Genomic DNA, 72,089 nt, shown 5'->3' with positions numbered 1-72,089 from the left:
GAGATGCCAAAACTGTTCGGAAGCAAAAAGCTACTAGTCCCGCTCATCTAATTAGAATCTGAGCTTCACTCAAAAACTCTGAGATATTATTGCTTCTTGACTTATTAGTCTTCTATTTTATTTTTCTAGTTGCTTGAGGACAAGCAACAGTTCAAGTTTGGTGTTGTGATGAGCGGATATTTTATACGCTTTTTGGGGTTAATTTCATATAGATTTTAGTATGTTTTAGTTGGTTTTTAGTTTATTTTCATTAGTTTCTAGGCAAAATCCACATTTCTGGACTCTACTATGAGTTTGTGTATTTTTCTATAATTTCAGGTATTTTCTGGCTGAAATTGAGGGAGCTGAGCAAAAATCTTATTCAGGCTGAAAAAGGACTGCTGATGCTGTTGGATTCTGACCTCCCTGCACTCAAAATAGATTTTCTGGAGCAACAGAACTCCAAATGGCGTGATTCCAATTGCGTTAAAAATTAGACATCCAGGGATTTCCAGCAATATATAATAGTCCATACTTTGCTCAAGGATAGACGACGTAAACTGGCATTCAACGCCAGCTCTCTACCCAATTCTGGCGTCCAGCGCCAGAAACAAGTTGCAAGTTGGAGTTCAACGCCATAAAAGGATCCAAAGTTGGCGTTGAATGCCCAAAACAGCCCCAGGCATGTGAGAAGCTTTAGTCTCAGCCCCAGCACACACCAAGTGGGCCCCAGAAGTGGATTTCTGCACTATCTGTTATAGTTTACTCATTTTCTGTAAACCTAGGTTACTAGTTTAGTATTTAAATAACTTTTAGAGATTTATTTTGCATCTCATGACATTTTTTAGATCAAAACTTTATACTCTTTGACGGCATGAGTCTCTAAACTCCATTGTTGGGGGTGAGGAGCTCTGCTATGTCTCGATGAATTAATGCAAGTATTTCTGTTTTCCATTCAAACATGCGTGTTCCTATCTAAGATATCCATTCGCGCCTAACTATGGAGAAGGTGATGATCAGTGGCACTCATCACCTTCCTCAATCCATGAACGTGTGTCTGACAAACACTTCTGTTCTACATCAGATCGAATGAATATCTCTTAGATTCCCTAATCAGAATTTCTGTGGTATAAGCTAGATTGATGGCGGCATTCATGAGAATCCGGAAAGTCTAAACCTTGTCTGTGGTATTCCGAGTAGGATTCTGGGATTGGATGGCTGTGACGAACTTCAAACTCGCGAGTGCTGGGCGTAGTGACGGACGCAAAAGGATAGTAAATCCTATTCCGGTACGACTGAGAACCTGCAGATGATTAGCCGTGCGGTGACAGCGCACCTGGACCCTTTTCACTGGAGGGATAGATGGTAGCCATTGACAACGGTGATCCACCTACACACAGCTTGCCATAGGAGGACGTGCGTGCATGAATCAGAGGACAGAGGAAAGCAGAGATTCTGAAGACAAAGCATCTCCAAAACTCCAACATATTATCCATTACTACATAACAAGTAACCTTTAATCCATGCTCTCTTATTTATTCGCAACTCAACTAATAAATATAATTGACTTCCTGACTAAGAATTGCAAGATAACCATAGATTGCTTCAAACCAACAATCTCCGTGGGATTCGACCCTTACTCACGTAAGGTATTACTTGGACGACCCAGTGCACTTGCTGGTTAGTGGTACGAGTGTGAAAAGTGTGATTCACAATTCGTGCACCAGTGCATTCGTTAACCCAAAGGACATTACTGCAAACTCGTAGTGTCCATAGCGGGTCCTAAACGCAGTCTTAGGGATATCCTCTTTCTTCACCCTTATCTGATGGTAACCGGATCTCAAGTTGATCTTGGAAAACACTCCAGCTTCTTGCAATTGATCCATCAAATCATCTATCCTTGGCAGCGGGTACTTGTTCTTCACTGTTACTTTATTTAATTGTCAGTAATCCACACACAAACGCATTCCTCAATCTTTCTTCTTCACCAATAAAACTGGCGCTCCCTACGGTGATACACTCGGTCGAATGAACCTCTTATTCAGAAGCTCTTCCAACTGAGTCTTTAGCTCTGCCAGCTCTATCGGGGCCATTCTATATGGTGCAATCGATACTGGACCGGCTCCCGGCACCAATTCAATCGCAAACTCAATTTTCCTTTGAAGTGGGAACTCGGGGATATCTTCCGGGAATACTTCTGGAAAATCTTTAACCACCGGTATCTGATCTAAGTTCTGGGCATCACCCAATGCGTTAGCAGCCAACAGAATATAACCCTGACACTTCTTCCCACTACAGTGCACTATTACAGAGTTCAAGTACCCCGTAGCTACCACGGCTCCATTCTCTCCTTCTGGCATAAACCGAATTGTCCGTTCAAAATAATCCAACAAAACCCGATTTTTTAACAATCAATCAAACCCCAAAATCATTTCAAGCCCCACCATTGGTAAACAGATCAAATCATGCACAAAATCTCTACTCTCAAGCTTGAAACCTACTTGTCTACAACCTGACCTAGTCATAACTGTCTGATGCAGAGTATGTACATGCAGATCAAAAGGAAACTCTGACACTTTCAAACCTAATTCCTCAAATTTATCAAACGAAATAAATGAATGCGAAGCTCCAGTATCATATAATGAAACTAAGGACTTATCACCAATTAGACATATACCTCTCATCAATGGATCCGCCTTGGAAGCATCCTTGGCATTCACAGCAAAGACTCGACCTTGATGCTGACTCTGGCCTGCATTCTGATTCCTCCCACGAGGGTAATCCCTCGTAATGTGGCCAGGCAACCCACACTTGAAGCAACCACCTAAACCAATCTTGCTGAGTCATAAGGGTGAAAATGTCCACAACTATTAAAAGCTAAATCCGGAGAATCCTTACTCTGATTTCCTCTTCCCTTAGCATATTGAAACTGATTCTGATTGTTCTTCTGAAGCCCCCTTGGCCATGAGGCGCATATCCTCCTCTTTTGAAGCTTTGTCCTCTCAGATGAAAATACTTGCCACGTCCACGACTAGAACTCCCTCCATGAATGTCCTTAGATGCCTCCACGGTCTTGGCATACTCCTCCACTACCCTAGCCTTATTCACCAAGTCAGAGAAGACACGGATCTCCATAGGAGCCACAGTAGTCATAATGCTCTCCTTCAAACCCCTTTGGTACTTAATGCACCTCCAGCTCTCGAAAGTCTCCTGGTCACTCTGACACACCCGAGAAAACCTACAAAGCTCTTCGAACTTGTTAGTGTACTCTACCACAGATATGGAACCTTGCTTTAGCTGCATTAACTCCATCTCCTTTGCTTCCCTTGCAGACTCAGGGAAGTATTTCTTATAGAAGCCGTTTGGAACACCTCCCATGGAATGTCGGCGTTCTGAAGCTGTAGCAAACGACACTCAGCTTGCCACCAAGGCTGGGCCTCTCCCACTAGCTGATAAGCTGCAAACTCTACATATTGATTAAGAGGAACATGCTGTGCCTGTAAAGCAAGCTCCATAGCCTAGAACCAGTGGTCCGCTTCAATAGGATTTGTGGACCCTCGAAAAGTTGGCGGATGAACCTTGAGGAACGTTGCCAAGGTCATCGAAACTCCTCCCGTGTTATCGACGTTACACTCAGCATTATCATTGGCATTCCCTTCGCCATTCCCATTACCATTTCCGTTCCCGGCTGGTTGGCCCAATCTCTGCACAGCTTGTAGAGTCGCAGCAGCATTAGCTTCCATGGTATTAGCAAGATTCGCCATTGCCACCATGAATTCGGCATGATTGTCAGCTGGTTGCTCATTCCTACTTTCTCGGGTACGTGTTCGACCTCGCCCGCGAGTGGCCATGTAGGGTTCCTGTCTACACCAAACAATCGATATCAAGGTGATCAGTCTCAATATCAAAAGACTAGTGCTTCAATTATCCCAAACAGGCACTCACAAACAAGCATGCTATGCAATATCAAACAGATAACCTAATAACATCAAATAAAAGACACACAGAGTATGTATTGAAGCACAATCGGTCCATCCCTCTAGCTCACGAGGACGAACCGCTCTGATACCACTAAATGTAACACCCTAATTAGCCTAAGCCTTAACTCGCGTCGTAAAGCAAAGGTTAATCAGAGGTTACGACAGTTCTAAGCTCATACGTATAATATATAGAAGAATAATATAATATCTAGAAGCCCGATGAAAGATATAGCTCAAATTTTGGATTTGAAAAGCGTAAAACGTACTAACGAAGCTACTAGCTTGAGGCACAAGAAACAGATAAGATATATCAAAAGATAAGTATATAATATCATAGGAAACTAGCCACGACTCACGGAGTTTAAGTCGGCTAGCCATATACAAGTATACAGAACCATATAGAAACCTGACTGTTTAAAAATAGCTTATACAAGTTTTTCTCTCATAATACAAGCCTCTAGGCTAAACAAAATACAAAAGAGAGATGTATAAATGGATAAACCAAAAAGACTCCAAAATAATCCAGGATCCTCCGCTTTTGTCACCATCCCAAGCAACTCACCAAGGTGGGTTGCGACCTGCATCTGAAAAATACAACAAGGATATGGTATGAGAACCGGAGGTTCTCAGTATGGTAACAGTGCCCAGTGATGTAGGATATAAGACCCCGGAACGCCAAAGGCAATCCTAAGCTTTATATCAATCACCAGATTCAAACTTAAAGCATCCTAAAACAAATAAGCATAATATACCAACATTAACTTAAATAAACCAGGTAATCTATCTTAGGGGATTTCTATTCTAACCAAACACCGCTGTCCTACAGCCCTCACCAACCGATCCTCCAAGCGATCTCATCGCCCCCGCCTTCCGAACCACCTTAATCCCAGTAGAAAACACAGGTAATATATAATGCAAGTAAAACACAAGTAGAAGCATATAAGGCAAATAATTCAGATAGCAAGTAAACATGTTATTCCATTAGGCAAGCCATTACAAGTAAACAAAGCATACAAATAGATAGAAAATGCATATGATGAATGCCTGCCCTACTGGCTGTGATATCACATTGTCAGTTCAACTGCCAACCCAACACATCTCCATGGAGACGTCGCCCTTCATATTTCTCATATGGGAACCCCCAAGATATAGTGCCCGGATCACTGTCCAGGTACCGGTGCCTGCTCGCCCTATAAATCCGAAGGGATGCGAGCGTGATACTCTTGCCTCAGACCTCACATCTCAATGAAAGCAGGATTAACCACCGTCCTTACGCCGCCGCCGCTACCTCGAAAGACGGGATTAACCACCATCCCTGCCGGGTGCAGCACGTCTCATATTCTCAGTGAAAACATTATTTCAGTGGTTTTTAGAAAACATTTTCAGTATACAGAGATCCATCGTCTCAATCCGAGTCCTCGACTCATCTCAACCACTGTCCATTCATAACTCAGTTTCCAATGTCAAAAGTTCATCATTACTTATCTCATATATCACTTATCCTCCACCCAACGTCAAATCATTCTTAGCACGCCAGAAACCTAGGCCTCCGTTTTCTAATTTATCATAAAACCATGTTCTAGAACCCTTAAGTTATGTCCCATGTTCTAAGACTCAAAATTTAGCCCAAAACTCTTAAAATGGTGTTTTAAAAGCTTACAACCTTGTTGGAAAGGTAGAATAGTTGAAAAACAAGAAAAATTTAAGAAACAGGACGTGTGCAGCCGCACAGGTGTGTGCATACGCACGCCCAGGAGATTTTAAGATGGGTGTGTACGCATATAGGTGTGCGTATGCACAGTTGCAGTTCTTACATAGTACCCTTTTGGGGCGTTGGATGCCACCCTTGGGCTCCCTTTTGGGCGTTTCAATGCCAGCTACTCCCCTTTGGGCGTTGAACGCCAGGAATGGGGCTGGTGGCTGGTGTTGAATGCCCATTTTGGGCCTTTATTTCCAAAGCAAAGTATAGAATATTATATGTTTCTGGAAAGCTCGGGATGTTAGCTTTTCATAGCCATTGAGAGCGTGCCATTTGAACTTCTGTAGCTTCAGAAAAGCTCCTTCGAGTGCATGGAGGACAGATCCTGACAGCATCTGCAGTCCTTTCTCTGTCTTTGAATATGACTTTTGCTCAAGCTCCTCAATTTCAGCCAGAAAATACCTGAAATCACCATAAAACACACAAACTCAAAGTAGAATCCAAAATTATGAATTTTGCACTAAAACTTATGAAAACATAATGAAAACTATATGAAAATGATGCCAAAAGGCATATAAAATATCCGCTCATCACAAACCATCGATTTAACAAAGTACATTTGTGATGCTAGATAGGCATTCACACATGCATGCAATAAACTTTAAAAATGAAGGCCTTATTCATAAAATATACTAATAATTTTGGTAATACTCAAACTGGAGACTACACATACATAGACATGAAACACAACATTTATGTATGTTAATATATATATATATATATATATATATATATATATATATATATATATATATATATATCATGTAGATATCTCTAGAATGTTTTATCAGATCCATCTGCCAATCTGTCACTTACAACTATACAAATTCTAGTTATAAGTTCTCCACTTAGGAATAGAATCATATCCTAAAACTGCAAAGCTAGACCAAAATGGAACAAAGAAGTTACAAATTTACAATTCTAAATACAGAACAGAATCTCCAATGCCCAAAATTAAAACTAGAACAACACTTGCACCAATTGCAATCAATCATACAATTCAATTTCCTCAAATCAAAACTAATTACCACAATAGCACTTAAATCTAACCCAGAATCAACCGACCATTTAAAAATAAAAAGTTAAAAAGAGAATAGAAAAATTGAAAGACTCTACCTGGCTGCAATAGTTTCTTTAATTCACATAAGCTCCATTCTCAAGCAACAAAGCTACAATCTAATGGAAACCCAAATCCAACAACAAAAGCAGAAACTTTTTGAGGCATGAAAAGCAGAGAAATACAAAAATTGTATTGAGAATGAGATTAAACATTTGGATTTATGAAATGAACCTCGTTATTGCCCTTGGAAGCTACAAAATGAAGAGGGGAATTGAGGCCACCAAAGGTTGAGTATTTAGCAAGACAAAAATAGCTTCATCTCTGTTTGATTTTAGAATACATTTCATGCTTATTTGAATATATCATTATATCTATCAACTTTCCCTACCAAAGCCAAAAATGCAGTTCAGAATTAGGCATATTTAGACAAAATACCACACATCAAAATCCAGTTAAGAACAAAGGGAATTACAAACTCACATCTAAAACTAGAACTGAAACAAAAAAAAAAACAAAAGAAATGTAAATAAAAAAATACCTAGTACTATAGCTGAACTCAGTTTGAAGGTTTTTAGCAAGAGCCACCACTTCATACAAGTTTTCATTAGCTTCCTATGACAAACTCAACAGGTGTGATGCGGATTTTTACAATCCACAAAACACTGGCAAGTGTACCGGGTCGTATCAAGTAATAAACTCAGGTGAGTGAATGTCGATTCCACGAAGATTAACGGATTAAGCAAGTAATAGTTAATTGATTATTCTAGTCAGACAATCAAAATTTGGGTTTTGAAAACTTTAAAACATAAACAGCAATGAAATAAAGGCAAGGCAATGAGTAACGTAAAGATAATATGATTGAAAGAGTTAAGGCTTTGGAGATTTTAAAACTTTCGGATTAATATTTTTCACTTTTCACCTTAATCATGCGAAGATACTTTTATGGCAAATCATTAGTAATTAACCTAATTAACCCAATTTCTTGGTGATTTAATTTCTCTTTAACCTAATTAATCACTAATCCGTTAGTTAATTATTTAGGAAAAGAGTTGAAGAACGCCCACTGATTATAAAACCACACAATTCATAAGAATCTCCCTTAGTTGATTTTATGTCACTTATCAATCCAGTTTCAAAATTTAAGAATTATGAGAATCAGTTTTTAAGCTTAATTCAATTAATCAACTTTTTCAAGAAGTTAAAAGAATTCAAATCAGAGAAGAATTGTTTCCCAACATATTTAAACCCTTTAAGATGAAGAACAAAAATTTTTTCTTAAGAAGTAATCAATTGCATAAATTAAAGGTAGAAAAGCTAATGTATTAAACCATGAAATTAACAGAGCTTTTAACCTTAACCGAAGAGAAATAGAAACTCATGTTCTTCAGAGAATCCTTAAGAAATTAAAATTGTAAATTTTAGAAGAAGAGAGAATGAGAGAGCCGAGAGAGGCGAGAGAGCGACCCCCTTCTCTGTGAGTGATCTCATTTATTTATACTAAAATTCCTACTAATTCAAATTCGAATTCAAATTCTAAAACTAATCTTATCTTAACTAGAGTGGTTAAGGTAACTTCCTAATTTAAATTTAAAAAACCAAAATAATATATTTTTCTAATTAAAAATAAATTCAAATATAAATAAAATACACGAGACTGCATTGCTGAGGACATGGGGACCACCTTGGGTGCAGGAACTAGTGCCAAACTTGAAGTTGTGGTATTTGGCGCCAAAGTTGCTTCGCAGACTGGTGGTAAACGCCAATGTCACAGCGTTTAGCAAACTTATTATATATCGTTGGAAAGCTCTAGAAGTTGACTTTCTAATGCCACTGGAACCGCATTATTTGGACCTCTATAGCTCAAGTTATGCTTGTTGGAGTGTGACGAGGTCAGGGTTGACAGCATCCACGGATTCTCTTTGTACTTGTCTTCAATTCTTGGTTTCTTCTTGTACTTTTGCTTCTATTTTCCCAAAATTTTTCTACAAGAATCATGAAACCAAGAAAATCAAAGTACTAATAGAATAGTCTTGAAAATCATATAATTACCAAGTAAAAGTCATAAATTTTCTATGAAAAATGCCTAAAAAAATGCTTAAGATGGTCATGCATCAAGGTGCAATAATCAGAAGCAGAGCATCAATTAAAAAAACACAATGAAATGCATTAATTAGTTAATTTAAGAAATATTTGATACATGAAACTAATCAAGGTCATGAACAATTTTCATTTTGGAGTGGATCTTTAACAACGAAAGTAACTCAGAATCAAGCTAAAATTAATCAAGTTGAACTCATCTGAAGATTCAAGAATAAAGACGCTTACCTCAGGTCATTGTTCTACATAGAACAAATATTTTTCTATATAGATTTCTAGGCAGATGACCTGAAATGTAACCAAATAATCTTTAACATGTTATAGTAACCATCTCTAATTAATAGAAGAGTTTTCTAATGAAATTAAATAGCAAACCTTGTTAATTTCATGGGTGGGATATGATGAAGATCCTTATCATTAATTTCCTCAAAGTTTTGTGAAAACAAAACAAAAAATAGAAACAAAACAATACGCTACATTTTCTGCAACAACAAAATGATCATGAATTAAAATAAATAAATAAATTAATTAAAACACCTGAGGCAATGCCTACAATAAAAAACCTCATCACAATATGGTTCTCTAATAAAACATCTCAACACAAATACAGAGATTCAATTTCTTAAGTTTTGCTACTAGACGAAAACGAACAGAACCAAAAGCAAAGAAGAACAACGAAAATAGTACAAAGTCAATGATAATATACATGTCAGCTTCACCGGTATACTATTGTTGTTGTTGTTGCCAGAGAAGTTACCAGTGGAGGCGGCAGTGAGAAAAGAACGAGGTGATGACAAGCAACGGCAGATTTGGACGGCGATACGATGATCTGTGACAAAGGAGTGAGCAGAGGAGCCAACGAGACCAGAGGAGGCAACAGTGACAAAAGAACGACGCGACAATGAGCAACGGCAGATCTGGAAGCGGATCTGGATGGCGATGCGACGATCAGAGGAGGCGGCGCAACCAGAGGAGGCGATGGTGAAAAAAGAATGGCATTATCTGAGAAGACGACGATGGTAACTCCGTAACTAGGGAAGATGAGAATGGTATGGGTGGGTTAGGTTTAGTGAGGGTAACTTGGTAGCTATCTTACTTTATTTAAATTAGCAACTGATTTAGTGATCGATTAATTTATTTAGATTAGTAACCAATTTAGTGACTAATTTAGTGATTTTTATCCTAATTTTCTATCAGTTGCAAATCGCCCGCTAAATAAAAAATAGCAACCGATTTTGTGACCAAAAGTTTCAAAGACATTACTTTTTGTTTTGGTTGCTAATTCAGTCGCTAAATTGAAAATAATGACCGATTTTAGTGACTAATTTTATTTTGGTTGTAGAAAAAAGTATTGATCGCTAATTTGGTTGCTATTAGTGATAGATTTTGTTGGCACTAAAATCGGTCTCTATCTTAACAATTAGCAACTGATTTAGTGACCAAGGCATTAGCGACCGAATTAGCAACCAAACAATTTTTCATCCTATGTCACTATTAGTTGCAAAATCGGTCGCTAAAATAAAAAATAGTGACCGATTTTCTGACCAACACTCTCAAAGACGTTACTTTTTGTTTTGGTTGCTAATTCGGTTGCTAAATTAAAATATAGTGACCGATTTTAGTGACCAACTTTATTCTGGTTGTATTAAAACTTATCGGTCGCTAATTCGGCTGCTATTAGTGACCGATTTTGTTGGTCACTAAAATCGGTCGCTGAATGTAATTTAGCGACCGATTTAGTGACCAACATTTTTTTGGTCCTAGAAATTCTACATCAGTCGCTAAATCGGTCACTATTAGCAACCATTTTTTTCAGTCGCTATTCTGGTAATTTCTTGTAGTGGGTCATCTCCTCCAGCAGCAAGGTCGTCTCCCCCAGCAGCTTGGTCGTCTCTTCCATCGGTGGTGATCATCTCCTTCAGTGGCTCCGTCAGACCATGACTCCTTCATCTTCATCATCTCCATCGTCTTCAGCTCATCAGGTAATTTAATTTTAATTTTTAAATAATAAGTTACTAGGATTTAAATATTATTTGTACACAAATGCTTATAGATTAAAATATCAGAATCATTGTGTTATTGTGTAATAAACTCTATAAAATGTGTGGAAAATCACCTAGAAAAAATTATCTAAATTAAAAGATAGAGTTTATATTGGTCGAGTGGCTCTGAGGATTTGAAACCATTGCATCAATGTTATTAATCAACTCAATGAATCTTTGTAGTTATATGGTTAATTTGTTTGAAAATTAGAATGATTTATTTAATTGTAAACTGTTATGGTAGTAATGAGGGTTTATATGATTTATTTAATTGCAATCATATGGTACTACTGCACTGATGGTTTGTAAACTGATATGGTTTATTTAATTGTAAGATTGTTCATTTGTTTAAAAATTAGAATAGTTGATAAGTAAATTCTTATTAACAATACAAGTGGATCTGAAGTTGAGAGCATTTACTAGTACTTGTATTGATATATAATAATTTACATTGTTTCTTTCAAATTATTCTAACATGTTTTATTAATTTTTTTCACTTGCTATTTCTTAATAGGAATGAATGATTACTGATATAGTGTCAATTGGAAGAGATATGTCAATTAAAACTTGTTGTTTTAGTATGTTGATGAATTGTTGATTTACTGTGTTGTTTCACTAAGTGTTGTGTTATGAATTTTAGTGTGTTGTTTTATGAATTTTATAATATCTTATTTTTTAATTTTTTATGTTATACTTCAACTTAAATAATTAAACTTAGATCTTGTGTTATTATTATTGTTTTGTTATTCAAGAGAATTTTTATTGATAATATTTTAAGAGTAAATATGTTTAAATAAGTGAAATAGATAAATTTTTTGAATATTTTTTTTTATAAAAATAGCCAAACAGAACTTTAAAACAGTATTTTAAATTATGCGGATATACAATATTTGATTCACAAATATGCGGATCAGATCAAATTATATCTGACCTCAAAAAATACGAATATCGTATTCGATCTGATTCAATAAGTATAATACATATCGAATTGGCTAGAATTTTAAGTTATATCTAATTCCATCCGTGTAAAGCACTGGATTTTGACGTTGCATGTAGCAATAGGAAGAAATTTTTTTCTGCTATGCCTATGAATATTACGGATATTTAACTTTGCGATTGTTGGAGGAAAAATTGACTACATCATTTTATATAGATAGAATTGATCAAGTTGTTAATAACTAAAATATTATGCAACATTCTTTAAAACTATAAGATGATGAAATAAAGCAATTATAAATTATTTTTTATAGTTCTAAATTAATATGCTTTTTATTTGTTAATCTAATTTCAAATATTTAAAACTTCATTAATAGACCTGTGGGTTTATTAGATGGCTAAACATATAGTTATGTAAGATACTTTTGTTATTTACCCAGCCTATCGCTTAAATTTTATTTATTTATTCAATCAATGTGTATTTAAACCAATTATAATATTTAAAAGAGTTTTATAACGGTTACTCAACTTATCTAAATGGCGCTCACTAAAAACACAAAATAAAAAATTTTACTATAATTAATTATAATATTCGTGTAAATTAAATTCTAATTTTAAATGTATCATCTTTTAATTTTTTCCAACAAATTTTTTTTATTTATATTCTTATTATCATCAAATACCGAGATTACTAGTAGCAAAATCATAAATTTTTTAATTACCATACAAATCAAGTAGCAATATTGCACATTATTTGTGCCTTGAAAATATCGAGCGACGAGGAAATTAACTCAGGAAACAAATATAAAAATGTATATGGTACTGTGGCATGCCAGCAGGTCTCATAATTATCTCCACCGAAATTCCAGAAGTTTTTAACTTCTTCCATATATTATTTTCCGTGAAACACTTGGCTTCTTTCTCTATAAAATCTTCTTGTCTTTATTTTTATTTTTCAACATATCGGAGAGAGAAAACAAGAAAATGGAAATAGCATGGTCCACTAATATTGTTATCGCTGCAGCGACAGTAGTTGTGTTGCTTTCATGGGGATGGAGGGTCCTCAATTGGTTATGGCTGAGGCCAAAGAAGCTTGAGAGGTTGCTAATAGATCAAGGCCTTCGAGGCACACCGTACAAGGTTCTAGTTGGAGACTCGAAAGATTTTATGAAGATGCAAAGTGAAGCCAGAACCAAACCCATGAACACCTCTGATGATGATATTGTTCCTCGTACGCAGCCTTATGTCCTACAATGCTTCAACAAATACGGTACGATATGTCTAATTATTAGTTATGGAATTCGTAATATCTAAATTCAGTTTTATTTTATATTAAGTCATGTATATTTTTTACGAGTTTAATTTTTGATATACACTAACATATATTATAAAATATTTTATGTATTTATCAAATTTTATATTTTTTTTTTAAAAATGTGGATCTTTAAATTTTATTTTAAAAAATAAAATGTGATTTTTTTATTATTTATTTTATAGGTAAAACTAAAAATAGTATGAGAAAAAAATTATTTAAAAATAAAAAATTACATTTTATTTTTTTAAATAGAAATTTAAAATTTAAAAATTTAAATTCTTTTTTTAGATATAAATTTAAAAAATTATTTTTTAATAATGTAACGTTACGTACGTATGAAATTAGTACATATCAAAATTAATTTATCTCTTAATTTATAGCGACAACTTTAACATTATATGAATATGTCTTAGATAGTCATAGAAAGGGAGATTTACTGATAACAAGGTTATATAATATTAGAGTTAAAAGGAGTAGTGTCCAACCCGAATTTGATGGGCTCATGATGAGCTCAACTGTTAACCAATTGAACTTTAGTTTATTAACTTATGACCGGGTTTAACTCATTTTCAAGTTTCAACCTTATTCAAACGATATATACACTCCACGTCCAAAAAAAAAAAAAAAAAAAAAAAAACGATATATACACTCATATATTAGTGAATTTCACTAACTACTTTAATTTCGAGTGTCCTAAATTGCTTAAGTATGACAATCATATTTATATAAAAGATTTCTCCTTTAACAATTAAGATTTTTTTATAAACCTAATATTAAAGATAAAATTAGTTATATTATCTATTTCTATTCGTTTAAATTTTTAAAAAGAATGATATTATGATATAATATCAAAATTCTTTATTCAGAAAAATATTAAAAATATAATTATTTATATTATCTTCTCTTAACAGTATTTTAAATTTTAAAAAAAATAATATCATAATATCTATTAATATTTATATTATAAAATTATTATCTAAAAGATAAAAATAATAAATGACAACATATTTAACACATCCACTTATACAAGAATCTCTTTTGCAATTAAAACATACATTTCTTAAGCATTTTTTCTCTAGTTTTATATGCTATTATACTAATTTTTTTTTCTGGAATGACAAGAATGAAATAAAAATTTTGATACTACTATATTATAAAATTACTTACTCAAAAGACTTAAGTAAATAAAAAACGTAAAAGTATCATACACGAAATGAGTTGAAGCAAGGACATTTTTCCTTGTTACGTGCCCATCCATTCTTCTTTTTTTGGCAAATATATATATATATATATATATATATATATATATATATATATTCAAGTCTTGTAATATGTGCATTTATCACATGTTGTATATTCAAATAAAAGAAGACATGTATTTTATTTTATTTTTAACCAAAAATAATATATGCATTATTTTTTATGTATATTTTTATACTTTTTTTTTTATAATATTAAAGATAAATTTTTATTTTTATTAATCACTTTTAATACAAAATATAAAAGTTATAAAAAATATACACAAAAATAGCAAACATCACATTTTTTATTGTAATCATCAGTGTCTCTAAGTCATATGATATGGACAAAAAAGATATAAATAATCGGAAACTTGTTTCTTGGACGTAACTCGGAACTCGGAAGGCATCTTCAATTAACATGATAACACAATTAATGAACAACTAGATTTGGTGCGTATCTTGGTTCTTTGGACTAGAAACAATGACAACGACATACAAACTCTTCATCACACGAAAACAAAGGACCACACGCAACGCAAGCCATGACTTCAACAAGTTTCATATTTCATTTATCCAGTTAATAACTAGTAATATTCTTAAGAAGCAAAAAGTAAAATATTTTTATAAAAAATAAAAAGTTTAGATTTTCAATATATATTAAATATTTCAAAATTTTTGCATTTTTAGTTTTAATCAATTTTCGATCAAAACCGAAATACTTTTACTAATATTTTTTTTATGTTGAGAATAGTTATTATTCCCTCTTTTTACTAATTATATAGCATGAAGATTGTAGTGGTAATATAATGACTTATCTGGATCTTCTCGATATATATTTAATTTTCAGGCTAACCTCCATTTCGTTACATATATTGCCTATCTAGTACTTCCATCAAGAAGTGCACAAAACGTAGTATAAAAAATCCTTAGCCCTTAGGTTGTAATAAGCAACGAATTATTTTGTCACTGGGATTTGTCTAACAAGTAGTTTTAGTTATTGTGCTAATTCGCCAAACATTGTTTACCAAATTATATTAGATTAATACTCAAATTCATTCTTAAAAAAAAATTTATTTTTCAAATTGGTTATAGAAAAGTCACCAAAAAAAAAAAATTGGTTATAAAAAGATTTTGTTAATTATGTGACATCAATTATTATGTCATTATGTCATATGTCACTTAATATGATATGTCATGCATCATTTAACATATGAAAGGACCGATTTAACTTACGATCATATCTTTTGGAAACCAATATATCTAACAAAATATTTTGAAGATCAATTTAGTGATTAGGTTATTTTTCAAAAACAAATTTGAGTATTAACCCGAATTATTTCATTGTGTTCTCCACATACGTGCAAACAAATATGCTACGTATTCTGGACATACTCTGGACTCTGGAGTTCTGTGCAATGAATTTTGTCATAATTTGAAAATAGAAAGAAAAATAAAAAAAAATATTACTATCTTTAATATACAATTAATATCTCAAATCAGTTTTTAAGAAATTCTAGTCAAATACTTTAATAATCAATAAATGTTAATCACAAAATCAGATTGTTAGCACCTGATATATTTAATTGGTAAGGCAAGTTAGTTAGTTGAGAATTTAGTTGAAGTTAGTTATGTTACTTAGCTTGTTAAACCAAGTAAGCAAGTTCTTCTCATTTCTTGTATATAAACCAGAAAGAACTCAATGAAATTCATTGGTTTTTCCATCATTCATTTCTCCAACTCTCTGAATTAACATGGTATCAAAAGAAATTCTTTCACTTTTGCTCTAAGAAGCTTCAAAAAATTCATTCACTAGAACAATCTGAAAGTTGGCAGTGTGTTAATGATGTGGTAAACACTTGGATCCTTAATTAAATTTCAAAGGAGATAGTTACATCTTTGATTTAACACAGTCATTAAAATTTTATTTCGTTAAACAAGTCATTCCTACGTCAGATTGTTTATCTATATAAAGAGACTTTTTAAGGACTCATATTTTTGTCTAATTTAGAAATTTTTTTCTTACCAAAATTTGATATGAGAGAAACTGAGGAAAGAGAAAGAGAAAGATAGAGAGCTCTGAATAATGAAGTGTTGGTGTTAAAAGTTAAAACTGATTCAAGTAGCTATAGAATAAAAGTTCACATTTTTACATTGTAGATTAGCATTTTATACAAAACCCACTTAAGTGGCATAAATATCTACTAGTAACTATTTCTCTAACAAAATAATTCTTATACAGTCCTTTGTATTATACAGGGAAGAATTCTTTTTTCTGGTTTGGAGGAATACCAAGGGTGATTGTCACAGATCCTGAGCTAATCAAAGATGTATTCAACAAGGTCTATGATTTTCCGAAGCCAGATACAAATCCATTGATCAAGTTATTGGTTAATGGTCTTGCTGGTCATGAGGGTGAGAAGTGGAGCAAACATAGAAGAATAATCAACCCTGCATTTCATTTAGAAAAGTTGAAGGTTATTTTCACTACATATATCTGAATTGAAATGATGAGCATGGAATCTTTTCATTCCTCAATAATTTTGATGTGCCATAGTTTGCAATAACTTGAATATACATTATTAGCAAGTAATATATTTTTCTTTCTTATTTTTTTAAGAACCTTATTTGACTTATTTTTTCTATCTTGCTTTGCAGATTATGGTACCAATATTCTTCAAAAGCTGCAATGATATGATAAATAAATGGGAGAAAATGTTGTCATCGAATGGAACCTGTGAAATTGACGTGTGGCCTTTTCTTCAAAATCTGGCCAGTGATGTCATTTCTCGCGCAGCATTTGGAAGTAGTTACGAAGAAGGAATACGAATATTTGAACTTCAAAAAGAACAGCTTAAACTTACAATGGAAATTATAATGAAAGTTTACATTCCCGGTTGGAGGTAAGATTACTTTACATATCAAACCTAGCTTATAATTAACTAATGCAAGATTACCATTAGCAATTGACATTTACTTTTAACAAACACATACAATTTGACACTATTTGAATTATATCTTCAGACAGAAATACAAAAATAAAGAGATAGAAACTAAAATACTAGAGACAGATATGAAAAAGTTTCTATATATCTTGTTTGGTGAAAACATAAATATAAATACAAAAAATTTAAACATATTTTTATCTGTCTCTTACATATTAAACAACTCTCAACCTTCTTCCACTACTATTCCTCATCGGAGATCATCAACCTAAATCAAAATTCAAAAATCTAATCATCATTATTTCTTTTCTTAAAACAAGAAAAAATAGAAAAATGAAATAGATAGATAGATAGGCCTGGGGATTAAAACATGGAAATTTGACATTTCGAGGATAAAATGGAAAGTCCTTGATGCGGGATTGAAGTTTCCATGCCGCTAAGGTTGTGTTTGTTTCTGAAGACTAGGACAGAGATTGAGACTAAATATTGTGTTTATTGATTAGAAAGTGAAACTAAAATTTCAATTTCAAGACATACCCTTCAATACCTTTAAAAAGTGAAGATACATTAGACTGAATTTTACCAAGACGAAAACTGAAATTTTAAATTTTTTTTTTTTTCGAAAATATACTCTTTAAACTCTTGAAATTCAAAGTATACCTCCCAGCCATCGTCCCCTAATTCTCCAGCCAGCATGGTCCCCTTTTCTTCTTGAGGAAACTCCAATTCGCTCCATTCTCCATGTTTTGATCTTTTTCCCACACATCACATTATTACCCAGTAACCCTTGAGCACGCAAGAATGATAACAAGAACTCCAAAGAGGAGGGAAATCAAACACACATGCCCTGCTCTTTGGGAATCACCAAAAAATCGTCGAACATTAGAGACTCGTTGAAAGCATCAAGCTCCGAATTGAGCATGTAGTGCTCCAACAGCTTCTCACCAGGGCTGGGAACCACGATGGTGGGAAAGACGTTCTGCAGCAAAGCTGGGTTAAGAGGGGAAGGTGAGGTATGTGACAAAAGAGAAATGAGAAAAGGTGGACGGGCTAAGAAATTTTATTTGCTTTAGCCTTTATATTTATTTTAAATCATACAAAATATCAAGTAATTTTATTACAAACACCATATAGAGGTTTAATTTATTTTTTGTCTTTTAGTTTTTGTCTTTATGTCATTAGTCACCTTTTTAAATAAAACCTAAACTCGCTCATTATCTTTTTATATGTATGATTAACTTAGGGTTGTTTTGTAATTAATTCATTAATCTGTTTAAGGTAGTATTAGAGATTTCAATCTCTTTGTATATGTAATAATTTATTGATCAACAATAAATTTTTAAATGAAATTTTGATCTGCGATAGATTAATTCTTATCTAATGAATTGGGAGATACCGTGTGAAACAAAAAGATCTTAAAACAAAAAATAAATAAATAAATTTAATAAATTAATTAACTAGTTAATTACTAAATTTAAGTTTAACCTTCTAAATATAAATGAAATTATTTCAAGTTTTTTAACAGTTAGTTGAAATTAGAAATTATATATATATATATATATATATATATATATATATATATATATTATTTAAATTTTTGTATTACTTTTTTGTTTTAATCTCTAAATATATAGTCTTATCTGTAACATTTATTTTCGAAAAAAATTTTTTTTATACTATTATAGCAAGTTGCACAATTAAATAAGAGATAATGAATAGTTAAATATTTATAGAAAAAATCTATATTTAATTGCGTTGAAAATAAAAAGAGAAGAACAATTAAAAATTAACTTCTTATTATTTTAGATTAATATATTTTTGATAAGCTAATCAAACTATTAGGGATTTAATTTAAATATATAATTTTAATTTCAAATACCAAAATTTTAGTAGATTCATCACTATTAGTTGCTGATGGTACTAGGAGAATCCAAATAATCATAAGATTAATGATGTTTATTTGCAGGTTTTTACCTACTCCTATCAATAGGAGGATGAAGGAAATTCACAGAGAAATAAAAACTTCACTTAAGGATATAATTAATAAGAAAGAGAAAGCACTAAAAGCAGGTGAGACCGCTAAAGATGACTTATTGGGTATACTATTGGAATCAAATTATAAGGAAATTGAAGAGCATGGAAAGAAGAAGAATAATGGAATGAGTCTTGAAGATGTAATCGATGAATGTAAATTGTTCTACTTTGCGGGACAAGAGACCACTTCAGTTTTGCTTGTTTGGACCATGGTGTTACTCAGTAAGCATTCTCATTGGCAAGCTCGAGCAAGGGAAGAAGTCTTTCAGGTCTTTGGTAGCCAAAAACCACACCTTGATGGCTTAAATCGCCTAAAAATTGTAAGTATTCTGATTTTGCTCCTTATGATATTACTTATGAGGAGTGCTAGGACCAGCAACTTTTGTGTTTTGTAGTCATCAATTGGCTATCAATAGTGTTTTTAATGGTGTGAAATTATATCTAATAGTGGGAGATCATTCACTTTTCTTTTGATGGTTAAGTGCTGGCCACAAAACACAAAAGTTGCTGGCCTCTTAGACTTTCTCATTACTTATTTGAAGTTAGATATCAATTTCTACCTACCTCCGTAAATCATGTGGGTAATACCTATCATAAAACATAGCCACCTTAATTAACATTAGTCAACTTTTTTATTATAAAATTGTTTTTTTAATATTTATTTTTGGATAACATACGGTCTAGAGTATAAAATTTAAAATTTGTTAAAAAAATTAACTAGTATTTAGCTTGAAAAAGGTTAGCTCACTAGTTGAACTCTAATACGTGAATGGGATAGAGTAGGGGGTCATGGTATCCACAACAATCACACTTATAATAAAAATCATAAATTACTAGATTTATAGATTTGTGATACAAAATTATACTGATTTTGGATAAATGTATATATAGTTTTTATTTCTATTATTCTATATATATATTTCTTATGCAAAAAGCTTGACATTGAACTATTATTAATTTACCGTGTCTGATATGCTATAGGATTAAAATTTTATTATGCTTTTTTTATTTTAATAATTTTGGATATCCATACAAATCTTTTGAGTATAAAATTACCTATAAAAAGTATAGATGATGGAGGCGAGTTATTCTCGTTGAATTAGGAAAGGGACAATGTACTCTTTGTCTTTGCATTTCTAATTTCTAAATAAATAAAATTTTGAACTTTTAATCTTTTTAATAATTTTAAGAAATAACGCATGTATATATTTAAATGTTTACTTATTTAAATATTAAGATAATAAATAGAACTCTGATTGTTCGATACTTATTATTAATATAAATTTCTTAAACCAGGTCACTATGATATTATATGAGGTTCTCAGGTTATATCCACCAGTACTTGGGCTTACTCGAACTACCGGCAAAGATATGAAACTTGGGGACCTAAATTTGCCTGAAGGAGTACAAATTTACTTGCCAATTGTTTTGGTTCACCATGATTTTGGACTTTGGGGTGATGATGCAAAGGAATTCAATCCTGAAAGATTTTCAGAAGGAGTTTTTAAGGCAACAAATGGCAAAGCTTCTTTTTTTCCATTTGGATGGGGTCCTAGAATATGTATCGGACAAAACTTCTCGTTATTGGAAGCAAAGATGGCTTTATCATTGATTCTACAACATTTTTCATTTGAACTTTCTCCGGCATATACTCATGCTCCGATGGTTATGGCTACACTTCATCCACAATATGGCGCTCATATCATTTTACATAAGGTGAAAATATAAAAATAATAACATGCTCGGGACATTTAGTTTTTATGATGAGTTAAGAATATGCTATATTTGTTGTAAAATATTAAGGAGGGTAAAGAGAGAAAAAAGAGAATAAAAGAATACTGTCATTCTTAATATTTTCTGATATGTATATCTTATATTTGATACCTTATGTAATAATACAATCAATTCAACACACTTGTAATTTCTCTTAAGAAAACAAATTGATACGTTTCTTCACCTTGTGTCGTCGTGTTTTCTGAATATTCTGGTGGCTTAGTTTTTGTTTGATAAGTCTATTTATATTGCTACAAAGCTCTTCTTCCAAGCCACTTTCATCCACCTCAGTATTTGATCTTCAATCACTTAATTATAATGTAAAAAGAAAAAAAAAAAAAAAAAAAAAAAAAACTATAGTGTGGTTCTGTTACTCGACAAATGCTGGCAGGTCGATAGGTTAGGCCATCGATATCTATTAAAGTTGAGGAGGGGTTCGACTAGTGAATCAGGCAAGATAAATACAAGTATGATGTATCGACAATGAGGATGAGGTCGATCTGGTGGCAGAATAGGTTCTAAGAAGTGATTAACGTGGTCAAGAGAGCAGTTATCGCGATGTGTTTTAGCGGGAATATAATGGTTATTTCATTGAACCATAGGTTGCTCGACAAGTGTCATCAGAGGATTGGATGAACATGTTTATAAATAGGATAGCAAACAAGGGTTGAAGGTTAGGAAATTGTTTTCAGAAACACACTCATACAAATTCTCACACTCCTAGCGACTTTTTGAGATTTTACTTTGAGTCAAATTTCTGTAGGTTTGTTTCTATCATCATTTCTTCCATTGTTTTTTAAAATTTTGTATTTTATGCTTCGTAGTTTATCTTTTCAACAAGTTTAAATTTTAGTCATTGTTATGTTCAAGATTTATTTTAGTTTCTTTTATTAGAAGGTTTTGATGCATGCTAAACTGATATTAGTAAAGAGGAGTAGGCTTCGTTCCTAGATATTAGATTTCAAACCAACCTAAGAAATTTCTTGTAAAAAGCATATCAATTCTAATTTGTAGAAAATCTGTTAAACAAGTTCAAATCTTTGAACTCAAACCATGGCATCTATTGTTTATTGTGGTTAAAAACTATGAACTAACAAAGCTATGGATATCTAGTATATATTATAACACACTCTTAGACTTTTATCAAAAAATGTCTCATTAAAATTCTATTAAAAAAAATGTTGCAGTGGTGGTTACACAAACTTTTGTGAATGTCACATTGCATACAGAAGGAAGTACCCATGAAAAAATGTTGTTAGTGCAAATACTAGGGAAAATGGGCGAAATCCACGCCGTAGAATAACGCATGTACCAAATCAACCACTAGTGACTGCTGGATGGCCCCATTCGGCCCTCCTCCTGGTTATGTGCTATCATCTGACGGTTATGCACCTCCAGTTCGATTTGAGAGTGCGCTAGTCATGATTAGTAATTAGTCTAATTTCACTCATTCTAAAATGAATGGAGATTACCAAATTGGCTCTACATCGAATAGTACTAGGTCACTAGCTGCTTTTCGACAGCATATTTATGAGAGTCATCATGATTTAGTTAATTTGCTGACCTAGCAAATGACTACGATCCTTAATCTTATAATGGCTGATAATAACGCTAAGTATGATCAGCTAGTTAGACAAGTCAATAAGATTGCTAACATCATAGATTTCGATGATGGGTATGGTGATCAGCCTCAAAATTTAGGAAATAATAATGAGGAAGGTTTTCTAAATGATTATAATGAGGAGGGTCATCCTCATGTTGTTCGATGTGGTCAAAATGCTGTAATATTTTGAATTAGGTTCGAGCAAATTAACATGGTGATCACTATCAGATGACAAGGACTGTAGAGAATATCCTTAATCGAGTGGGTATCAATGTAGATTTTAAGTATCGATCTTATTTTGCTTTAGCTTTTCTTGAAGCTGTGCGGATGGCTGAAGTGTCTAGGGGAGTAAAAAATTCTAAGATAGTTAAAAGTTTGCTCGATATTTGGTAGAACTTGAAAATTTAGCAAACAATGAGGATTTAAAAATAAAAACTTTTCATCGTTCTTGACGAAAATACTTTTACTTGGTTTTTGAATTTGAGGCCCAACTCAATTTTGACTTTGATTTAATTGAAAAATGATTTTCACAACTAATTTTATCAAGGGAAATTGACCGTCACTTTGACAGATTTGTTCACACTTAAACATGAAGACAGCGAGTCAATCGATGATTATATAATTCGATTTAAAAATGCTCGCAATAAATGTTGTGTCAATTCCTGAAAGTGAAATCGTCAAAATGGCAATTAATGGATTTGGTTTTTGTAACACCTTACCACACAAAGTTTTATGCTTAAGTCGTGTTGAGTTTAGAAAACTAATGTCTATGATGAACAAACATTATAAGCAAATTGTTTGTTTAATCTACCTGGTTTAGTGTGCAGGAAAATAAAATTGTTAAAGGTGATTTATTTCCATTTGCATGCAATTTACTTTCTTCACTCCGTCTCCAACTCTCTGCTACTCCAATTTGGGATAAATGGAGAAAGTGATTTCTGATAATCACTGCTGTGAATCAAAGGCCAAAATTGTTTCTTGGGAATAAAGCTCTAGCTCAAGGGTTCAGATCTGGGTTTACCACTGAACAACTTTTTCATTGCTACCCTGAGATTTTCGATCAAGCAAAATGGCTCAGATTCAAAATTCCTAATTTAGAAATTAATTAAAAATAGTGAAATAGTAAGTTGGTGAAGCACACCGCTCGAGGAGTTGACATGGAAGAAAGCAACTCAGCAACATTGAAAAAGGTACAAAAGAAAATTTTCTTCTTTCTGAAGACAAGGAGAGAGAACCAGATTTTTGAGTTTGTTCTGAAGTGATCCTCTGTGAAGTGTTCATCAACCTTGGACAGTGTTTTCTAGTCAAAGAAGCATTCCGCCAAGATGAAGAACTCAATCAGAGTCAACTAAATCCGGTTCAACTTATAGCAACTGAGACTGTTGAAATATTAATCTCCTTCATGTTTTACAGTGTGCATTTCATTTTCAATGTATATCTTTCTGTAATTTCTTGGTGGAAAAAGGCTGAAAGAGAGGAATCAAGAAAAAGCCTATGAATGACAAAAGATTGAGTGATACACTTGAGAGAAAAGCCTAGAGTGATTTCAGATTTCTTTAGGTTGTTTATTAAGTCTTGTGTCTTGTACCTGTGAGGTACCCCTTTCTAAGTTGGGTTAGCACTTAGAGTGAAGAGTTAGGTATTAGCATAACCAAGTCAAGTTAGGTTAGAACTTGAGAGAGAAAGGATTGTGTGAATCCTATGAATTGGTGTGTGTAATACTTTAACTATAGTGAAAATTTCACCACAGTTGTGGTGGAGACTAGATGTAGGTTGCATTGCATAAGGCAACTAAACCGGGATACATGTTGGTGCCATTCTTTTTCTCTTTCTCAACATTCTGTTTTCTGTTAATTATGAGACAAAATCGAATTGTCTCATAAAATTTTCGCTGCACAGTTCAAACAGATTCTAAATAAAAGTTTGCAAGCAAAGGCAAAATTCATTAAAGTAAAAGAAGGCCATAGATTCAACCCCCCTTCTCTAAGCCTTCTCCAACCTTCAATAGTTTACATTTAGTATTTTCTTTTTCTCAGTTTAATCTATCTGAGTCTCATTGAAAAAGACAAACATGGTGAGATTTCTAAGAAAAAGCCAACGAGTGGTAAAAGACAATGAGTTAAACTAGGAGAAAAAGCCATAAGAAGTCTCAAATTTTCTTTGTAATCTTTCTATTTTATGTCATGATCCTGTGGGAATTCCTTTGTAAGTTGGTTTAGCACTTTGCTATTGAAAGCTAGATTGAGGTCTAGTCAAGTTCAAATTGGGTTAGAATCTGGATTTGTCCCAGATAGGATTGGGTAGATTCTAGAAAAAACATTAACATTGGTGTATGTAATGTGTTGAAAAGTGACAAACCCCAATTTGACGGTTTGTTTTGCCTTGAATTTAGAACATTTTGATAACCTTTTGTCACATTTAGCCTAAGAATTAGCATGGTTTTGTTATCTCTTCCATGATTGTGCTTAAGTGTAAAAACATGCTTTTTAAGCCTTATCTTGGTGAATTCTAGTTTCTGTTTGATTCCATACGATGCCTTGATGTGTTTGCTAGTAACCTCAGGTTGAAACTAGGCATGGATCAAAGGAAGCAAGGAAGGAAGCAAGGAAGGAAGCATACAAGTGGAGAGAAGCATAAAAAGTCAAAGAAGCAAAGTCAGCCATGCACGCGCACGCGCACAAGGCGCTCGCGCGCACATTGCAGAATCGACCAGGGACGCGCACGCGTACCATGCGCGCACGCGCCGATGCTGGCACATGACCTCATTAATGCAACACGTGCCTGGCGATTTGAGGGGGTTTCTGAACCCATTTTTGGCGCCAAATTGCTAAAGGAAAGGAATAAAAGGATGAAGGATTAAGGGGAATGCATCATTTCATCACTTAGGATTTTTCATACTTTAGAAGTTAGTTACCAATTAGTTTAGTTGAGCTTTGTAGTTAGTTTCTAGAGAGAGAAGCTCTCTCTTCTCTCTAGGATTAGGATTAGGTTTAGGTTAATCTCCCTTCTTAGATCTAGGTTTAACTCATGCTTTGATTCACTTCTCATTTACCAATTCTTAATCTTCTCCTCTTCCTCTTTCTAGATGTGTGCTTTAATAATTGTAATTCTTTATTTTGTTTTGGATATATTGTTGTTCCTTGGTTTTCTTTCAATAATGCAATTTGAGGTAATTCATGATAATTGTGATTTCCTTGATTGTTGTTGTTAGTTCCTTTCAATAATTGTTGTTAGATTTCATTCTTGTTGTTGACTTACTATGTTTTTCTTTTGTGCCTTCCAAGTGTTTGATGAAATGCTTGGTTGGATTTTAGTATAGATTTTGTTCCTCTTGGCTTAGGTAGAGTAACTAGTGACACTTGAGTTATCTAATTCCCTTGTTGATTGATAATTGGATAGATTGCTAATTGATTTGAAAACCTCTAAAGCTAGTCATTCCTTTAGGAGTTGATTAGGACTTGAGAAATCAAATCGATTCATCCACTTGACTTTCCTTTAATTAGTAAGGGTTAACTAAGTGGTAGCAATGAACAATTCTCATCACCATTGAGAAGGATAACTAGGATAGGACTTCTAGTTCTCACACCTTACCAAGAGCCTTTTATAGTTGTTAGTTTATTTTCATTGCCATTTACTTTTCATGCTTCCTATCCGAAACCCCAAAATAACTCATAACCAATAACAAAACACTTCATTGTAAGTCCTAGGGAGAACGACCCGAGGTTTAAATACTTCGGTTTATAAATTTTAGGGGTTTGTACTTGTGACAAACAACTTTTTGTATGAAAGGATTAGTGATTGGTTTAGAAACTATACTTTACAACGAGATTTCATTAGTGAAATTCTAAACCGTCAAAAATCTAATCGTCAAAAAGTTAGTGGAATTCTATCATAATTGTGATGGAGACTGGATGTAGGCTACATTGCACTAAGTAGCTGAACCAGGATACATTTGGATGGTACTCCTTCTTCTCTACTTCACTTCTGTTTCTGTTACTTAGGAGACAATGAAAATGTCTCTCAACTCGTTACGAGACAAAAGTAAAAATATCTCCTAAGTTTCTTTAAAAAGGCAAATGTAATATTCAACAGAAAAAGAAGCTAAGATTCAACTCCTATTCTCTTAGCCACTGATAACCATCAATTGGTATCAGAGCTTGGTCTCAAAGAGATTAAACTTTACAGCTTGGAAGAAAGATTCTGATGGCAAACAACAATAGTTCTAATATGGTGGCCTACACTCTGACAGAAGGGCAATCCAATAACAGACCTCTGTTCTTCAATAGAAAGAATTACAGTTATTGGAAGAAGAGAATGAAGATTTTTGTTCAATCAGTAGATTACAATATTTTGAAGATAATCCTCAATGATCCCAAGTCCCAACCAAAACAGGAGCAGATGGCGTAGTCATTCCTAAGATTGGGGCCGAATGGAATGATGAAATTAAAAAGAAGATAGAGCTCAACGCCAAGGTTGTTAACATGCTTAACTGTGCTATCAGCTTTGAGAACTGGAGTATGGATTTCGAGAATCTTACCACTTTATTTAGATAGAATCGAAGAGCTCGGCGTGATACGTGGTCAGGAGGGCATTTTCGTCATTTTAGAGTTAAGGGACAAAATGGTAATCTCGTCACATTCAAAGATCTGAATACTAGAAGAATCATACCATACCAGTCTTGGACATCTAGAAGACCAAGAGTTCATCTCAAAAACAGTGGTGCTAAAAGGGCGATAACTCATAAGGCCCAATAGGCTAAGTCAGGACAGCAAGAAGCCCAATAATGCTTTTCAAATTCAGTGGGAGGCATAATTTATTATTTATTTCGAATTTATTAGGCTTTTATTGTAATTTTTTTTCTGTTAGAGTTTGTTAGAAGATTTGATTTAGTTATAATTTGCTTAGTATTATTTTTAGGATTTTAAAATTTAAATCAAATCTGATCTAATCCAATAAGATCAAATCTGATTTAAATTAGTTATCATATCTTTAGGATTTTAAAATTTAAATCAAATCTGATCAAATCTGATTTAAATTAGTTATCTTATCTTATCTTTTAGCTAATTTATTTGGTGTCTATTTAAACACCTTCTGGTGAGACAATTTACATAACTTTTGATGAATAAAAATTTCCTTAGTTGCTTTTAAGCACGTTTTATTGTGTGAGAAGTGAGGTGAGTGATTTGCTTCGCTTGTTGCATGAAGAAGCTTGAGTGATTCAATTTTCATCCCTTTGATCTAGGTTGTCAAGGACAGGTTCTTTGAAGGTCTAGTAGGGAATCCTTTCCGGTGACCTAGGTTGCTAAGAACAGGTATCTTAGAGATCTAGTAGGAAAAACCTTTTATCTATCTTTTTTAATATTTTCCTATCACGGCGAGAGATTCACGTGGCTGTAAATAGAACGCAAATTGGAGCACTGTATCTCAATATATGATCAAATGAAGGAGGAGATGAATAGTAACCAAAACCCTCTTTTCCTCTCTTGTCATCAACGTCTCTCTCTCTCTCTCTCTCTCTCTCTCTCTCTCTCTCTCTCTCTCTCTCTCTCTCTCTCTCTCTCTCTCTCTCTCTCTCTCTCTCTCTCTCTCTCTCTCTCACTCAAATGCTGAAGGCCTCTTATGAGTATATATAATTGTTGGGCTTGGGCCCAACTTGGGTCTGGTCCAACCCGTTAGTATTTTTGGTTCTTTTGGCCCAATTTCGGGCCAAAACCTTTTGAATTAGTGCCCGATTTTTAATTCTAAATATTTTTCCAAGTTTTTCTACTATTTTATTTTCTCTCACGCAGTATCGGACAGACTTAAGTCAGTACTGCTGGCTAAATTATCGGTATGCGTTCTTACGCAATTTTTCGCAGAAAATTATATTTTTTCACTCAAAAAAATTTACTAAATCCAAATCTCATATTTAAATTTTTTAATTAGGATCTCTAAATTTTCAAACCTATTTCGAATAATTAAATTATTATTTTATTTTATCTAAGCGATCAGATTAATTCTGATTCTTACATTGGACGTGTCCTTTGGATTCCCATCCCTTGAAGTCTCTGTTTAGGTCCAGAAGCTCTCTGTTCAATGCAGAAATCTTTCTATTTAACTCAGCAACCTTTTTGCTCAATCCAGCAACTATTCTGTTTGTTCACTTTTATTGATTTTTCTCCAATTTCTCCTGTAGCAAATGAATTCAAATTAACTCAAAGTAATGTTCATTAAATCATAAAATTATTACTTAATCAACAAGAATTCTTAGCTTATTGAATGAAGTTTTAAAGGAAAAAGAACTAAAAATGTAGCTGCATCAGATACCAAAAAGCATGTTCCCAAGGTGAGGCAACATTTTATAATACAATTCCTGTATTACTTATTTGCTTTGCTTTCTTAAAGTCGCTTTTAAGAGTGCCAAATGCATTCAAACAAATGCACACAACTTAAGATATGTTATCTTATGGTTTTATTTTATAAAGTTGTAAACAATGGTTTGGTCGTTTGATGGATTTTGTGTGCAATAGCTATTTTAATAAAAAACTTGTCGTAAAGTTATTAATATAATGTACTTGATTTTCTTTGACAAATGTATTGTCATATCTTATGCAGCTACAAGATGCAAGGTGCTGGACGGACATGGGATGATGCTGTAAACATTGCAATTTGGTGGAGAAAGCACCAATGGGACCTACTTGTCATTTGCAATTTCGGTTTATAACTTTGAATTTTTGATACTTGTTACAGAGAAGTATGAAAGAAAAGTCACGAGATTTTGGGATGTCTTCTACAAGTGCCGCTCGGGCAAGGTAAAGGTGGTTTGTTTATTATGTTTTATTTAATTGATATTTGGTAGATATTCTATTTTAATTTGTATTAATTATAAGCATTTTTTGCATTAGTTTCATTTTGGAATTTGGATTTGGTAAATATTCTATTTAGTTGTTTTGTTTTGTTTTGATATGCTTAAGTATGCATTACAAGGTAGAAGTCCACTTTATAAACAAGTTTTTACATTAAATTTTTGCATGAACAAAACTAAGTTAACACAGACTATAAATAGTTATTATTAATTGAAATGCACTACAAGAAAAACGTTGAAATCGTCGAATTTACCGCCTGTAATAGTGTTAAATTCGTATGGTTAAGTAATTACCGGTGAATTTACGTTTCTGATGGTAAATTCGCCGGTAATACTTAGAGGGAAACAAAAAATAAATTGGCACGTCTTTTATGAGGGTCGGATTTACTGTCGGATTTTAAACTCACTTAGTGAAATGTTGCGTTTTGGTGACCCGCAATAGTTTATCATAGAATTTTCTAACGGTAAATCCGACTGTGACTGGGCCATAAAATCAAAGTGCTAACCCTCTTCTCTCGTTTGAATTTCACTCTCTCTCTAACCCTCTCGCCTCCCCCTCTCTCTACTCCTCTACCCCTTTGCCCCTTCTCTATCTAACCCTCCCGCCTTCTCGGTTGTTGCCGCCTCTCCCTTCTCTTTCTTCCTTTCTCTCTCTTACCCACTTTAACTCAGCCCCTGTCACACAATCCCTATTCCTAGCTCATTCCGACTAGCTTCCAACTCTGGCGACCGTTAGCTTGCCGCTTCTCCCACCGACAATATTATAGTGCCGTTGTAATTTATTTCATCTTCTTCGCTCCTTTCCGTTTTGGCAACCTAGATTATTACTCTATTTTTAACTTCTGTTTCAGTTAATTTTAGTTTCATTAATCTGATTTCTAGTTAGTTAGTTAGAATTAATTTTGTTAGTGGATTTTAAGTGGTTAGGATAGGTTAGATTAGGTTATTAGGTCCTGAATTGCCGAAAAATGTTTGGATTATTTGGATTATGCTTGGTTGGTACTGGTTTTAAATTATTTGTTGCTGGTGTTGATTGTTAATTTAAAATTAGGACTATCAATTACTATTTAATCTTGATTTTACATGTTTAATGTTGTGCACGCCAAGTATTCGTCAATATGCCTAAGAACTTTTAATGCAATTTTTGGTCTAATTCTTGAAGGTCTATACTCGTTTGCATGTTATGATTGTTACTTCAGTATGGTAGCATCCGCCTAAAATCATTGGATTTATCCAACAATGCACTTTCCATTGAGAAGCAGTATAGCAGGCGTAGGGCAAAGCATGGGAGATAGGAGCAAGGGGCAGCACGCATGGCAGCTTTTGAGCATCGCGATGTGCATGATGACAGTGTTAGCCACACGATTCCCAGCCATAGTCGCATGCTTTTCATCGCTCGCTAGTTCGTGGTGTTGCATATCACCAAAAATAAATTAATGTTAAAATTAATAAAATTAAATGACATACACTGCAGCACGCAGCATGCCAGCACCTCCCACACTTATTTCTGCCAAAATTTAGGAAGCTTTTAACTTTTTCCATATACTTATTTCCGTGGATCACTTGGCTTCCTTCTCTTTAAAATCTTATACGATCCGTATTTTGCTTCTACCACCAATATATCGCACAGAGAAAAAAAGAAAATGGAAGCAGCATGGCCTACTATTGTTATCACTGCTGCCACAGTAGTTGTGTTGCTTTCATGGGGATGGAGGATCCTCAATTGGTTATGGCTGAGGCCAAAGAAGCTTGAGAGGTTGCTAAGAGATCAAGGCCTTCGAGGCACACCGTACAAGGTTCTAGTTGGAGACTCGAAAGATTTTATGAAGATGCAAAGTGAAGCCAGAACCAAACCCATGAACACCTCTGATGATGATATTGTTCCTCGTACGCAGCCTTATGTCCTACAATGCTTCAACAAATACGGTACGATATGTCTAATTGTTAGTTATGGAATTGTGTTATCTAAATTAATTCGGTTTTTATTTTGTATCATCTTTCATCAACATTGTTTTAGATACTCATAGAAAGTGATATTCATTGGTAACAAGGTTATTTAAGATCAGAGTTGATTAAAAGGACGAAGTAGTGTCCAAAGCGAATTTGATGATCGAACTCATGATATCAACTGTTAATCAATTGAACTCTAGCTAATAAACTTATGACTGGGTTTAACTCACTTTCAACTTTATTTATGATATACATATATTATGGAATTTCACCAACTCCTTTTGAGTGTCCTAAATTGTCTAAGTATGACAATCATATTTATATAAAAAGAATTCTCATTTAGAAATTAATATTATTTTATAATAAACTTATTAATATGCGTATTGTAAAAATTATGAATATTCATATATTTTATTAACAGATATCTTTATATACATAATCTTGAGTTTGAAATGTAAATTTTTCATTAGCTTTTTTTTTTTAATTATTTTATACTGAAAATTTTTTTATCACAAAGATTAAATTTTAAGTTTTTTAGCAATAAAAATTTTGATATTATGTCATAAAATTATTTTTTTTTAATTTAAGTAAATCAAAAGTTACATAAATAATTATATATAAAATGAGTTGAGAAAATGACATTCGTTATATGCCCATCCACTCTTTTTTTTTTCCCTTCAAAGTGTCATATATATTTTCAGGTCATGTATATGTGTTGTACTGTGTCCATTTATCATCTTGTATAATTTAAACGAAAGAAGACGTGTATTTTATTTATATCTTAACAAAAATAATATTTAAAATCTTGTATGTATATTTCTATTGTACATATTTTTTGTGGTTTTAAAGATAATTTTTTTTTATTTTTAGCAATTATTTTTAGTATAAAAATAATAAGTATAAAAAATATACACTCGTTTTTATAAGTTCATAAGTGTCATTTATATCATATGTCATATGATGTGAACAAAAAAAGAACTAAAGAATAGAGAAATAATATCAATCGGAAACTTTGTTTTTTGGACTTAGGTTCGGTTCAGTTTGAATAAGCAGATTAATTAGGTTTTTTTTTTTTAAATAACTTAAATAATAAATAGTTATATTAAAAATAGCTTATAAATAAGTTATTTTGTATTTAGATTTTTAATACTAAAAATATTTATTTTATAAAAATATGATAAAATATAATAGTATTATGAAAAAAATTATTTTTTTTATCTTTTTTATAAGTTCTTAAATAATTTCTTAAAAAAATATAATTTAATTTTAAAAATTATACTAGACATTAATTCTACTATTTTTCATAAGTTAAAAATTCAAAAAAATTACTTTTAAAGTTTCTCAAACGCCCTTAAGCCATCTTTAATTAACATGAGAACATAATTAATTTGTCTAGCAAGTTTTAATTGTTGTGGTCATTCACCAGAAAGTTATTAGTTTGTCTTATTTCACGGTACACATAGATACCTAGTGAAAATAATTATGCTACACACTATATGTATACTATGCAATAAATTTTGTCATAGCTTGAAAATAGATGTAACTGAGAATTCAAATTTTAAGAATGATTAAATATGTGAAGAACCTGGTGAGCCAAAACCGTTAGCAATTTTTGATTGGTTTATTTGAGTTAAAAAAGTATTTAGTTTTTAAAAAAATAAATATTTTTATTAAAAGTAAACAATATTTTATTTAAAAAAAAAATATTTTAAAAAATTTATCCAAATATAAAAGAATCTTTTTTCTGTTAAAAAAAATCATTTTAGAAAAAATAAATTGGACTAATTTTTTAAGATATAAAAAGAAACAGTGTGTAATTCACTGAAATGAATAATTGGTATATTTTTTTTATATAAATTTAAATTATTTTTTTAATTTTAAGTAACAAATCGGACCTTAAAATTAGAAAACTAGAAAAATGTGAGATTAGATTTTATAATACACAAATTGAAAGGTCTAATTTGTGTTGGAATAATTTTTTTTTCTTGCTATTAAGTAAATCGGACTAATTTGTACATTTAATTTTCCTTTAATACTAAAATACGAATTTGAGAGTTAAATTTGTATGTTCAAAAAAATTTAAAATAAAAAATCTGAATTCAACCCTCAAATTTCTGTATTTGAAAAAAATATTGAAAGTCACAATCCTAACCTTCAATTTTATGCTTTCCACATGAAAAAAAAAACACACAAATTCTCCACATTGTTTGAAACACCATTGGAAGTCTAATAACAAAAATAAAAAGCTGACAAATTGAGAAAGAAAGAGGAAGAGAGAATGTTTTTCAAATAGTGAAGTGTCAGTGTAAAAATTGATTCAACTATCTAGAAAATGAAAGTTCTCACTTTTTTACACTGCAGGATAGTATTTTATATAACAATCATAGGAGGATATATTATTGTTGTGTAAGTTAAACATTAGTTTAGTTACAAGTAGTAATAAAGCAGCAGCTAAGCTAGTTATGAAATGTAAAGAAGCAAATAGAAGTTAGTTAGCTTTATGTATATATAAACATTTTTACTTTTTTTTTTTGTAGAGTGTGGTTCACTATTATTGAATTGTAACTTTTGTTTCTTTTTTCTGATTTTCTATGTGTTTGTCATCTCTCTCTTCTCTTTTTTTATCTTTTTCGTCTTTTTTTTCTTGGGTCAAAACTCCCCGAAATTTTACATGGTGCGGTGAGCGTTATGTGACTCAACTCTATTCTTCTGAATCTCCTTAATTCTTGGCTCCTTGACGAGAGGAACTTTTGCGTGGTCTAGAAATTTGTGGATAAATCCTCGTTGCAAGTATAGTTTCTAAACCTTCAAAAGTCCTTTCATACAAATGTTGTGGTTGTCACAAGTAACAAACCCCTTTGAAATTGATAACCGAGTATTTAAACATCGGGTCGTCTTCTCAAGGAATTGCAGGGAGGTGTTCTTATTATTGGTTATGAAAAAGTGTGTTTTTGGGGTTTTGGATTAAGGTAAAAAGTTAGTTGAATGACAAGAAAGATAAAATAATAATAAAAATAAACTCTTGGCAAGGTACGAAGAACTGGAAGTCATATCCTAGTTATCCTTATCAATTGTGCTGAGAATTGGATTTTTCTCCCACTTTGTTAACCTCTAACTATGAAGGTAAGTTAAGTGGATGAATTAATTTCGATTCCTCGAGTCCTAGTCTTTCCTTGGGAAAGGCTAGAGTTATTGGAACTCGAATTAATTCTTGAAGAATTTCAATTTTCAATCAACAATGAGTTTGATAACTCAAGAGTCACCAATTAATCAACCAAAGCCAAAAGGGAAAAATCTAAATTATTTATATAAATAAAAGAAAGCAATCATAAATCTGAAATACCTTAAATAATATTAATTTAAGAAAATCATAACATGAATGTAGCATAAGCCAAATAGGCAACATAACTAATATAAGCATTAAAATATCTGAAAGTAAGAGATAAATATAAAGTAAAAGAACATTGAACCTGGGATTGAGAATCACTCCTAAAACTAAGAGAAGTCCTAAATCCTAATCCTAAGAGAGAGGAGAGAACCTCTCTCTCTAAAAACTACATCTACTCCTAAAATTGTGAATTGTGAGCTTATCCTCATGAATGGATGCATTCTCCCACTTTATAGCCTCTAATCTGTATTTTCTGGGTCGAGAACTGGGTCAGAAACAGCCCAGAATTCGCTGGTTGCGAATTCAAACACGCTGATTTTCGCCACTGCGATGAGTCCGCGTGGATGACGCGATCGGGTCGCCTAGAGTCAGGAAAACTATAGCATATTATATATCAAATCGAAGCCCCGGACGTTAGCTTTCCAACGCAACTGAAACCGCATCGTTTGGATCTCTGTAGCTAAAGTTATAGCTGTTTGAGTGCGAAGAGGTCAGGCTGGACAGCTTAGCAGTTTCTCCAACTTCTTGTATTCCTTCCACTTTTGCATGCTTTCTTTCCATCCTCTGAGCCATTCCTGCCCTGTAATCTCAGAAAACACTTAACACACATATCAAGGCATCTAATGATAATAAGAGAGGATTAATAATAAGCAAATATAAGATCAAAGAAGCATGTTTTCAATCATAGCACAAAATCAGGAAGGAAAACGTAAAACCATGCAAATAGTATGAATAAGTGGGTAAATAGTTGATAAAATCCACTCAATTAAGCACAAGATAAACCATAAAATAGTGGTTTATCAACCTCCCCACACTTAAACAATAGCATGTCCTCATGCTAAGCTCAAGAGAAACTATAAAGATGAAGAGGAATGGCAGGATGTATGAAATACAACCTATCTATATGAATGCAACTACATGAAAAAATGTTTCTACCTACTTGGTTTAAAAGTAAATAAGTTCTCCAAGAATAACTATGAACTGGATTTCACTAATTCAAATCATAAAAATGAAGTACAAATAGACTTGTAGAAGAAAATAACTCATGACAGCCGGGAACAAAAAATCGAGCTTCGAACCCTCACTGGAAGTGTATGTACTCTAATTACTCAAGTGTTTTAGGTTCGATTCTCTCAATTCTTCACTAACCTTGCTTTCTAAGGCTTGCTCTTCATCTAACAATCAACATAAATTTAATGCACAGATACACATATCAAGAGGTCTTTTAAGGGTTGTAATGGGGTTAGGGTCAAGGTAGGATTGTATTTGGCCAAGTGGACTAAAATCTGAATCCTTAATTAACTTAAACTTTCCACCTAACTTTAGACAATCCATGTAATCATAATACCACATCTAACCATCCATTAACCATGTTTTCCACATATTCATGCATTCTAATTTCAAGTACAGTACATATGCATTGTTTTCAACATTTACTTTGGGGCATTTTGTCCCCTTTTTCTTATTTGCTCTTTTTTCTCTTTTTTTTATACATATTTTTTTCTTTTATTTTTCTCAATGCATATGATTAAATTATTGGATGCATGAATCATGTCCTAAACATTTTTTTTTCACATTTTCAGAAAATTCTAACATACTCAATTCTCAAACCAAATGTTTCCAAATTCACTTCCCCACACTTAATTTATGAGCACTCTCACTAGTCTAAGCTAACTAAGGATTCAAATTAAGGACATTATTATTTTTCGCTTAGAGTTAATGATGTGCTAAAGTAAGGAACAAAGGGGTATAATAGGCTCAACATTGGTTTGCAAAGAATAATGAAAAGGTAAGGCCATATGAGTATGTAAGCTTAGTGAAACAAAGGCCTCAATCATGTAAGTGTATGCATACATCAAACCATGAAAATATAGAATCAAGCAAGACAAAGATCACAATTTTAGAGAGAAAAACACACATCAAAAATAAATTATTGGTTGATAAAATGCAACCAATCAATTAGGCTAAAAAATCTCACGGGTTTCTTGTGTTCGAGCTCTAGACCATGTTCCAATATAATATTTTTTTCAAACAAGTGTAACAAAAAATTTTATTAGTGAAATGCTCTTAAAAAGGTTTCTTGAAAAAGAAAATATTACTTCAACCAAGTGGTAAAATGTGCAAAAAAATCAAACAAACATGCAAATGCAACAACTAATCTACAAAGAAAATTTAAACATTGGTGTTGAGACAAGAAAGTACTAACCCATGGAGATCGGTATCGACCTTCCCACACTTAAAGATTGCACCGTCCTCGGTGCATGCTAAGATGTGCAGGTGGACGGGCTGTTCCAACTGGTGCTCTTCTTCAAGAATTGTGCAGATGGACTTGTCTTGTCTCCCCTTAAGAGGTTTTTCCGCTCCCTTCGTGGTGGCCATCCTGAAAGAAGAGGGAAAAGAAAAAGTAACCAAAAAATAAAGATAAAAAATAAATAAAATATGGGTGTTAATGCCAGATAATAAGGGTCTCAATTACATGGTAGCTACAACATGCAAATGAGAAAACAGTAGAAGTACATGGCAAATCAGGAATGCAAAAATTTGCAAAAATAGGGAAGAGAGTGTGGGTAAGGAGAGATAATAAAAATTCATGTCAATGTAAAAGTAATACAAGTATAAAAGATTGGCATTGATATAAATAATATTACCTATCCAGAATAAAACAAGTCACTAAGCACCCAAAATAATTCAAGAGAAGATGCAACAGTTAAATAAGAAAAATTTAACACCAAAGGAAAAATAATGAATTTAGAAAAGAAAACAAAAATATGCACAAAATTAAGATGCAATGAATGAAATATGCAAATAAATTAAGTAAAATAAAATAAAAGATAAGAAGAATGAGAAGGGAAAGAAGGGAAGAAGAAGTAAGTAAGAAAGGAGGGAGGAAAAATTAGGATTCGGGGAGAAAAGATAAGATATTTGGCAAATTAGGATAAGCTGTGCGGCGCAAGCGACGCGGTCGCGTGGGGCACGCGGTCGCGCGGCTTGCGCTTAACTACTTGACGCGGTCGCGTGACCCAGTTTATGCTGCTGGCGCGAGGGCAGCCTCGCGCTCGCACAACTCTCTGTTCAAAAATCATTAATTGCCAAATATTGGGTGACGCGATCGCGTGGGTGACACGATCGCGTGGATGGCCATTTTTGGAAAACGACGCGGCCGCGTGGGGCACGCGTTCGCGTTGGAAGGCTTGGGCTTCCAGCACGAGTCCAGCCCAATTCCAGCTCAACTTTCGGCCATACACCCTTGTTACGTCGATTTTCATGGCACGCGGCCGCGTGGGGACACGCGGTCGCGTGGGAGGCCAAAGTTCCCACATGACGCGGTCGTGTGAGCGACGCGGTCGCGTGGGGTCAAATTATGCTAAAGGCGCACCTCCAGCCACGCTTTCGCGTGACTCTCTGTTCAATTCTTTTCTCCCCAACGCACTAGTGACGCGGACGCGTCAGCGACGCTGCCGCGTTGCGTGCGTGTTTTTTTTTTTTTTGTAAAATGCAGAATGCAATGCTTAATATGAATGCTATGCATGATTCCAGGTTCAATAAAATAAAATAAAATTCAAAAACAAACAAAACTAAATAAAATTAAAATTGAAAAAGGAACGATCATACCATGGTGGGTTGTCTCCCACCTAGCACTTTTAGTTAAAGTCCTTAAGTTGGACATTTGGTGAGCTCCCTGTTATGGTGGCTTGTGCTTGAACTCATCCAGAAATCTCCACCAATGTTTGCATCTCCAGTAGCCTCCGGAGTCCCAAACTAAGCATGTAAAGCCCTTAAGAAGCTTCAAACAGATTCTTAGGCTCCCAGGGTAACAAGTGTCAGAGCAGATTCCAGGATCCCAAATCTTGCTTTTACACCCATCCTTGTCGGGATCTGTATTTTTCCAACTGGGTGATAAGTAATTTGAATTCTCACTGCAGCTACCAAACAGTTTTCTAGACCCATTCAGTTGAGCTTTACACCAATCTTTGCGTTTAAACTTAAAGCTTCCAACCATAATGAACCTTGCAGGATAGTTCTTACCACTGACCATCTTCCTCTTACTCTTAATACCACAAAGAGTTCTAAGTTGACCATCTGTCTCCAGTAGCCCATATTCAAGTGGAATTAGAAAGCTAAGGGATATGAATTTTACCCACTTGAATGTTGTGAAGGATGATGGCAACTTAGAGGGAGGTATTTTTAATGAAATTGCAAGCTCCACTCCCTTGTGCTCTTCTATGATAATTACCACCTCTTTGCAAGCTTCTTCAATTTCAACATCTTCCTCTTGGTAGCTTTCTTCCAATTCAATCTCCTCTTCATTGCTTTCCAAGGGCATGGGAGGTTGTGCTTCTTCTTCTTGAATCTCCATCTCTTGATCAACCTCTTCCAAGTCTTCAACTGTGATATGCCTTGGAGGTTGTACACCCTCCTTAACATCAAATGCAATCGTCTTGGAAGGAGGTTCTATGTCTTGACTTTCCCATGGAGATTCAGCATCTCCTAAGTCTGCAACCACTTCTTCTTCTTCGATAATTACAGCTTCCTCCACTTGTTCCAGTACAAAGTCATGCTCCGTATTGTCCACTGGAGTTTCTAATATCTCCTTCATGCTACGTTCTTCATTAGATTGCCCACATGAAGCCATGGGAGCACTTTGAGTGTCCGAGCGTCGGGAACCTAATTGACTTATCGCTTGATTTAGTTAATATAGAGTTGCATGAAATCGATCCGCTGCTTCCTTGAGATGATCCCTTGATTCTTCCTTCACTAATTTTTCAACCACTCCTTCGACTTCAAGGGTTTTTACTACCTTCACCTTTAGGGCCTCCTCTAGCTCCTTATGAAGTATGGATTTGCAAAGATGATCCCTTCTCTCTTGTTCTATGTCAATAGCATCATTGAGATCATGTTGCTCTTAGATTGATGGATGTGGGTGCTCTTCCATGGATGGTGGTGATGGGATGGAGAGATCATTTTGTGGTTGACAAGGAAGTGCACTAGAGCTTGAGGGTTGATTGTTGAAGGTATTTGGTGGTCCGATTTGGGCGAAGAGAGCTTGTATAGTAGAGTTTAGATCGGCTAGTGCTTTCTTCATGGAGGTTTGGGGTGGATAGGAGGGTTCATTTGGTTCATAGGGTGGTTGGTATGGTGGATACGGGTTAGGGTCATATGGAGGTGAATGGTTGTAGGTGGCTTGTGAGTATGGTGGTTCAAAGCTGTGTTGAGGAGAGGGTTTATAGGCATATGGTGGTGGTTGTTGATAGTCCATTGGAGGTGGTTGTTGCCATGAGGGTTGATCAAATCCTTGTGGCTCCTCCCATCTTTGATTGTTCCAACCTTGATGCCTGTTCTCATTGTAATTTCCTCTTCCTACAATATAATGGTAACCAGACTCATAGCCAAAGGGGTGAGAGTTCATAGTAGTAAATAAAAATTAAAAACGAAAATAAAAATAAATTTAAATTAAAAGGTTATTTAAATTTTGAATTTGAAAATTAAATTTTGAAGTTTAAAATTTGAAATTTTGAAATTTAAATTTTTTTTGAATAAGATAAGGTAAGATTTTTGAAAAAGATTTGAATTTTGAAGTTTTAAATTTGAGATTTAAAAATTGAGTTTTAAATTTTAAATTTTTGAATTTAATGAGGAAAGAGAAAAACAATAAAATGACACTAAATTTGAAATTTTTAGATCAAAACGAAAAAAACAACTAAAACAACTTGAAGGTCAAGATGAACACGAAGAACAACTTGAAGATCAAGATGAACACCAAAAAAAAAATTTTTTTTGAAAATTTTTTAATAACTAAATAAAAACCAATAACCTCTTAATTTATGAAAAAGCAAAAATAAAAACAAAAATAAAAACAAATAAACAAGTAAAAAGCAAATATTTACAATAACCAATAATAAGGCACACGTTTGCAATTCCCCGGCAACGGCGCCATTTTGACGAGAGGAACTTTTGCGTGGTCTAGAAATTTGCGGATAAATCCTCGTTGCAAGTATAGTTTCTAAACCTTCAAAAGTCCTTTCATACAAACGTTGTGGTTGTCACAAGTAACAAACCCCTTTGAAATTGATAACCGAGTATTTAAACCTCAGGTCGTCTTCTCAAGGAATTGTAGGGAGGTGTTCTTATTATTGGTTATGAAAAAGTGTGTTTTGGGGTTTTGGATTAAGGTAAAAAGTTAGTTGAATGACAAGAAAGATAAAATAAAAATAAAAATAAACTCTTGGCAAGGTATGAAGAATTGGAAGTCCTATCCTAATTATCCTTATCAATTGTGCTGAGAATTGGATTTTTCTCCCACTTTGTTAACCTCTAACTATGAAGATAAGTTAAGTGGATGAATTAATTTCGATTCCTCGAGTCCTAGTCTTTCCTTGGGAAAGGCTAGAGTTATTGGAACTCGAATTAATTCTTGAAGAATTTCAATTTTCAATCAACAATGAGTTTGATAACTCAAGAGTCACCAATTAATCAACCAAAGCCAAAAGGGAAAAATCTAAATTATTTATATAAATAAAAGAAAGCAATCATAAATCTGAAATACCTCAAATAATATTAATTTAAGAAAATCATAACATGAATGTAGCATAAGCCAAATAGGCAACATAACTAATATAAGCATTAAAATATCTGAAAGTAAGAGATAAATATAAAGTAAAAGAACATTGAACCTGAGATTGAGAGTCACTCCTAAAGCTAAGAGAAGTCCTAAATCCTAATCCTAAGAGAGAGGAGAGAACCTCTCTCTCTAAAAATTACATCTACTCCTAAAATTGTGAATTGTGAGCTTATCCTCATGAATGGATGCATTCTCCCACTTTATAGCCTCTAATCTGTGTTTTCTGGGTCGAGAACTGGGTCAGAAACAGCCCAGAATTCGCTGGTTGCGAATTCAAACACGTTGATTTTCGCCACTGAGACGAGTCAGCGTGAATGACGGGATCGCGTCACCTAGCATCAAGGAAACTATGGCATATTATATATCAAATCGAAGCCCCGGACGTTAGCTTTCCAATGCAACTAGAACCGCGTCGTTTGGATCTCTGTAGCTAAAGTTATAGCTATTTGAGTGCGAAGAGGTCAGGCTGGACAGCTTAGCAGTTTCTCCAACTTCTTGTATTCCTTCCACTTTTGCAAGCTTCCTTTCCATCCTCTGAGCCATTCCTGTCCTGTAATCTCTGAAAACACTTAACACACATATCAAGGCATCTAATGGTAATAAGAGAGGATTAATAATAAGCAAATATAAGATCAAAGAAGCATGTTTTCAATCATAGCACAAAATCAGGAAGGAAAACGTAAAACCATGCAAATAGTATGAATAAGTGGGTAAAGAGTTGATAAAATCCACTCAATTAAGCACAAGATAAACCATAAAATAGTGGTTTATCACTCCTCTTGTCAATTTTTTTTCTCCCTTTCTTGCTTTTCTTCTCTTCTCATGAACTCACATGATAGGGTTTGATAGGAGCTTGCCTACTTCTCTTCCTTAAATCAACTCCGAATTGAAGTAGCAGTTCCGATCAATGAGACCAAAGGAAGAAGCTTCATCAATGTCACACAATTAAGAAACTGCACGCTTGGTGAATGACGGAGGAAAAATGTGAGTAAAGATTTTCACAAAAATTATCGCATTGCAAGCATAGTTCTAAACTGATAATTAAACCTCAGCCAATATTTAAATTTTTTGTCACAAGGACAAATCCAATAAAATATTAATCGAAGTATTAAATCTCGGGTCGTCTCTCAAGGAATTGCAGGGAAGTGTACTTATAATTGGTTATGGAAAAGTATTTTTGGGGTTTTTGTGATAAGAGACAAGTCATGTAAATAACAAGAAAATAAAATAACAACTAAGAAAAGTCCTAGCAAGGATTGAGAATTGGAATTTCTACTCTCATTATCATCATCAATTGTGATGGTAATTGCCTTTTGCTTTCACTTAGTTAACCTCTAACAATGAAGAAAAGTCAAGTGAGCAAAATCAACTTAAATTCACAAGTCCTAATCAAAGACTAGATTTAGTGAAGTCTAAGCCAACTAGCAAGTCTCAGTCATCAATCAACAAAGGAATTTTGATAAGTCAAGAGTCTCTAATTGATCAATCCAAGTTAAGAACGTAAAAAACTAATTTAAAATCCAACCAAACATTTTATCAAACACTTGGAAGTCATAAAATAAAAACAGAGGAAACTAACAAGACATAGCAAAATCTAAGACTAACCAAAGCAAGGAAATAACAATAACAAGGCAATTGAATAATAAGAAATGTGAGACATAAATTGCTTTAATGAAAGTTGAGAGTAACACATGAGTTCATAAACTAAATTAGCAAAATAAAGGAATCAATAAGAGAAGTAGATAACTAAAGTGCTAGAACAAATAAGAGTAGAAGAAAACTAAATTAAAGCAAGGTAGAAATCTGAAATTGAGAAGGAACAAGACTAAAAAATCCTAAAACCTAGAGAGAGGAGAAGGGAAGAGAAGAAGAAAGAAAGGAAGAAGAAAGAAGAAGAAAAGAGAAAGAAAGAAGAAGAAAGGCATAAACAAGGCGCGAATGCGACGCGCGCACATGGGTCACGCGTGCGTGTAAAAACAGAATCAGGCATGCGACGCGTGAGTGTCGTCCACGCGTACGCGTGGATGCCCCAAAATGAAAAATGATGCATGAGCGTCAGTCATGCGTACGCGTGACTACTCGTCATGCCAGACGCACGATTCCAGAACAGTAGCAGCCCAACTCTCTGTTTGTAGGACTGGACAATCAAAATTTTGAGTCGACGCGAATGTGTCGTCCACGCCCACGCGTGGATGGCAAAAAATGTAAATGACGCGTACGCGTCAGTGACGCGCATGCGTGGAGTTGGCTATGCGCCTAGCACCCCACCAGCGCGGTCCTGGCACAACTCTCTATCTAGGCCGCGCTGCCGCACCGTTCTAGCACGGTTCGGGCACGAACCAGTTTTGGGCGTCGACACGTACGCCAAACATTATTATAAGCACAACTTAAATCAAATAAAGCCAACTAAAATTGAAAATTAACTTATTACCAATGTAAATAAAAGGAAAAATAGGAAGAATTTACCATGGTGGGGGTGTCTCCCACCTAGCACTTTTAGTTAAAGTCCTTATCATGGTGGCTTGTGCTTGAACTCATCTTGAAACTTCCTCCAACGCTTGGACTTCTAATAAGCTCTAACAATTCCAAGTGAATTCACCAAGCCTTGATGAAGTTCTTCACAAGCTTTGAGCTCCCAAAGTTGATCCTCTTGTATGTCGGGATCCCAAATCTTGTTTCTACACCCGTCTTTAAGTTGATTATCATTGTTCTAACCGGGTGGAAAGTAATCCGAATTCTCAGTGAAGTACCCTAAAAACTTCCTAGACCCAATCAATTGAGAACTATACCAACCATTGCAATTAGGCCTTAAGCTTCCAACCATAATGAACTTTGAATGGCAATTCCAACCACTAACCATCACCCGTTTTCTCTTAAAGCCACAAAGATCTTTAAGTTGTCCATCCGTCTCAAGCAAACCGTATGCAAGTGAAAAATTAAAGCTTAAGGAGTAGAGATTTACCTACTTGAATGGAGGGACGGATGGTGATGGCTTCGGGAGAGATGTCTCCAATAGCGGCCCTGCCAATGTATACTTTACTCTCTTGGACTCCTCTTTGATGATCTCCACCTCTTGACAAGCTTCTTCAATATTAACCTCTTCTTTAAGTCCAATGGGAGAGGATTCAATTGTAGATAAAAACTCATCAATTATTGAATCAATCTCATGATCAACCTCCTCAAAGTCTTCAACCATGATATGCCTTGGAAGTTGTACACCCTCCTCAACATCAAATTCAAACATCTTGGAAGGAGTCTCTATGACTTGAAGTTCCCATGGAGGTTCCGGATCTCCTAAGTCTTCAACCACTTCCTCTTCTTCGATAATTTTGGCTTTCTCCACTTGCTCTAGTACAAAATCAATCTCCTCCTTGATGTCTTCTATCTCTTGACAACTTTCTTCAATTCCCACTTTCTTGTTAACTTCTTCCAACTCTTCCTCATTGATCAAGTCATGTGTTAGAGGGTGTATACATTCCTCCTTAACATTGGTTTCACATCCGATGGATGAAGCTTCAACAAGATTCCTATTGTCATTTGGTGTAGAGTTGTCTTCAATGATGGAACTTTCCGCTTGTTCAACCTCCCCTAATTTTTCAACTATTCCTTCATCTTTAAGGGTCTCTCCTACCTCCACCTTTTGGGACTCCTCTTGCTTCTCTTAAAGTATGGATGCGTGAACCTGATCCATTAGGTCTCTAAGATAATCCCTTCTCTCTTGTTCCATGTTACTGGCATAATTGGGATCGTATTGCTCTTGGATTGATGAATATGGATGAAAAGGAAGTGCTCTAGAGCTCGAGGTTGAGTATTGGGGTTAGAATGTGGATTCACACAGGATATAAGAGCTTGGAGAGTAGAGGTGAGACCAGTGAAAGTAGAGGTAAGTGTGGTTTGAAACTCTCTTTGCCCTTGGCGAATAACACTAAAGGTATCATATATGGGAGCTTGGGGTTGATTTCATTTGTTAGGAGAAAGGGCTCATAATGTGAATGTGGTTCTTCTTGATAAGGATATGGAGATGGTGTATATTGAGGTGGTGGTTCTATGTAAAGTTCATATGGTTCATATGATGGTTGGTATGGTGGATAAGGGTTTGGATCATCTGAAGGTGTTTGGTAAAATGGAGCTTGTGAGTATGGTGGTTGAGGGCTATGTTGAGGAGGGGATTCATAGGCATATGGTGAGACTTGTTGGTAACTACAAGGGGGTCCACCATAGCTATTGGATTGATATGCATCTTGGAATGGCTCTTGCTCATAGTACGTTGGTGGAGGTTGTTGCCAAAAAGGTTGATCATATGCTCGACGCTCCTCCCACCTTTGATTGTCCCATCCTTGATGCATGTTCTCATTGTAGCTTCCATTCCCTACAACATAATTTGAACCAAACTCATAGCCAAAGGGGTGAGAATTCATAGTAACAAAAGAAAATAAAAACAAAAACTAACAAGAAATAATGAAAATAAACTCCTAAAACTAGAAAAAACTAACAAAGAAACAAAAAGGCAAACATATTCACAATATTCACAATAACCAATAATAAGGCACACATTTGCAATTCCCCGGCAACGGCGCCAAAATCTTGACAGAGGAAAAATTTTGGTAAAGATCTTCACAAAAATCATCGTATTGCAAGCATAGTTCTAAACCGACAATTAAACCTCAGTCAATATTTAAATTGTTTGTTACAAATACAAACCCAATAAAAAATTAACCAAAGTATTAAACCTCAGGTCGTCTCTCAAGGAATTGCAGGGAAGTGTACTTATAATTGGTTATGAAAAAGTATTTTTAGGGTTTTCGTGATAAGAGACAAGTAATGTAAATAACAAGGAAATAAAATAACAACTAAGAAAAGTCCTAGCAAGGATTGAGAATTGGAATTCCTATCCTCATTATCATCATCAATTGTGATGGTAATTGCCTTTTACTTTCACTTAGTTAACCTCTAATAATGAAGGAAAATCAAGTGAGCAAAATTAAATTAAATTCACAAGTCCTAATCAAAGACTAGATTTAATGAAATCTAAGCCAACTAGCAAGTCTCAATCACCAATCAACAAAGGAATTTTGATAACTCAAGAGTCTCTAATTGATCAATCCCCAATGTTTTCTATAATTGCAGCACGTGACGCTCTGTCACGTGTACACGTCAACCACGCGTATGCGTTGATGAGATTTGTACTGGCAACGCGTACGCGTCGCTCATGCATGTGCGTCGCTATCAGATTCTAAAATACTCCATTTCTTGTGTTCCTTCCACTTTTGCATGCTTCCTTTCCATCCTCTAAGCCATTCCTACCCTGAAAAATCTGAAATCACTTAACATACATATCACGACATCGAATGGTAATAAGAGAGGATTAAAAATTAGTAATTTAAGGCCTAGAAAGCATGTTTTCAATCATAGCACAAAATCGGGAAGGAAAATATAAAACATGCGATTTATATGCATAAGTGTGAGAGTAATGGATAAAATTCACTCAATTCAATATAAAATAAATCGTAAAATAGCGGTTTATCAGTGAACCCAGGATCTGATAATGTTGATCCAAATCAGGCTTCTCAGCCTCCGATCTATTATTCTCTCAAATTTCGAATCTTCAAGCCCAGATTCCACGACCATTAATAAATGTGAGTTCTGATCTTTCAAGCCCCTTCTTTATTCCTCCATGTGAAAATCCTAGCATTTCCATGGTCAATGTAGCTCTCACTCCTCAAAACTACAATTCTTGGTCACGCGCTATGACTCTGGCTTTGAAATAAAAAAATAAATTTGGTTTCGTTGATGGTAGCATTCCAAAACCGTTAGAGTCTGATGCTACCTTTCTTGCGTGGGAAAAATGCAACACTTATGTGCTATCTTGGTTAAGTGCGTTGTTTAGTGAAGAAATCTAAACGTTATTTGGAATGAGAATGCTACAGATATTTGGCGTGATTTACGGCATCGCTACTACCAAGATGACATTTTCAGGATCCCAGAATTAGAAGAAGAACTATTCTCAGTCAAACAAGATGAGCTGAGCATTAGGGCTTATTTCACGAAATTAAAGGCAATTTGGCAAGAACTTGATAGTTTTTGTCTCATTCCAACTTGCAATTATGGAAATTTTTGTACATACGATTTTGGTGTCATTCGAAACTACAAAAAAGATAGATATGTGGTGTGTTTCTTGAAAGGGTTGAACGAGCAACATGCGGTAGTCAGATTGCAGATCATGCTAATGAAGCCTCTGCCAAGCATCAATGATGCTTTTACCCTTCTCACTCAACAAGAAAGACAGTTGTCCATACCTAACATTCTTGAATTTAAGGTTGTGCTTGCTACTCAAGTCACTCACAGTGCTGCAATAAAGTATCCAAATTCAGCTCCTAGTGGTAGAGGAAGGGGAAGTCGAGGTAGGGGTGTGAGAATTGGCCGAAACCCCACTCGTGTATGCTCATATTGTCACAAAAGTGGACATTTAATTGACACATGCTTTAGGAAGCATGGGATCCCCCTCCCCCCCCTCCCACATGAAACAACAACAACATAACTCAGTGGCTATGAATGTAACTATCGCTAAGAGTGGTGATATCAATACTCAAGGCATCTCTCAACAAGAAGAGAAAAACAACACCAGATTCTCTTTCACCCAAGATCAGCAACAAGCATTACTTGCATTAATCCAACAAGGCAGTTCATAGCTTCTTGGTGGTTCTCGCAGCAGGCTATACTCAGTCCAAGAGTGATCATTCTCTTTTCACCAAGTGTCAAAATTGGAAATTCACCGCAATTCTTGTGTAAGTAGATGATTTAGTTATAGGTGGTGATGACATGAAAGAAATTAATGCCCTCAAAGCATTGTTGGATGCGAAATTCATCATCAAGGACTTGGGACAACTGGAATTTTTTCTTGGAATGGAAGTAGCTCGTAATAGCAAAGGCATCTCTCTATATCAACGCAAATACACACTCAACCTCTTCAAAGATTTTGGCATGATAGAATCTAAACTTGCTTCAACTCCTATGTGTTATAACACTCAAATCAGCAAGAATTCAGGGACAAGATTAGAAGACACATCCAAGTACCGACAACTTATCGGACGACTCATCTATCTAACAAATACTAGACCCGACATCTCCTTCGCAGTTGGCAAGCTTAGTCAATACCTCGATTGCCCTACCAATTCTCACTTCAAATCAGGCATGCACCTTCTCAGATACCTCAAGTCATCTCTAGCAATTGGCCTCTTCTTCAGCTCAAATTCTGATCTTTCACTCTCTGGCTACACGGACTCGGATTGGGCCACATGCTCAGACACACGATGCTCGATCTCTAGCCAATGTTCCTATCTTGGTACCTCCCTTATTTCGTGAGAAAGCAAAAAGCAAGTCACGGTAGCTCGCTTATATTCGAAAGCTGAATATCGGCTATGGCTTTAGGCATGGTTGAAGAATAGTGGCTCTTGTACTTGTTCAAGGACCTCAGAATTGACTATCCCAAGCCATTTACCTTGTACTGCGACAATCAATCTGCCCTCCACATTGCAGCCAATTTGATCTTCCATAAATGCACTAAACACATTAAAGTCGATTGTCACATCACAAGGGAAAAGACTTAGGCTGGCATCCTCAAACTCCTACCTATCTCCTCCTCTAACCAAACCGCTAACATTTTCACTAAAACTTTGGCTCCTGGACCTTTCAGCCATGCATATTCCAAGTTTGGACTAGTAAACATTCACTCTCTAGTTTGCAAGGGGGATGTAGGAGAATGTATTATTATTGTGTAAGTTAAACTTCAGTTTAGTTACAAGTAATAGTGAAGCAGCAACTAAGCTAATTATGAAATGTAAAAAAACAAATAGAAGTTAGTTAACTTTACGTGTATGTAAACCTTTTTACTCTTCTATGTAAAGTGTAATTCACTATTATTGAATTATGATTTTTATTTTCTCTTTCTGATTCTCCGTGTGTTTGCTATCTCTCTCTTCTCTTTCTCTCACCCTCATCTCTTTCTTCTTATTAGGTCACAACTCCTGAACTTTCACAACAACCATCTTCTCTAACTTTGTATTGCTTGTTGGCAAATTGGCATAGACATTTAGTGACTAATTCTAAAATAAAATAATTCTTATATGAAGTTCTTTGTATGTGGTATACAGGAAAGAATTCTTTTTTCTGGTCTGGAGGAATACCAATAGTGATAGTCACAGATCCTGAACTAATCAAAGATGTATTCAACAAGATCTATGATTTTCCAAAGCCAAATACAAATCCATTGATCAAATTATTGGTTAATGGGCTTGGTGGCCATGAGGGTGAGAAATGGAGAAAACATAGAAGAATAATCAATCCTGCATTTCATTCAGAAAAGTTGAAGGTTGTTTTCACTACATATATCTAAATTTAAATGATGAGTATGAAATTTCTTCGTTCCTCAATTTTGACATGGCATAATTTGCAATAACTTGAGCTCGTAATGTATATGTTAGGAATAAGTAACACATTTTTTTCTTTTCTTTTTATAGAAACTTATTTTGATTTATTTTTTCTACATTGCTTCACAGATTATGATACCAATATTCTTCAAAAGTTGCAATGACATCATAAGTAAATGGGAGAAAATGATATCGTCGAATGAATCATGCGAAATAGATGTGTGGCCTTCTTTTCAAAATCTAGCCGGTGATGTTATCTCTCGAGCAGCATTCGGAAGCAGCTATGAAGAAGGAATAAGAATATTTGAACTTCAAAGAGAGCAACTTAAACTTACCATGGAAGTTGTGATGAAAGTTTATATTCCCGGATCGAGGTAAGATTACTTTTCAAATCAAATGTGGCTTATAATTAATGCTAGATACTGATGTGTAAATGACATTTACGTTCAACACAATGGACACATAAAATTAAACATTGTATCTTGACTTCTTGAGACACAAAATGCATAAACGAAAAAATTACTACTCCCCTTTGTTAAAATCATCAATTCAAAGCAAAATTCACAAATCTAATCATCATCAAGATTTCTTTTCTTAAAATTGGAAAAAGGCAAAAAAGAAAAGAAAAGATAGAGATATAGAGAGACGATTAAATATTAAAAATTTGACATTTTTATGAGGACAAAATAAAAATAAAGATGATAAAAAATGTCTTAATTTCAAGTTTCAACCAAATTTTGTATCTCAACTTTTGATGAGGGCAAACAAATTTCTGTCTCTCTTTCTATAGATTTTTCTGTGTCTGTTTTTTTTGGTATTTGTGTCTCAAGAATCGAGACACAACCTTAATACTTGAACAAGAAGATGCAGTGTAATAATAATTGCAAATTGAATAGGAAAAACTATTAAAAAAAAAATGAGAAATTTAGGTGTATAAGTGATTTTAAGTAAAGGAAAAGTATAGGTAACCAACAACATTTTTGAACAATGTGTAAACAATGTGAATTAATAGGCTTAAAAGAATAAATTTAATTAGTAGCATTAAATTAGAGTGTAGTGTATTTTTATTTGATTGGTGGTTGTTCATGTTGTTCAAGATAGTCATTGTTTACCTAACACTCCCCTTAACTAAATATCGCATAAATTAGGGGTTTTTCTTTTTTATTTTGTTTCTTTTTCTTCCAAGATAATAATGTCTAAATAATATAAAAAAATAATTTGATAATCAAGTAAAAGTTAGGGGACCAATTTTATTATAGGGTGAAAATTGGAAATCTAATTTGATTTATAAAAACAATGTTTCTACTAGCTAGCTTATGTAACATTTCATCACGTCACTTTTTTGTTAATGCCGTTATCCAGACTAATAACGAAGAATTTACTTGATTTACCCTTTAAAGTAGCAAGAAATTAATTTGATTAATTTTTAAATTGAAGAACAAATTTGATTATCAAAGAAACAATTATTATTATAAAGAAAGTTACTTTCAAGAAAGATAAATCATTACTTCGGGGGTAGAAAGTTATTATTAAAAAAAAAAAAAAAACAGTCTGAAGCAAACCAAAAAGAAACTTAACCGGAAAAAAGAACAGATTAAGTCCATGATTATATATATATTTGTTATATTTGTTTTAGTATCGAAACAAGAAATAAATAAATAATTTTGATAAAAAAATCAATAAAGAGTTATAATGAATTTTGTAACATTATTAATTATTTAATTACTAAATTAAAGTTTTCTAAATATAAATAGAACTGTTTGTAAATTTTTATAAAAAAGTAAGTTGAAATAAGAAAATATTGTGCTTGTGTTTTAGTTTTCTCTTTGTTTTAATTTTATGGTTTTGTATTATTCCTTTATTTCAATGTTTAAATATATAGTCTAATTTGGAACAATTATTTTCGATAAAAAGTTTTTATCCCATGAATATTATAACAGGTAGACTTTAAAATTGAAATACAGATAATGAATAGTTAAATATATAAGGAAAAAACTATATTTAAGGCGATGAAAATAAAAAGAGAAGAACAATTAAAAATTAATTTTTATTATTTTGAATTAATATATTTCCGATAATAAGCTAATCAATTTATTAGGGATTCAGTTTTCATATATAAATATAGTTTTAATTTAATTTCAAATACCAAATTTTTTGTATGTTCGTCACTACTTTCTAGTACTAGGACAATTGAAATAATTATAAGATTAATTATGTTTATTTGCAGGTTTTTACCTACTCGTAACAATAGGAGGATGAAGGAAATTGACAGAGAAATAAAAACTTCACTTAAGAAAATAATTAATAAGAAAGAGAAAGCACTAAAAGCAGGTGAGACAGCAAAAGATGATTTACTGGGTATATTGTTGGAATCAAATCAGAAGGAAATTGAAGAGTATGGAAAGAAGAAGAATAATGGAATGAGTGTTGAAGATGTAATCGACGAATGTAAATTGTTCTACTTTGCGGGACAAGAGACGACTTCAGTTTTGCTGGTTTGGAGCATGGTGTTACTCAGTAAGCATTCTCATTGGCAAGCTCGGGCAAGGGAGGAAGTCTTGCAGGTCTTTGGTAGCCAGAAACCACACCTTGATGGCTTAAATCGCCTTAAGATTGTAAGTATTCTGATTTGTGTCCTTGTGACATTACTTGCTATGTGTAGTTAGATGTCAATTTTATCCGCATCCGTAAATGATGAATGGGAGAGGATATCAATCATATCATGATCCGAGTGAATCCGAGTTTGACTCGATCCAACATTTTGACTAGACCACTTATTTAGACTCTTACCAGATTTTAAACCTGATTAAAACTTAATATTTTCCGGTCAAACAAAGACTAGATTGAGAGTATAATACTAGAGCATGAGTCACCATCATCACTGCCCTTCTTCTCCTCCTCCATCATCAAACAAAGACTAGGTTGACTACTGTTTGTTGAGTCTGGAGTACGAATTGAAGATGGAAGAATTGTGGAAGTACGAATTACAAAATGCTGTGTGTGTATGACTGTATATCCTCTTATTTACTCTCCGAACCAGTCTGGGTCTGACTGACCCAAACCTTGAACCTAACTCGGTTGAGTGATTTTAGACCGAAAAGAGTTTTTATACTTTCAATTCAATTACATCTAAATGAAACCAAGCCAAATTTGTCCAAATCGACTGGGTCCGGGTTTCTTCTTTAGACCGAATCTTGTTATTTGCAATCACACGTACAAATCATAAATTTACTAAATTTATATATATAAATGTATATATACTTTTCATTTTTATTATTCTTTGTGTTTTTGTTATGCGTAAAGCTTAATATTAATTGTTAATTTATCGTATATTTTATAATTAAATTTTATTATGTTATTTTTTTATTTCTTTTTATAATGGTAGATGTCTAAATAAATTTGTGAGTACAAAATCACCTATAAAAAATTATAGATGGAGTTACTTTTATTGAACCATAAAAGATTCAATGTATCTCCTTTTTGATATTTTAATATAAGTTTAATTTTGATACACTGACAGTATAAAAACGTTTTATATACCATTGTGTAATTACATTCGTTTTTTTAAATGATTATTCATGTAATTAATATAAAAGATAATTATTTTTACTGATATGATATTACATTGGATGCATATGTAAAACTACTTTACACTGAAAGTGAATCAAATAAAATTAAATTCTTTTAATATTAGATAAATAAAATTTTGAATTATTTTATTTTTTTAAAAATTTTAAGTATTAAAAAGACAAATTGAAACACCTTTTACTCAACACTTATTAATATAAATCTCTTATAACAGGTCACTATGATATTATATGAGGTTCTCAGGTTATATCCACCAGTACCTGGACTTACTCGAACTACCGCCAAAGATATAAAACTTGGAGACCTAAATTTGCCTGAAGGAGTGCAAATTTTCTTCCCAATTGTTTTGATTCACCATGATTTCAAACTTTGGGGTAATGATGCAAAGAATTTCAATCCTGAAAGATTTTCAGAAGGAGTATTTAAGGCGACAAATGGCAAAGCTTCTTTTTTGCCATTTGGATGGGGTCCTAGAATCTGTATTGGACAAAACTTCTCGTTATTAGAAGCAAAGATGGCTTTATCATTGATTCTACAACATTTTTCATTTGAACTTTCTCCAGCTTATACTCATGCTCCGATGACTATGGCTTTACTTCATCCACAACATGGTGCTCATATCATTTTACATAAGGTAAAAATAAAAAAATAATAATATGCTCATCGACGTTTGATTTTCATAATGTACTAATAATATACTATTTTGTTGTAAAATACTAATGGGAGTAAAGGCAAAGAAAAGATGATAAAAGAACACCATTATTAGTATGTTCTGATATGTATGTCTTATACTTGACATTTTATAACATTTACAATCAATTTAACACACTTGCAATTTCTCCTAAGGTTGCTTCACTTTGTGTCATCGTGTTTTGTTAATATTTTGGCAGGTTTAGCTTTTATTTGGGTAGTCTATTTAGAATGATTCCCAATCACTTTCATCCACATAATTATTTAAGTTGACACGTGACTCATGATTTAGAGGCTATTTTGGCCCATTTTAGTCCACTCTTAGAGAATTATGAGTCAAGGCTTGAAGAGAGATAAAAGATAACTTATCATATAGTCACTTTTGATATTTTTTTAATTTATATTACTAGTGAGAAAAACTCCAACTTCTCTTTAAATTTTTTAAAATTTTACTTTAAATATCTACTTTTGAATTTTAATCTTGTTTAATTATAGTTTTGTTTTTATTTTCTTGTTCCTCTAGATACAGTCTACACTATTTTGTTTAGAATTTCTTGTTAGTTTATTATAAATTATGTGAATTCTTAATTTTCATTAATAAATTTGATATTTTATATTTTATTCATACTTATTTGAGTTATTAGTGTTAAATTTTTATAGTGGATAATTGTAGTTTTTGTTAATTCTTACAATTTATAATGTTTTATTTTTACGTACACCAAGTGATTGATGAAATGTTTATATTAGTTATGGAGTAAATTTTTCCTTTCTTAACTTACAGACTTGTGGTTGAGAACTTGATAACCTTGGGTTACTAATACCTAATTTTGATTCATAATTTAGCATTGTTAGTTAATGTTGTTTTCATTAACACTAATTTTTTACTAAATTAAATTAGTAAATTGATTAGGATTTATGAATTAATGCTAATTATGCCTACTTGACTTTTCTCAATGTGTAAAGATTGATGAAATGAGATTAACTCTTAACAATTTTGTGGTTATTGACAAAAATAGGGATCCTTAAGCCTCAATCATAGCTAAAACTCTTTTAGCACTTAAATTTTCTCTTTTATTAATTAATTGTCTTAATCACTTCTTGTTTAATTTAGTTGCTTCTTAGTGTAGTTTTCATTTTAATTGTTGTCCTTTTATCTCATACTTGTTTATTAGTTCTTTACTTGCTTATCGATTCTATTTTCTTGCAATTTAGTTATTAATTGCCCTTTTTAGTTTTTAGTTATTAATTGCCCTTTTTAGTTTTTAGTCAATTTAATTTTTCGTAATTGCGATCAATGCAAACCCTCCAACTTTCATAGCCAATCCTAATGCATTACATTGTGAGTCCAAGAGAAACGACACGGATCTAAACTTTCGATTATTAATTTAAATTGTTACATTTTAATCTAAATTTGACAGTGTTAAATTCTAGTTTAAAACTATATTTACAATAAATTTGAGCTTTTTAACTTTAGAATTTTTTAAATCGGTATTTAATACTTATCAAACTTTATGATGATGATGTACGTAGAAGGAGGAGTGATGGAAGGAGGAGAAGAGATAATGAAGGTAAAATCAAAGAGGACAGAATTGAAAAAGTGGAGGTTAAGATTTCAAGGAAAGTGTAATCCAAAAGCTTATCTTGAGTGAAAATTAAAAATTGAGCAATTATTCTCATGCCATATTTACACCAAAGAGAATAAAATAAAGGTGGCAGCCACAATTACAAAAGGAGCGGCTTAGATATGAAGAACTATTAATGGATAAATGGGACGAAATGAAGAGGTTGATGAAAAAGAGATTTATCCCTTCCCGTGATCATAGGGACCTTTATAATAAACTCCAAAGACTTTCACAAGACAGTACGAGTGTGGATGAATATTTCAAGGAGATGAAAGTGTCTTTGATTAGAACCAATGTGAATGTAGATAGGAAGGGTACTATGGCATGTTTTTTAGGTGGCTACTCCAATGAAGATTTTATGATTGTCATTATGTGAAGATATTTCATTTTGACCATTAGATAATAGATTGTAGAGCTTGATTTTTATTTGAAGTAAAAATGTTACCTTTATTTAAAATGTTGCTAAACAAATAAGTTACACTTTTTAAACAAAGATCATTATGAAAAGATGTTTTTGGCATCTTCATGGGAGTAGTTCTCTGTTTTTTAAATGGGCTGAATAGTGACATTAGAGATGTGGTTCGGTTACAAAATTATATGGAGTTGGAAGATTTGGTACACAAAACCACTAAAGCGCATTAACAATTAAAAAAAAAAAGTACCATGAGAAGGAGCTCTTCTAATTTCAACTCTTCAAAATAGAAGGAAAGAAATAAGGAGGAGGGAGATATATAGTTTTTCTAGCGATCCCAACGGTGCATCTCAAAGGATCCAATTCAAGTTCAATGAGATCCCTAAGAAGACAAGGAATAGTGAGATATGTAACGACCCGGTTCATTAAACTATAAAATTCATATTTTTAATTTTTTTATTAAAAATTAATTTATTGATTAATTATTCGCTAATTTTACGGAGTTTATACGTCGCCTCGTCGCGCCCAGCTTGCCGCCGTCGCATCCTGTTGCTGCCACCGTCATCGTACGTCAAAGGAGAGAGAGAGAGAGAGAGAGGGAGAGAGAGAGAGAGAGAGAGAGAGCATCATCGTGTCGCGCGTGAGGGAGGAGAAGGGGAGCCGCCGTTGTTGTCGAGCGTCGCCGAGGAAGGAAGGAGCACGAGCTGGAGGAGTGTTGCCGCTGTTTGTGTGTCGTCATCACCGCTGTAGCATCCTCCATCGGCGCTGCATTACACGAGGAAGAGTTGTTGTTGTTGCTGCGAAAGGGGTTTGGAGCTGTGGTTGTGACTGCCGCATTACGGGCCGAGGGTAAAAGGAATTTAATGCGTTTAATTATGCAAATTTCAGTTAACCGAGGTAAAGGCGCTTTCCTTAAACTCATTTTATTTTCAAGAATTGTTATAAATCGATATTGATGCAAAATTATATTTTTTGTAATTATGTGAGTCTTATGGATTGAACTGAGTTATTTTAGATGAATAAAAATATTTTTTGATTGATTTATTGATCGATTGAGAAAGCTGAATATTCTGATTAGTTGACTGATGTTGTTGAATTGGGTTTCTCTTGATTTACTGGAAAATATTTAATATTGGAAATAATTTGATATTTGAGAATGGTTTAGTTTGAAACTGTTTGAAAAGACTGAGAATTTTGAATTATTGATTGATGTTTGATTTGGTTTTGTTGGGACCCTTGAAGGGTTGCAAAACCTGAATTTTAGAGGAGATGCTGCTAAAATTAAAAAAAAAAGTTGGAGATTTGGTTTGAAGAGTTATTTAAAAAAGTTTGTATTCAAGGATTATATTATTCGATTTTGATTTATTAAGGAAATAAATGAAGTATGTTTTGAGTTTATTCATTAAGAAAAGTATTATGTTTTGAGTTTGATTTATTAAGAAAGGAATTACGTTTTGAGTTTGATCTAATATGAAAATGGATTATGTTTTGAATTTGATTAAATAATCATATTTTGAGGAGTTTTAGCAAATTTACATTATTTGAGTTTGATTGACAAAGAGAGATGATTTTAAGTCTTTCAAAAGGGATTGAAACTGGAAATGGTTTTGAAGTTAGTTTGACGGATTTTGATTGAGTAATATGAGTTTTATGAAAGAGAACGGGTTTAGAGTGACGTTGTTTTGAAGGTTTCAGAAAACGTTATAAAACGAGGTTTTGGTCTTAAAGGAGAATGATTTGAGGAAAAGTGATTCTTGGCGTGTTGTGGATTGAGTGTAAATTGCTATTGAAGTAACTGTGAAGTTGCGATTGAGGATTCTCTCTCTTGCTGCGATAGACAAGTTGAGATTGAGGATTCTCTTCCTTGTTGTAGTGAAAAAGCTTAAGGTTGAGGATTCCCTCGCTTATCACACCGGAAAGTTAGATAGAAGGTCGTGAATTCCCTTCAGTTCAATTCTATATTATTAAATTCTAATTTTGGTTATCTTTGACTATATTGGATTGATATGAGTTTTGGATTGATATGGTGACGACGATGATTTTGTCCTGCTCACATATGGGCAACCTAAGATTGAGGATTCTCTCTCTTGCTGTGATAGACAAGTTGAGGTTGAGGATTTCCTCTCTTATTGCGGTGGGCAAGCGGGATTGAGGATTTTCTCTCTTGTTACATTGGGGAATTGAATGGAGAAGGTTGAGGATTCCCTTCGATTCAATTTCTGGCTGTGGTATGAACGAGTTAGGTTGAGGATTCCCTATCGTTACATCATAGTCTCTCTCTGAATGGGAGGTTGAGGATTCCCTCCTGAAAGTTTGAGGATTCCCTTCGTGCTGAGAGACCATGTTTGGGTTAGCTATCGGATGTGTCGGGTTTGGCTATATAACCGACAGATGAGCTCATTGGCCAGTAAGACAGCCATGCATCATATACATCTATGTGACACTATTTAGGTGTGCAAATTGTACTTGATTTGCCTATGTGAATAATTCTTTTTAATTGATAATTGCTATACTTGATGTAATTGCTCTTGATTGTGTTTGAATTGCATTACTTGTGATTGTAACTGTTGGTTCGGACGAAGAGTTTAAAGAGTTTCTTTCGAGCATCTGATTGTATTCTATATTATTGTATCTACAGTTATAGTTTTTCTTCGCCTTTATTATTCTATTTGTAAGAGGGATAAGAGTTGTAATGATATGTATGTATGTATATGTGTAAGTTGCTTGTATAAGAAGTTTTGTATGTATAAGTATTATATATATGAGGATTGTGAAAGATTTTGGTTATATATGCATGCCTGCTTTTTTTTAAGAAAAAGTATTTTCGATTTTTAAAGGAAACAACGATATAGTTTCGAGTTAAAGGCTCATATCTTATTATTAAATATACGGGAGTCGTCGTAATATTCTCGCTATCAGAGTGGCGCAGTTGGAAGCGTGACATTCTGATAGTGAGGGTGTTACACACAATCTTCCCAGGATGATTTTAGAGTTCAATTTAGATCCAAACTATTTTTCAATATATTCAAATCTTTGTGATGAAGAACAAAACTTAATTCTTAAGAAACATCAATAGCTAAATCAAGAATAGAAAAGAAATAACATCAGTCCATAAGAATCAACAGAGCTCCTAACCTTATCTAAGGAGACTAGTGACTTATGTTGCTGAAAAACAAAATTAGGGTTTCAAAAGTGTGCCGGAATAACTTGGTCCTCCTTAGGATTTCTAGAAAATCCCTTAAATACCTTTAAAAACTAATTAATCAAAACCTAATTCAAACTTAATTAAAATCAAATCAACTAATATCTTTTTCTTAATTAACTTCCATAAAGCAAAGATTTCCCAATTGAGGCCCACTTTAGCAAATCTTCATTTATTCATGATTTTGCACTCCCAGGGGATGTTGAGGAAGCCCATGTTTAACTTGGCTGAAGAACAGGCTTGGACGTGGGAGAAGCTTGCTTGGACGTTTAACATTGCATGAAGGAACCTTTAACATGAACTATCCATGTTAAACGTGTGCGACACAAGGAGGAGGGAAGGAAGCCAATGTTTAACATGGTCTCCCCATGTTTAACGTATGCGACATATTGAAAAGGGGGAGCCACTGGGCACAAGCCCAATGTTTAACTTAGACCTCCCAAGTTAAATGTGTGCGATACATAGAAAAGAGGAACTTGCTGGCTTTTAGCCCAACGTTTAACTTGGACCTCCCATGTTTAACTTGTGTGATCTTGATGAAGGGGAAGCCACTGGCCTTTGACCCAACGTTTAACTTGGCTGATGCAAGTTAAACGTGTGCGATGGCTAAGTGCTGGGAAGTTCCTAGAGTTAGGCCTAACGTGTAACATGGCTTCTCCACGTTACACGTTCTTGAAGAAAAGTAACTTGAAGTTGTTCCTGGAGTTAGACCCAATGTGTAACATGTTTTTTCCACGTTTAACTTGCCTGTTTGTATCTTCCTCCTCTGTTTTTCCTTTTCTAGTTCTCTATTTCCTCTATTTGCTTTCTCACTTGACTTTAGCTTGTGATTTAAGCTTTTCTTTGTTTATTAGGCAAATCTTCACTAATCTTTTACAAAACATATAAACAAAGTACTCAAAGTATCTTGATAAAAATATAAGAGAATTAATGAGAAATCACCATCTTTAGTAACATAATTCACTAGAAAACTATCAAATGATACTCATGCATCATTTTTCCATCCAAAGTTTGGATGGTTCCTCTAACTTGGGTCATATGTCTTTGAGAATGGGTCATTTTGTGTATTTCTTAAAAAGTTACCAATATAATTTACTTGTTTAGTGGGGTGTTGGTCATCCTTGAATAGCTCGCATTCTTCATCTGTATGAGTTCCTCCACACACATTGCATGTTGTGGCTTGTGCTCTCACGGCTGATACTTGCACATGCCCTACTTGTTTAGTGAATGAGTTAATTTGTTGAGACATGGCTTTGTTTTATGCTAACAGAACATCTAATGTGTCTAGCTCTATGACTCCTTTCTTTACTGTTCTCTCATTGGCATACATACAGTGGTTATTAGCCACTATTTCTATCAACTCCAAAGCTTCTTCAGGTGTTTTCCTATGAAAAGATCATACAAAATATATAAAACAAAGTACTCAAAGTATCTTGATGAAAATATGAGAAAAATAGTGAAGAATCATAATCATTATTGACATAATTAACCAAGGAAACTATCAAATGATGCTCATGCATCATTGTTTCATGCCCTAAACTTGTTAGGAATAAAAACACACAATTTTCTACATGCAAGAATTAGAAGAGAAACAAAACCGACTCACAAATAAATGGCAGCAGCAATAACATACCAATAGCAGTAGAAAAATCGCAGAAAAATTAATAATAGAGACAAGAACACACTAAGATTTTCAACGTGAAAAACCTCCTCAGTGTGAGAAATAAAAACCACGAGTCACCAAGATCAAGGAAATAGCTTCACTATGATCAAAATAGAGTACAAGGGAGTCACAATTCAATGTACAAAACATGTTTATAACAAGCCAAACAACCCAAGAATCAAAACCTACAAAACAAGAACAAGAAGATGAAAATACCCTAAAAACAGAGCTGTTGCTTTGTGGCCAATATCTCAAACTACAGACTTTGAATTAAAAATCTGAACGGTGGAAATGAAGAACCAGATGTCTAGAACACACTGTCTAAATTGGAGCTCGGTCCAATGGTTAACGAATCTGCAGTAACCAATTTACAGAGATCGTTTTATGTGTGTGCGAAAATACTTTTTCTCTTCTCTTCTTTCTAGTGTTTAGTGTTTTTTCTCAAAAATGATACCTTTCTTTTCTAGCTCTAACTCACCTAAGCCACTTCACTCTCAGAAAAGAGCAACCATGGGCTTGGATACTAACATTTGGGTATTTTTCCACATAAAATTGGAGCCCAAAACCCAACAAATCTCTCCCTCCCGACTATGTGGAGGTAACCACCAATCCGGCGATTACGTTTGATGTTGGCAGAAATTGGCGAGTTAAGAATGATTATAAAATATGGTTGCAAGTATAGTTCTCAACCATCCAGAAATCCGCTTATCAATTTAGAAGGGTGTCACAGAAATTAAAATTAAAATACTGGGAGTATGAATCTCAGGTCGTCTCCCAATGAGTTGCAGAAAAGTGTGCTATTTTATTAATCAGATATTTTCAAAAAGGTTTGAGTTGAATGGCAGAAAATTAAATTAGAGAATTTATATAAATTTAAATAAAAGCCTTGACTGGGAGTTGATTAGCTGGAAGCCCTATTCTTGTTGGAGTACTCTCAAGATTAATTGACAATTGAGGGTTATTATGTTTAGTTGCCCCTTACTAAGTAAGGAAAAGTTAAACAAGTTGGAATGCTGGTTCTATCCACAAGTTCCAATCCGCTTTTGGGAGGATTGGTGTTAGTGACTAGAGAGAAATCCAACAATAAACCCAATTACAATCGTTCTAATGAATAATTCCCCCCTCCCCAAACTGAAATGAAACCCTAATGGCTATCCCCCCTTCCCCCATTGCCTCGCCCTCACGCCCTCACCTCACATCTCCTGATCTCCCTAATGGCGTCTGAGAAGAGTTCTCACTTCTCACTTCTCAGACTCTCTGAGACTTTGAGAGTCTAAGTTCATCAACCTCGTCGTCACTCTCAGTCTCGCGTCGTCCTCGTCGTCACCCCCCTGCCAACCTCGTCGTCGTCACGCTCAGTCTCGCGTGGTCCTCGTCGGCTCTGTTCATCAAGTCGCGGCCTCACCTCTCGTCGGCGCTGTTCATCAAGTCACGGCCTCACCTCTCATCGGCGCTGTTCATCAAGTCGCGGCCTCACCTCTCGTCGTCACTCTCAGTCTCGGGTGGTCCTCATCAGTGTTGTTCATCAACTAGCTCAGAAAGCTCAGAACGCTTTTGCGGCCTCACCTCTCCGTCACTCACAGTCTCTGGCCTCAGTTCCTCTGCTCCCTCAGGTCAGTGCCTCTGCTATTGACCTATTGTTATGGAATCTGTTGATAAATTTGATTTTTTAGAGTAGTTTTTGAATTGTATTGTTGCTGGATTCTGGTGGGTAATTTGGTCTCTGTTGAATTGAATTATATTGTTGCTGGTTGGTAATTTGGTCTCTGCTTCGGATCCTTGTCATTTGTCAAAAATTTCTTCATTTTGCTCTCTAGTCCTTTGATTCTTGTCTTGAATCTGCCTTTCCGATCTTTCTCAGTTGAGAGGCACTTCAATTCTGTTGCATTGTTCTTGAATTGTATTTTCCCTGTTTGTTGCTGGTTGCTGCTATTGCTAGTTGCTGTGTTGGTAATTTGGTATATAGTTTTTTAGTTGCTGGTTGTTTAGAGTTACTGTTAGTTGAATTAGAAAACTTTGGTGTTGTTGTTTACTGCTGGTTTGTTTAGACTTTAGACTTTGGAGTTGCTGTTAGTTGAATCAGGAAACTTTGGTGAAATGGTGGTGGTTGTTGTGTTGCTTAAAAACTGATTTAAGCAAATCCTGTTGTTGAAAATATTTTTGGTTTTTTTGCTAGAATTTTAAAAATGGCTTCATCTCAAACACCATCAGAAACGCCACCATCTCAAGAACAAGCATCATCAGCAACTCCTACCCCTGATCTTACCACTAAAAGAGTTTATAACAATAGAGGAAAGACTGATCCAGCTTGGGGTCATTGTAAACAAATTGTGGAAAAAATAGGGAAAATTACTATGATGTGCATATATTGTGACAAACCTGTTAGGGGAGGTGGGATTAATCGATTTAAGTATCACTTGGCTGGAAAAGGAGGAGATGTTGAGAAGTGCAAAAAGGTTCCACCTGCTGTTGCTCATCAATTTGGGCAAAGTATTGAAGAATTTATGAATAAGAAAAGGAAAACTCAAGAAAATTATGCAGAAAGTTATGGAGCATGTGATGATGTTGAAAGAGAATTTGATAGAATGGAAGAGGTTGAAGCACGACAGCAACAACTCCAACATTCAAGGACAAGGTTGCCACCACCTGCAGCTAGGAAAGGGAAAAAGACTACTGGAATAGAGACTTTTTTCCCATCTTCAACAACACCTGGAGCCCAACAAACGATAAAAAGTGTATTGCAAAGTAAAGAAATTGTGGAAAAATGTGACATTGCCATTGCAAAGTGGATGGTTGATGCTTCTGTGCCATTTAATGCAGTTAATTAAGCATATTACCAACCAATGATTGATGCTATTGCAAACATGGGTGCAGGATATAAAGGTCCAAACTTTGGTAGAGTTCGTGGGTATTTGTTGAGTAAGTTGGTGGAGGATGTGAAAAAGATGATTGAACAGTATCGTGAAATTTGGAAGCGAACTGGATGTACTATCATGGCTGATGGATGGACTGATCGTTGTAGGCGCACTTTAATTAACTTCTTGGTTTATTGTCCTAAAGGAACTATCTTCCTAAAGTCTGTTGATGCTTCTCATGCCTCCAAGACTGCTGAATTATTGTTTAAGCTTTTTAAGGATGTTGTCAACTTTGTCGGTCCTGAAAATGTTGTTCATATAGTGACGGATAATGTTGCAAATTATGTTGTTGCTGGAAGGTTGTTGGAAGCTGAATTCCCTAAGTTGTATTGGTCTCCTTGTGCTGCGCATTGTATTAATTTGATGTTGCAAGATATTGAAAAGTTGAATGAAGTTAGTGAGACAGTTTCACATACTTCAAAGATTACTAAATACATATATAATCATTGTCATCCACTGTATCTTATGAGGAAGTTTACCGGTGGACGAGAAATACTTCGTCCAGCTCCAACTTGCTTTGCTACCAATTTCATAGCTTTGCAGAGTATTCTGGCTCAAAAAGATGCATTAAGAGCTATGGTAACTTCTAAAGAATGGACAATCTCAGCCTACTCCAAAGAAGCTAAAGCTAAAACATTTGTGGATCAAGTTTTAGACTCTAAGTTTTGGAATCAATGTACAGATGTTGTCAAGCTTACTGAGCCACTTGTTCGTGTGCTTCGTATTGTGGATAGTGAAGATAAAGCTGCAATGGGTTTTCTTTATCAAGCTTTTAATATGGCTAGAGAAGAGATGGTGAAGAGGTTTCGACGAAGAAAGAAGATTGTGGAGCCTTACTTGAAGATTTTGGATACTCGTTGGGATTCACAACTTAAAAGAAATCTTCATGCTGCTGGCTATTGGTTAAACCCTGCTTTTTGATTCAATGCTGCTGAATTTGAAAAACATAAGCAAACCACTTCTGGCCTACTAGATGTAATTGAGAAATATTCATATGATGATCCAGAATTGAATACTAAGTTGACAAGTGAGAAGAGAATATATTCTAATGCTGAAGATGATTTTGGAAGACAATCTGCACTGCGTGAACGAAGCACAGTGATGCCAGGTAAATATTTTATTTGGTTTTATCTTTCTTTATTCGTTAATTTATTTAGAAAAGCTATTTGTAATGCATTGCCTCTTTTGATTTTAAGACCAATGGTGGGAATCTTATGGAACTGGAGCACCAAATTTACAAAAGTTAGCCATTCGTGTTTTAAGTCAAATTTGTAGTTCTTCTGGTTGTGAGCGAAATTGGAGTATTTTTGAACACATCCACACAAAGAAGAGGAATCGGTTAGAACACCAAAAGCTTAATGATCTTGTTTTCGTTCATTATAACTTGAGGCTACAACAAAGGTATCTTCTATAATTATTTATCTAATTTTAAAAAGTATTGTTCATTAAAATTTAATCTTTAGTTTAGTAATTACATAACTTGATAACATAGGAATCTAATGAGAAAGTAAAACTATGATCCAATTTGTCTTGATACATTTGATGAGCATTCGGATTGGATATTGGAAGATTCACCGCCGTTTTTAACTCCTGAAGAGGTTGATGCTCTACGAAATGATTTGGCAAATATGTCCATTCAACCAACTTTGGATGATCTAGGTAAATTCTTCAATTGTTTGAATATTTTAATCGTCAGTTGCTATTATGAATTATTCTTGATATTGATTTGTCAAAAATACACAAATGTAGATCAATTAAATTTGGAAGATGACCAAGATAATGATGGACCAAGTAACAATGCTATGGAAGATATGGATACAAATCAAAATGAGGGAAATGTTGATCAAGCTCCTAATTTGCCCTATGAAGATGTTGATGCCGACTTTGAGCTCACCCCTTGGACTTGATTTAATGATTGTGTTATCTTTAACTTGCTCTAGTTGATTTAAATTGAGAACATATTTTGTACTAAAAACTAGTTTATTAACTCTTCCTTTAGATTATTAGTTATGTTTAAGACTTGATATTTGATTATTAATGTTTGTAAGACTCGCATTTTAAGTTTTAAGACATTATTTCAATTTTATTAATATAATTTTATATTTTTTTAATTATGACCAGGTTAATCGGGTGAATTAGTGACCCACCGGTTGAACCAGTAACCCGTGACCGGGTTGATTACCGGTTTGGTTTTGATAACTATGCCTTGAGGTATGTGAATCGACGCTTGTTACGGCGCTTTCTCATCTTAGCTTTCTATTCATGCCGATCCAACTTTTCAAGTATCTGATGGAGCAGTTGGGCTGTTGTAGGTGCTTGTGGTGTTGAAGAAGGAATATCTTCAACTGGTTCAGTAGGCTGGCTGATAGTGGCTGCTGGAAGTCTAAGGTACTCCCCGTTGGGGACATACTGATCATCCCGTGGAAGCATGGCTTTGGTGTCCCCAGCTCTGTAGGAGACTCCGGCTGCTGAGACAAGATCCGAGACCAGGGCTGAAAAAGGTAAGTTACCAGCGATTTGTACGTGTCCCATGGCATTCCGGATATGTCTTGGTAGATTCAGAGGTTGGTCTGTAAGGATGCACCATAGTAGAACGGCCATGTCCGCAGTGAAGGAGGACTCGTGAGTGCTCGAAAAGACGTAATGGGACATGATTTGTGCCCATACGCGAGCCTCCAAGGTAAGTGCTGAAGCCGAAATTCCCTTAGGGCGGGTATGATGGTATCCATAGATCCATCTGCTGCCAGGTAGTGTGATAACTCTGAGAATGGCGTCCCAGTCAAATTGGTACATCTGGCGCTTGAGTGCGGCTTCTTGAAAGGCGTCCAGTCCTTCTGGAACAGGGGGGAAGACCTAGAGCTTTTTGAATGGCTTCTTCAGTAATGGGGACTTGCTTCTGACGGACATAGACAGACTGCAGGGTTGGCAGGTGGAAGTTGGAGTAGAACTCGACTACCCAAGAAAGATTGACCTGCCTTGGCTGTCTCTGTAGGAAACCCCATTGTCTTCGGGCAATTTGTGGCTCAACAAAGGTAGCAATATTGGGCGGGAGAAGAAGAAGGTATTCGTTGTTGTAACTCCTTTCAGCCAGGATCAGGAACATCTGCTCACAGTAGCGATTGGGGAATCGCGCAGTGTCCTTTGCTCGGAAGGTTTTTTCTTTATCATCAACCTTTATGATCCTCTTAATCTTCTTTGTTGAGGGCTTTACCGCAGTTGAAGAGGGTTCTGCCACTAATGCTCTTTTTGTACCTCTTCTTGCTGGTTGTTTGGGGGTAGCTTTCTCCTTTCCTTTCTTGGTGGCCATCCTGAAAAAGGAAAGAGAAAGTAAATTAAATTTAAAGGGGTGAAGCAAGGAAGAGGGTGATGTAAGTGATAATCAATGCACAATAAAGAAGAATGACATTAACACATGGTCCGGATTACATGTGAAAAGTTCATCAATGGAAATATAGCAAGTGCATGTAGGACAATGAAATGCAAGAGGTTTATTGGCATGCAGGCAAAGGCATGAGTAGCATAGATGAAGCATTCAATGTCCAATTTAAATATGTTATCACTCGTAACTAACCATCACGTTTTTATTGACAATTAAATTCAATGAATAAAATAGTAAAGGGAATTTGTGAAAAGCAAGCATTGAATATTAGAGTAGAAAAATGTAGAGAAGTTCATAATGCCATATGGGCTTTTTCACAAACACATAGCATGCATGTAGAAGAAGCTCTTGAAAATAAGAATTTGAACATTCAAGAAATCCTTTAAAAAGTAATATATAATTGTCAAACAAATTTACAACAATCCACAAGCATATAATGAAAAGCAATGACTCAAAGAAATTTATAACACCAAGTAAAAAGGAAAAAGAAAGGAAGAAAAAGAAAATATGAATAATGAAGGTAAAAAGAAAAGAAAAGAAGATGGCATATAAAAATAAGAAGAATAATAGAAAAGTAAGGAGGGAAGGAGAAAGAAAAACCTTGTTAATGGGGGTGAGAGAGAGAAAAAAGTGAGAAAGAAGGAAGAAGGGAGGAAGGGGGGAGAAGAAATAAGGAGGGAAAAGAGAAAATAGGATTTGGGGAGAAAAAGATAAGATAGTTGACAAATTAGGGGGGCTGTGCGGCGTAAGCGACACGGTCGCGTGGGACACGCGGTCGCGCGACTTGCGCTGAACTGAATGACGCGGTCGCGTCGGTCACGCGGTCGCGTGACCCATTTAGGCTAATGGCGCGAGGGTAGCCTCGCACTCGTACAACTCTCTGTTCAAAATCATATTAGTGCCAAATTTTAAGTGACGCGATCGCGTGGGGCATGCGATCGCGTGAGTGGGCTTTAGAATGATATGACACGGTCGCGTGGGTCACGCGACCGCGTGGGAAGGATTATGCGTTCAGCACGAATCCAGCACCACTATCGCACAACTTTCGGTCGTGCACCCTTTTTACGCCTCCAGCCACGCTCTCGCGTGACTCTCTGTTCAATTTATTATTCTCTCTCACACCTGCGACGCGGACGCGTCAATGAGGCAGTCGCGTTGCGTGAATTTTTTTTTTAAATAAAAGTATGAAAATGCAGATGCACGAAATGTACTAATGAAGAGAAGAGTTATTGAATAAGAAAACTAAAAAATAAAGAAAAGAATGATCATACCATGGTGGGTTGTCTCCCACCTAGCACTTTGCTTTAACGTCCGTAAGTTGGACGCTCCACTAGCTCAGTCTTCGGCTATGTGGGGATCTTCCAAGAGGAAGATCTCAAGCTCCTTGTTTTTCTTTAGCTTCTCGCCATGGTACAGCTTTAAACGATGTCCATTAACTTTGATAAGTTCAGAGTTTGAAGGATGGCTTAGGTGATAAACTCCGTACGGTTCGGCCTTCTCTACTCTGTATGGACCTTCCCGTCTTGATCTCAACTTGCCTAGCATGAGCCTCAGTCGAGATTTATAAAGGAGGACTAAGTCCCCAGGTTGGAACTCTTTCCTCTTGATGTGTTGATCATGTACAGCCTTCATCTTTTCCTTGTATAGTTTTGAGTTGCATAAGCTTCTAGGCGAAGACTCTCCAGTTCCTGCAGTTGCAACTTCCTTTCAGCTCCGACTTTTTCAATTCCCATGTTGCATTCTTTTACTGCCCAGAAGGCTTTGTGCTCTACTTCAACAGGGAGATGACAAGCTTTTCTATAAACTAAGCGGAAAGGACTCATCCCAATGGGTGTTTTGTATGCTGTTCTGTATGCCCAGAGTGCATCTTGTAGCCTGGTGCTCCAGTCTCTTCTATGAGGTTTGACTATCTTCTGCAAGATACACTTTATCTTTCTATTTGACACCTCGGCTTGCCCATTAGTCTGAGGATGGTAGGCTGTTGCAACTTTATGAATTATCCCATACTTCTTCATTAGTCCTGTTAGTCTCCTGTTACAAAAATGGGTGCCTTGATCGCTCACGATTGCTCGTGGTGATCCAAAGCGAAGAATAATATGGTTTCTCACAAAGGAAACAATAGTGTTAGCATCATCATTGCGGGTAGGAATTGCTTCCATCCATTTGGAAACGTAATCCACAGCTAACAATATATAGAAATAACCATTAGAATTTGGAAATGGATCCATTAAGTCAATGCCCCAAACATCAAAAATTTCACAAAAAAGCATAATTTGTTGAGGCATCTCATCCTTTCTGGATATATTACCAAATTTCTGGCATGGAAAACAAGAACTACAAAATTCAGCAGCGTCCTTAAAAAGAGTAGGCCACCAGAATCCACAGTCTAAGATTTTTCTAGCAGTTCTTTGAGGGCCAAAATGTCCTCCACTCTCAGATGAGTGACAGGCCTCTAAAATGGACTGGAATTCTGATTGAGGCACACACCGTCTAATTACCTGGTCAGCGCCACATCTCCATAAATATGGGTCATCCCATATATAATATTTAGACTCGCTTTTCAGCTTGTCTCTTTGATGCTTAGAAAAGTTCGGAGGAAAAGTGTGGCTGACTAGATAATTAGCTACAGGTGCATACCAAGGGACTATCTCAGATACTGCTTGCAGGTTATCAAATGGGAAATTATCAGCTATAGGAGTGGAGTCATCTGTAATATGTTCAAGGCGACTCAAGTGTTCTGCCACTAAATTCTGGTTACCACTCCTGTCCTTAATTTCCAAATCAAATTCTTGTAATAGCAGTATCCAACGTATAAGCCTTGGTTTGGACTCCTTTTCAGCTAATAAATACTTTAGAGCTGCGTGGTCTGAATACACTACTACTTTAGTACCAAGTAAATAGGCTCAGAATTTATCCAGAGCGAAAACAATAGCAAGAAGCTCTTTCTCAGTAGTAGTGTAATTCGACTGAGCGGCATCTAAGGTTTTAGACGCGTAAGCAATAACAAAAGGATCCTTACCTTCACGCTGAGCCAGTGCTGCTCCTACGGCATGGTTGGAAGCATCACACATTATTTCAAATGGTTGGCTCCAGTCTGGTCCTCTCACAATTGGAGCTTGAGTCAGGGAGGTTTTCAGCTTATCAAACGCTTGTTTGCAATTTTCACTGAACTCGAACTCAATATCTTTCTGCAGTAGCCTGGATAAGGGAAGTGCTACCTTACTGAAGTCCTTAATGAACCTCCTATAAAAACCTGCATGGCCAAGGAAAGAACGGACCTCCCTCACAAAAGAGGGGTAAGGTAGACTAGAAATAACATTCACCTTTACTGGATCTACAGAAATGCCAGTGTTAGACACAACATGTCCTAGTACAATCCCTTATTTAACCATAAAGTGATATTTTTCAAAATTTAATACCAGGTTTGTACTGACACATCTATCTAATACTCTAGATAATCTGGTGCACGAAATTGTGATCTCCAGGCTCGAACAAATCCTGGTAATGGCTCCAAAGCTTGGTGCTCTGATCTTAATTCATAATTGTCACAACTTCGATACAACTAACCAGCAAGTGCACTGGGTCGTCCAAGTAATACCTTACGTGAGTAAGGGTCGAATCCCACGGAGATTGTTGGTATGAAGCAAGCTATGGTCACCTTGTAAATCTCAGTCAGGCAGATATAAAGTGATAATGGTGTTTTCGAATATTATATAATAAAATAGGGATAGAGATACTTATGTAAACATTGGTAGGAATTTCAGATAAGCGAATGGAGATGCTTTTCGTTCCTCTGAACCTCTGCTTTCCTGCTATCTTCATCCAATCAGTCTTACTCCTTTCCATGGCTGGCTTTATGTGATACATCACCACTGTCAACGACTACTTTCGGTCATCTCACGGGAAAATGATCCAATGCCCTGTCACGGCACGGCTAATCGTCTGGAGGCATCACCCTTGCCAATGGCTTCATCTTATCCTCTCAGTGAATAATATGCTCACGCACCCTGTCACGGCACGGCTATTCATCTGTCGGTTCTCGATCATGCTGGAATAGGATTTACTATCCTTTTGCGTCTGTCACTAACGCCCTGCAATCGCGAGTTAGGAGCTCGTCACAGTCATTCAATCATTGAATCCTACTCGAAATACCACAGACAAGGTTTAGACCTTCCGGATTCTCTTGAATGCCGCCATCATTCTAGCTTACGCCACGAAGATTCTGGTTAGGAGATCTAAGAGAAACTCATTCTAGCTTAATTCATGTAGAACGGAAGTGTTTGTCAGGCACGCGTTCATAAGGGAGAAGGATGATGAGCGTCACACATAATCATCACCTTCATCACGTTCTTGGGTGCGAATGGATATCTTAGAAGCGAAATAAGAAGAATTGAATAGAAAACAGTAGTACTTTGCATTAATCTTTGAGGAACAGCAGAGCTCCACACCTTAATCTATGGAGTGTAGAAACTCTACCGTATGAAAATACATAAGTGAAAGGTCCAGGCATGGCCGTGTGGCCAGCCCCTATGGTCTAAGAACAATGCGTTCAAAGATGCCTAATACAATAGTAAGAGGTCCTATTTATAATAAACTAGCTACTAGGGTTTACATGAGTAAGTATTTGATG

General features: G+C 34.7%; 3 protein-coding genes and 1 long non-coding RNA gene across 6 annotated transcripts; 3 read left to right on the top strand and 1 right to left on the bottom strand.

Moving 5' to 3' along the window:
* The first annotated feature begins 12,559 nt into the window (after nt 1-12,559).
* LOC112769368 (cytochrome P450 72A68) lies at nt 12,560-21,345 on the top strand. 2 transcript variants are annotated; one of them, XM_025813874.2, is made up of 5 exons: nt 12,560-13,123; nt 16,666-16,883; nt 17,065-17,309; nt 19,318-19,705; nt 20,682-21,345. In XM_025813874.2, the coding sequence occupies exons 1-5, from the start codon at nt 12,838-12,840 to the stop codon at nt 21,111-21,113; spliced, it is 1,569 nt and encodes a 522-aa protein (XP_025669659.1). In that variant the 5' UTR covers nt 12,560-12,837; the 3' UTR covers nt 21,114-21,345. The 2 variants fall into 2 exon arrangements, with proteins under 2 accessions (XP_025669659.1, XP_025669660.1); XM_025813875.2 differs by having other exon boundaries at nt 12,774-13,123; nt 16,649-16,883.
* LOC140181646 (uncharacterized) lies at nt 17,483-18,458 on the bottom strand. The gene is made up of 2 exons (XR_011876642.1): nt 18,012-18,458; nt 17,483-17,619 (listed from the first exon to the last, which is right to left on the bottom strand). It is a non-coding gene; the product is annotated as an uncharacterized lncRNA (long non-coding RNA).
* Nucleotides 21,346-30,075: 8,730 nt separating the features above from the next.
* On the top strand, nt 30,076-56,318 carry LOC112772971 (cytochrome P450 72A68). 2 transcript variants are annotated; one of them, XM_025818002.3, is made up of 6 exons: nt 30,076-31,531; nt 49,713-49,930; nt 50,118-50,362; nt 52,216-52,603; nt 53,791-54,210; nt 55,797-56,318. In XM_025818002.3, exons 1-6 carry the CDS (start codon nt 31,249-31,251, stop codon nt 55,806-55,808), a joined length of 1,566 nt encoding a protein of 521 aa, XP_025673787.1. In that variant the 5' UTR covers nt 30,076-31,248; the 3' UTR covers nt 55,809-56,318. The 2 variants fall into 2 exon arrangements, with proteins under 2 accessions (XP_025673787.1, XP_025673786.1); XM_025818001.3 differs by lacking the exon at nt 55,797-56,318 and having other exon boundaries at nt 53,791-54,367.
* A 7,711-nt stretch (nt 56,319-64,029) lies between these two features.
* LOC112770152 (uncharacterized) lies at nt 64,030-65,987 on the top strand. Its single transcript, XM_025814564.1, has 4 exons — nt 64,030-64,936; nt 65,087-65,188; nt 65,650-65,739; nt 65,830-65,987. The coding sequence occupies exons 1-4, from the start codon at nt 64,030-64,032 to the stop codon at nt 65,985-65,987; spliced, it is 1,257 nt and encodes a 418-aa protein (XP_025670349.1).
* The last annotated feature ends 6,102 nt before the right edge of the window (nt 65,988-72,089 follow it).

The sequence above is a fragment of the Arachis hypogaea genome, chromosome 18 (assembly GCF_003086295.3).
Source record: "Arachis hypogaea cultivar Tifrunner chromosome 18, arahy.Tifrunner.gnm2.J5K5, whole genome shotgun sequence".
Taxonomy (NCBI): Eukaryota; Viridiplantae; Streptophyta; class Magnoliopsida; order Fabales; family Fabaceae; genus Arachis; species Arachis hypogaea.
Note: the sequence above shows the minus strand (reverse complement) of the source record. Positions and strands in the feature narration are given on the sequence as shown.

Excerpts from the sequence above, each read along its gene's own strand:
- LOC112769368 (XM_025813874.2), top strand. The coding sequence starts at position 12,838 with ATGGAAATAGCATGGTCCACTAATATTGTTATCGCTGCAGCGACAGTA. Across the intron at positions 16,884-17,064 it reads TTCATTTAGAAAAGTTGAAG|ATTATGGTACCAATATTCTT; the intron begins GTTATTTTCACT and ends CTTGCTTTGCAG. Across the intron at positions 17,310-19,317 it reads GTTTACATTCCCGGTTGGAG|GTTTTTACCTACTCCTATCA; the intron begins GTAAGATTACTT and ends GTTTATTTGCAG.
- LOC112772971 (XM_025818001.3), top strand. The coding sequence starts at position 31,249 with ATGGAAGCAGCATGGCCTACTATTGTTATCACTGCTGCCACAGTAGTT. Across the intron at positions 49,931-50,117 it reads TTCATTCAGAAAAGTTGAAG|ATTATGATACCAATATTCTT; the intron begins GTTGTTTTCACT and ends ATTGCTTCACAG. Across the intron at positions 50,363-52,215 it reads GTTTATATTCCCGGATCGAG|GTTTTTACCTACTCGTAACA; the intron begins GTAAGATTACTT and ends GTTTATTTGCAG.
- LOC112770152 (XM_025814564.1), top strand. The coding sequence starts at position 64,030 with ATGGGTGCAGGATATAAAGGTCCAAACTTTGGTAGAGTTCGTGGGTAT. Across the intron at positions 64,937-65,086 it reads CTTGAAGATTTTGGATACTC|AATTGAATACTAAGTTGACA; the intron begins GTTGGGATTCAC and ends ATGATGATCCAG. Across the intron at positions 65,740-65,829 it reads ACCAACTTTGGATGATCTAG|ATCAATTAAATTTGGAAGAT; the intron begins GTAAATTCTTCA and ends ACACAAATGTAG.